Source organism: Aquarana catesbeiana, linkage group LG01, assembly GCF_042186555.1.
Source record: "Aquarana catesbeiana isolate 2022-GZ linkage group LG01, ASM4218655v1, whole genome shotgun sequence".
Taxonomy (NCBI): Eukaryota; Metazoa; Chordata; class Amphibia; order Anura; family Ranidae; genus Aquarana; species Aquarana catesbeiana.
Window position 1 is genome coordinate 466312485 of NC_133324.1, and position 72089 is coordinate 466384573.

Here is a 72089-nt window from a genome sequence, read left to right on the forward strand (position 1 = left end):
AGTGGTAATGGGACTCGTGGTGTGCGTTAATATATGTTTGATAGCTACAATCTAGAAGATTGGTGAAATTCTACTCAGGATGAGTGTAGTTTGATTAAAAGTAGGGAATGAATTGTGGGGAACTGGGGAGGTGAAGAAGAGAGTACTTTGGTGTCAGATGTGTCGTATTGATAGGAATTATAGGTAAAAGGAAATGATCCGGGAACTAGCGATACCTGCTCGCTAGGTTGTAGACGAGTATAGACTCGTGGTAAATGGTACCGGAAATGGTCAGTGGCGTTTTAGAAAAAGGTTGAGCGTGGAAATCAGGCAGTCAATTAAAACCACTGTGTGGGAAGGTCACCAAACGATAGTGTAGAGAATAGAAAAACCTGTCAGCAAGGGACGAGGTCTGCGGACATGTGGGATAGAGATAAGAAGCGGGCATGGACTGGAGACGGTCCATGTGTGATATGGATGTTATGGGAATATTGTAAATGCTGCCCTTTAACTTTCTAGATGGGTGCTGAAAGGAGCTTAGATCATTTTGCGAAGAGTAGTTGAAGAACCTGGTGTACGGTAAAATAAATCAATAAGGCAATGTCATATTTTTGAATTTGTTCCCAGGGCGGTTGCAAAAAAAAAAAAATAATAACAATCATATTGGACATCTGGGAAAGGTTTAAATCCTGAGTCGCTTATGTCCAGATGATGGAACAATTAAACATTTATCAAGAAAACTTGAACAGTATGAAGAACAGATTATTTATCATAGGTAGAAAGCAGTACCTCTTAAGAAAGTTAAACCAGGCAGAAGCTACTAAGTAATTAACTACCCCTGAAGGCAAATAAGAAGCTTGTTATAAAGACATTAGAGCAAAACATCTATGTAAATCATTAAGCTAATAGGGAACATATCACAATGGATATGAGGAGGTCCTATAAGTGACTGGTAAGCGTATTTGAGCTTCTCTTATTATACTCTTGTATGGAGAGCCTGCCAGTTCCGTTTTGGCATTAAGACAGCACTCCAGTCAGTGTAAGGCATTCGTGAGGGGTAGGAATGGTTAAGCATACAAGATGTCAAGTACCCTAATTGTTTTATTTTTCTGTATAGAGTGTGTTATCAGAACAACTGTGAGCCCTATTCATATATCTAACTCTATAGGGGTGAAAGGCCTCATACATCCTCATCTGAGAGATGCGTGTGTGAGTACAGGAGAAGGAAGGGCTGCAGTTTATCGCCAAGGTTACAAGTCTGAGCCCGCTCCGTGTAAGGGAGAATGAGCTGCTTTGTGAGTCATGTTGAGGGAGATCATGTTACAGCAGACCTTGGCTCCTCCCAGATATTCACGCCTAAAAAAGGCAACCAATTGAGTAATGTAAATCTGGTTGTCATGGGAGCAAGGTTTGTGTTATCTTAAGCTGTTCACTGTCAAGATGTATGCCAGCTAGAACATACATTTAACATAAACAGGATCATTACATGGAGAGCAAATAGTGTTACCAGCTACCTGTTATGTTTAGATGAGGGGTTCCGGGCATATATTCAGTTAGAATCACCATGTAGTGTACTATGAGTAGGGCGTATCAGTGTCAGGCTGACAGCGTTACGTACAGCTAAAGGAGGGCTTTATTGTTTGTTTTTTTTTGTTTTCGTTTTTCTTGTTTTTTGAGTGGACTTCTCTGATGATCCGGTACCTCATTAGATTTGAATTTAGAACAACATAAGAGTTTAGGTGTAACAGAGCACTAATGGAGAGTGCATACTGATAGTATGGAGCCGTATCTGTTACTGTGTTATGAGATGACGAGCCGTGAAGGCAGGACTCTGCGTTGGTCAGGTAGCGCTTAAATACACAAAGCTATGCATATATGTAGAAAGTGGGACCTACTCGAAACAAGCTTTAAGGAATGAAAGACTGAAGGAATACAATACCAGCTGGGGCATGAACTTACAGTGCTAGAAAAAACGATAAATGAACAGTCAGAGGATAGCTTTCAATATGTGTTGTAGAAGCCATTTGTATTCACCGATCCCTTCTAGCTCTTCTGGAGCGCGGGGGTTTCGTCGGACTGTAGATCGAAGGAGAATGTGGATCGGGTTGTAGAATTCTTGGTTCCGATGGTGAACAATGTCTTCGGTATCTTACGTTCTGGGTCTCCATTGATTCATTTCTGGAAGATGCCGAAGGTGATGTAGAGGTACGAAATTCCACGTACCAATCTGGTACTTCCGTGAGAGGGATGTCGAGAGTATCACAGAAGTTGTGTAGATCCTCAGGGACTCTGAGGAGAGCTGAGCGCCCTTGTACTGTTGCCGCCAAACCAAAGGGGAATTTCCAATGGTAAATTACACCCTTGGCCCAAAGTACTGCCAGAAGGGGTTGCAGTTCCCTTCTGCGCTGTAAGGTTATATTCGATAAATTTTGAAATAGGCAAAGTTCTGTGCCGTTATGCAATAAAGGAGTCAGGGTTCGTGCTCTCCTCAGAATTTCTTCTTTCAAGCGGTAGTCGATAGTGCAGCATACCACATCCCTAGGAGGGTCAGAGTCTTTTCCTTTCAGTCTCAGAGCACGATGGATTCTTTCCATCGCAATGGGAACATCTCTGGGTCTGCTGAGTAGATTATTAAAAATATGGGTAACTTCACTTTGAAGGTCCATGGCTTCAGGCAAACCTCTCTGCCGGAGGTTATGGCGTCTGCCACGGTTATCCAAATCTTCCAAGTGGCGATTGATATCTCTGAGTTGTCTTGTGTGTGTGTCAATCGCCAGATGTTGGTGACGGATCTTTGAAGAATGGAGGGCAGTTGTTTGTTCTACTGCCTGGACTCTGCCAGTAATAGCCTAAATTTCAATTTTTAAATCCGAGATCGCTGCCGTCAGTGTGTCTTTAATGTCTTCAGCTACGGATCTAAGATCGCTCAAGCTCGGTTGTTGATGTGGGGTGAGCAGAATCCCCCCCTCGTTGTGTCCATTGTGAGATGGAGAAGCAGTTCCATTAGGGTTAGGAGGGTGCTGATGCTGGTGCTGTGAGGTGGGAGCCGGCGCCAGACTTCCCATCTGTGCCCGAAACATCTCCGGGATGTTTTGACTGGATCTTGCCGGTAATTCACGGGGAGAACGTGACCGGGAGGTCGACGATGTTCTAGAGGCAGTTCCCATCGTTTTTCAGGTGTGTGAAATGCCAGTTACCGTCTGTAGAAGGCAGATTTCTATCCCTGTCAGCCAGGGCTGGACTGGGACAAAAATTTGGCCCTGGACTTCATCCAGACCAGCCCACTTTAATTTTGCAAACACACACAAAAACAGTATATAAACTATACACAATTGCGCAAAAAAATAAGTAAAAACATTCCACTGTATGTATAAACAGACCAGTGGCATTAAATTAATCATTTACCGTGACCAGTGACATTAAATTATTAATCATTTACTGTGACCAGTGACATTAAATTATTAATCAGTTACCATGACTAGTGATATTAAATTATTAATCAGTTACCATCACCAGTGACATAACATTACTAATCAGTTACCGCAGTTACCGTGACCAGTGGCATTAAATTATTCATCAATTACCATGACCAGTGACATTAAATTACTAATCAGTTATCGTGACTAGTGGCATTAAATTATTCATCAATTACCGTGACCAGTGACATTAAATTATTCATCAATTACCGTGACCAGTGACATTAAATTATTCATCAATTACCATGACCAGTGACATTAAATTACTAATCAGTTATCGTGACCAGTGGCATTAAATTATTCATCAATTACTGTGACCAGTGACATTAAATTATCCATCAATTACCATGACCAGAGACATTAAATTACTAATCAGTTATCGTGACCAGTGGCATTAAATTATTCATCAATTACCGTGACCAGCGACATTAAATTATCCATCAATTACCATGACCAGTGACATTAAATTACTAATCAGTTATCGTGACCAGTGGCATTAAATTATTCATCAATTACCGTGACCAGTGACATTAAATTATTCATCAATTACCATGACCAGTGACATTAAATTACTAATTGACCAGTGACATTAAATTATTCATCAGTTACCGTGGTCAGCGGCATTAAATTAATAATTGACCAGTGGCATTAAATTAATATTAATGCCACTGTAGCATTAATATTAATTTAATGCCACTGGTCAATTATTAATTTAATGCCACTGGCCATGGTAACTGATGGATGAATAATTTAACCATGACCAGTGGCAGTACATTTACAGTACAGATTAACCCCTCCCCCCCTCCCCCCGCCATGCTGCATATTCAGTTACTTTATAATTTAACCATGACCAATGGCAGTACATTTACAATACGGATTTACCCCTCCCCCCTCCCCCGCCATGCTGCATATTCAGTTACTTTAAGTAACTGAATATGCAGCATGGCGGGGGGAGGGGGGGAGGGGTAAATCTGTACTGTAAATGTACTGCCACTGGTCATGGTTAAATTATTCATCAGTTACCATGGCCAGTGGCATTAAATTAATAATTGACCAGTGGCATTAAATTAATATTAATGCCTGTGGCATTAATATTAATTTAATGCCACTGGTCAATTATTAATTTAATGCCACTGGCCATGGTAACTGATGAATAATTTAACCATGACCAGTGGCAGTACATTTATACAGTACAGATTTACCCCCCCCCCCCATGCTGCATATTCAGTTACTTACTAATTACTATTATTATTAGAAAAGTTATTACTATAGTGCTGCACTGCTGCTTACTTGAATGATGACAGTGACACTATAGCCTTGGTCTCTCTGACTGTCACTGTACTTGCTGGTGGTTCTGATCCGATTCCGAATTCTCCTCCTCGGCTTCGGCTCCTCTAGGTTGCAGACTTGCAGCCAAGCTTGCTTTGCTACGCCCTGGCTCCGCCTCCTCCTATGTCCCCGGGCCGCCTCCGCCCTCCGTCCGTTAGTGACGTCACGGCGCCGGGACAAAGAGGCCGCCCAAATGGCTATATTGTTAGCTGTTAGGGGGAGTGCCTGGGGGAGTGTCAATGCCTGTTCTTTTGTGAGGCCGGCGGCCGGCCCGCCCGCCGAGTGCAGGAGCGGAGCCGCCCGGCGCCCGGCGACGCTCGGACGGAGAGAGACAGTGACACAGTCACTGTCTGACAGTCAGAGAGAGAGAGTCATTGGTGTAGTGGCCCACTGCCAATCGGCCCACCGGGAATCTCCCGGTAGTCCCGATGGCCAGCACAGGCCTGCTGTCAGCGGAGCTCTGAAATCAAGCGGCCATTCTCTACGAGGTCAAGCCACCCCCCCCCCGTATTTCTAATTTTTAATGATAATAGTGGAGAATATCTTTTCCGCATGTCAGCATAAACATTTACTGAAAAAAAAGCAGCCTAGTAATATACTTTCCTGTATGGTCACTAGATATTTTTAGTATATGCTGTCATTGGATTTAAGTTCTCAATATTAGCCATGCACTTTAATTTTGTAAAGATAGGCTTGAAATTAAGATGTATACTATTTGTAGTTTGTTCTTAATTTTGTTATGGATCTGTGCTGCAATGGGATAATATCTGTATATCTGTCCTTACTTTGTAGGAAAAAAAATTCTAATAAATACAATCTGATCAAGACATAAGTGCTGTTGCTTATATATTCTAGACTTACCTGTGGGATTTAAAATCTGTTACCAGACATGTTATTTCTACCATTTCTGTGTTAATAAAACTAAGAACAAACTGAAATCTTCCTACAAACAGACTGAGAATGAAATTTCTGTGGAAATTACCTGTGGAAAAGCCAACTGTGTAAGAAGTGATTTAACTTCATAAAATCACATCTTCTTTAAAGAAACATCATGTTGTATTGAAGTAACATTTTTCTTGTTAATGCAACCTGCAATAGATCTCCAACATTTATTTATTTATTACATTCAATATTTAATGGTGATAAATTAAATCAGTTTTACCAATTTGTGTAGCCATTTGTTGGGCTGCAGATAAACATGTACAACTTATATAGGAGGATTTGTTTCATCTTCATGTATCATTTGAAGCATGTCACTTCACTTGCTATATGTAAATGTTTACAACTGTCAGGGCTGGGCTCAGCCCTTCCTTCTCTGAGCTGGCCGCTCAGCTGTCGGTTAATTGCCAGCTCCCATCTCTCTCCACAGTTTCCCAGCTGTTGATTCTGCTCGTCAGTCCTGCCTACTTATTAGTCATCCAGCTGACTTGAACTCTGCCTTCGCCTTTGTCAACATCACAGAGACTTTCTCCTGCGTTCCTGTTGAAGACTTGCTCAGCTGACGTTCCTTCTGGCTCCTGATCCTGCTTGCTGTACTACTACATTTATCTCTGGCTCTCTAACATTTGCTTGGCTGACTACCCGATCCAGTAACTGAACTCTGGCTTGTTTTGACTACGTTTACTCTGTTTACCTTATTATTATTATTATTATTATTAAACAAGTGTGATTTAACTATACTTCTGTCTCGGTCTGATTCATGGTTCCTGACAGTAGGCGAAGGCCATGAATTCAGAAGATAATCAATCCACTTGTTGGTAATATTTTTTCCAGATTGGATGAGCAAGATCACCGCATGGATCAGTTTGCCATAGCATTACAAACGCTCCTGAGTCGCACGGCTCACCTGGAAACCCCCACTGTGGCTGCTCTGGTACAACCTGAGTTGCAGGCTGTTCCTGCTGCTGCGCCAGCCTCTGTGCAGTCACCTGCCTCGAGAATTACCTCTATAAAGGAGGTATGTCTGGTTCTGCTTTGCTTCCCCAGCGATTTGGGATGATCCAGTTCAATGCAGTTGGTTTCTCAACCAGGTTGAGATTTACTTTGAGATGCTGCCCCAGGCATTTTCCATGGACAGAAGCAAAGTAGTTTTCATGATGTCTTTGCTTTCTGAGAGAGCCTTGGCCTGGGCAAACCCTCTATGGGAGACGCAAAAACCTGTTGTCTTGAGTTAACCTGACTTTGTGGCCTCCTTTAAAAGGGTATTTGACGTTCCCACACGCTCCGCTTCCGCTGCCAAATGCCTCATGTCCATCAAACAGAATACGAGAACTGTTGCCGACTACGCCATTGAATTCCATACTCTGGCAGCAGAGGTTGTTTGAAACAATGAGGCCCTCATGGCTGCTTTTTCTCATGGTCTCTCAGATTCCATCGAGGATGAGATAGCAGCCCGAGATAAACCCACTGAGCTGGAGAGGTTGATCACGTTTGCCATCCTCATTGACTCCAGACTCAGAGAAAGACTCTCTTTTAAGGAGTGCTTGCGGAAGCCTCCTGTACGTTTGCCTCCGAGCTTTGCAGTCCCACCCATGCCTCCCTCACCTCCCATGCCTTCTGGTACCGAGTCGGTCAGTGAAGATGAACCCATGCACTTGGGCTTCATGCGTCTCTCTGTGGATGACAGAGCCTTTAGGAGGAGGGAGAGATTGTGCCTTTATTGTGGTCAGGCAAGTCACTTTTTGAAGTCTTGTCCTACCCATCCAGGGAATGCCCGAACCTTGAGGTCCTGTCATGGACAGACCTTAGGTGGCATTGTTTCGTCCCCAGTTATCCAGAAGGATAAGCCCCTGATTTCGGTCACCCTTTCTTGGGCTGAGTCGTCCATCGAGATACAGGCTCTAATCGACTCTGGGGCTGCAGGCCTGTTCATTGCTGCTGCCTTTGTATCGCAGCACTCGATTCCACTGCAGCTGCATAACACTCCACTTGCCATTGAGGCTCTTGACGGGAGACCTCTACAGCCTGCCCATGTGACTCATGAGACGGTTCCGTTGTCCATGGCCATAGGGGCTCTTCAAAATGAGATAATCCAATTCCAAGTTATTTCCTCACCTAGGTTTCCACTGGTTATTGGTTATCCTTGGTTACAGAGGCACAACCCCTCTTTTGATTTGCTCCGTGCTGAGGTTCTCTCCTGGTCACCACAATGCAGTGAGACATGCTTCCAGAAGGTAGCCAAGGTCCTGTGCACCTCTTCACTCTCCTCCCTGCTGGTGGAGTACCACGAATTTAGCGATGTCTTTGACAAAGGTCAAGCCTGTAGTTTGCCTCCACACCGGCCTTATGATTTTGCAATTGACCTTCAACCTGGTGCCATACCCCCTCGTGGCCGGGTTTACCCTTTGTCGTTCTTGGAGGAGAAGGCCATGGAGGAATATGTTGCAGATGCACTTTCACGAGGTTTCATCTGTAAATCCTCGTCTCCTGCTGGTGCTGGTTTCTTCTTTATGAAGAAGAGCGGTGAACTGAGACCTTGTATCGATTATAGGGGTCTAAATCATTTCACGATTAAGAATGCCTACCCGATTCCATTGATTACAGAGTTATTTGACTGCCTCAAGGGAGCAACGGTTTTCACAAAGCTTGATTTGAGAGGGGCATACAATCTCATGAGGATTAAGGAGGGCAATGAGTGGAAAACTGCGTTTAATACTAGAACAGGCCATTATGAGTACCTCGTAATGCCTTTTGGCCTTTGTAACACCCCGGCAGTTTTCCAGGAATTTATTAACAATGTCCTCCGAGATTTGTTGCAGTTATATGTGGTGGTTTATATCGATGATATCCTCATATTTTTCAAGTCCCTGGAGAGCCACCACACAGATGTCTGTTGTGTGCTTCAGAAACTAAGAGAAAAACAATCTCTATTGTAAACTGGAGAAAACTGATTAACTGGTTAAATTCCTGGGCTATGTCATTTCCACTGCTGGTTTTTCAATGGACCCAGAGAAACTTTTGGCAGTCCTACAGTGGCCCCGACCCGTGGGTTTATGTCCTCTGCAGCGTTTCCTGGGCTTTGCCAACTATTATCAGAAGTTTATTTGTAACTTCTCATCTCTGGTCAAGCCCCTGACTGATATGACCAGAGGACGGTAACCCACAGAGTTGGTCTCCGGAGTCTCAAGGCTGCCTTTGTTTCTGCTCCTGTGTTGGCACATCCTGATCCTACGTTGCCTTTTATCCTAGAAGTTGATGCTTCTGAGACTGGAGTTGGCGCCCTTTTGTCTCAACATCCTAACTCTGAGAGCGCTATGCATCCGTGTGGCTACTTTTCCAACAAATTGTCACCTGCAGAGTACAATTATGAAATTGGTGACAGAGAGCTTTTGGCGATCATTTTAGCCTTGAAAGAATGAAGACATCTCCTGGAAGATGCCACTGTGCTGGTTCTCATTCTTACTGACCACAAGAATCTCACATTCTTGTCTGAGGCTAAGTGCCTCTCTCCCAGAAGGGGGCAATGGGCTCTTTTCTTGTTGAGTTTTAATTACATTGTCTCATTCTTACCCGGTACTAAGAATGTAAGGGCTTACGCCTTGTCACAACAATTTTTTTCCACTTCCAAGTTGGAGTCAGTTCCGGTTCCTGTGATTCTTCCTGATCGTATTCTGGCTACGGTTCGCACCAGTCTTACTTCTCCTTTGAGTGACAAAATTCTTGCTGCTCAGTTCCATGCTCTTCCTGAGAAACCTTGTGACCGCTGCTTTGTCCCAGAGAGTCTCTGTACTGCCATGCTCCAGACTTACCATTCTCCCAAGGCAGCAGGCCACCCTGGGAATTCTTGTGGCCTTGTCTTGGCTACCCAAGGTGATTGTCTCGGACAGGGGTAGTCGGTTTGTCTCCTGGTTCTGGTGATCCTCTTGTGCACAGTTGGGAATTCAGCTTGCTTTCTCCTCTGTGTATCACCTGCAGACTAATGGGGCCGCAGAACGAGACAATCAGTCCTTGGAGCAGTTCTTACGTTGCTATATTTCTGACCCTTATAACAACTAGTCAGACCTATTACCGTGGGCAGAGTTTGCTCACAATGGTGCCTTGAATTCTGCTTCCCAATTGTCCCCGTTTATGGTGAATTATGGCTTCCAACCTTCCATGTTGCCTGACTCATTTGTTCTGCAGAGTATTCCTGCGTTAGAGGAGCATCTCCGTGGTCTTCGTTCCACTTGGGCACAAGTTCAGGATGCTTTGCAACATGCTAACGATAGGTACAGACTCCATGCTGACCGCAGACGCCTGCCTGCACCTTCCTACCAGGTTGGGGACAGAGTCTGGCTGTCGTCTCGCAGCCTCCGACTTTGTGTTCCTTCTTTGAAGGTCACACCTTGTTTTATTGGGTCTTTCTGTATCATTCGCAGGATTAACCCAGTGGCTTACGCCTTGGACCTTCCTCCTAGTATGCGCATCTCAAATGTGTTTCATGTCTCCTTATTGAAACTTTTGGTCTGCAATTGCTTTACCACCTCGGTGCCACATCCTCACCCTATACAGGTTGAGAACCATGAGGAGTATGAAGTACAATCCATTGTTGACTCCCGTAGGTTCCATGGGTACATACAGTACCTGGTGCTTTGGAAGGGGTACGGTCCGGAGGAACGCTCTTGGGTCTCATCCTCAGACGTACATGCCCCTGTCCTCCTCCGTGATTTCCATAGACATTTTCCCCTCAAGCCCAGTGGTCCTCCGAGGGGGAGGGGTCGTTGAGGAGGGGGTACTGTCAGGGCTGGGCTTAGCCCTTCCTTCTCTTAGCTGGTCGCTCAGCTGTCGGCTAATTGCCAGCTCCCATCTGTCTCCACAGTTACCCAGCTGTTGATTCTGCTCATCAGTTCTGCCTACTTAAAGTCGTCCAGCTCACTTGATCTCTGCCTTCGCCTTTGTCAACATCACAGAGACTTTCTCCTGCGTTCCTGTTGAAAACTTGCTCGGCTGACGTTCCTTCTGGCTCCTGATCCTGCTTGCTGTACTACTATGTTTATCTCTGGCTCTCTGACATTTTCTTGGCTGACTACCCGATGCAGCTACTGAACTCTGGCTTGTTTTGACTATGCTTACTCGGTTTACCTTATTATTATTATTTTTATTAAACAAGTGTGATTTAACTATACTTCTGTCTCGGTCTGATTCGTGGTTCCTAACAACAACCACTTTAAAGTGATCCACAGAGAAATATAGAGTCTGACACTGCTGACCTATTTTTATACTGCATGTCTCTGCCATCACTATCTGAGTCATGAACCTCAAACAGACATGCAACAAATAAAGTTAAAGTGAAATCAACACTTTTATGTACTTTCTTGGTAAAAACTTCCTTGAAGGCCATCAGCAGATCCCTAAAATGTCTCCTAGCTCATCCTTAAGCTGAATGCACACTATACAATTTTTTTCCTTTAGATTTACCAAAACCATATAATATGAGGACAAACCTTAAGAGTTTCAATTTGTATGTAATCAGGCAGGCCCTTGCACTATATGGTTTGTGTAAATCTGAAGGAAATGAGACAACAAAAGTTGTATAGTGTGTATGGGGTCTTACAGGCAATGTAAAGAAAAACAAAACATTGTCAACTTCCTTAACTTATCCTAATATAACAACATGAAGTTCTCTTCAGAAGGCTTCTATCATTATTTTTAAAGAAAAAAAAATCGATCTGTTACTCCTCCACAGTAGAAAGTAGTTTAAAGGATACATTCACCTTTACCAACATGTTACACCTGTATTCATCAGCCCTCTCACCCCCAGTGCCCTTCCCCTGTGACAGCGGGCAGGAGTTCTTCTCCCTGAAGCCTCTGTTGCATTTAAATTCACTCCACCTGCACAGCCATGTCATTCATTCACAGCAATCTGTGAATCATTAAACTGCAAATCATGTCTGCCACGATGGCAGAAAGTAGTCCTCCGTGGACTATGAACGTGCTGATCAGTGCCCCTGTAGTCCATTGCCACCACCTGCAGCTCAATTACTGTCTGCCCCTACAGAGGTACAGGGAAGAGAGCCTGACTTTGCACCCACAATCCACTGATCAAGGGTATAATACTTTGCTATGGTGCTTTTGCATCATAGCATTTACATAAAAACATTTTATTTTATTGTTGTCTTTCTTATCCACTTAAGAGGTACTGTATGTTGCTTTGCTTTTGGTTCTTCTCTATAAGTGAACACACTCCAATCGCTAAAAGAGTATTCACATATACACAGCTAGATCTGGGGATTCTTGAACAAAAGTAGTAGTTCGATCTGCAATATACATGTATTGATAGGGTTGCATAATATATACAAATTACACACTAAACCGTATTTACAAAACAATGTACAATGTAAGTACACTGGGTTACATGATACTTATGCCCGTACACACGGTCAGATTTTCCGACGGAAAATGTGTGATAGGACCTTGTTGTGGGAAATGCCAACTGTCTGTAGGCTCCATCACACATTTTCCATCGGATTTTCCCACACACAAAGTTTGAGAGCAGGCTATAAAATTTTCCGACAACAAAATCCATTGTCGGAATTTCTGATTGTGTGTACACAAATCCGACGCACAAAGTGCCACGCATGCTCAGAATAAATAAAGAGATGAAAGCTATTGGCTACTGCCCTGTTTATAGTCCCAACGTACGTGTTTTATGTCACCGCGTTCAGAAAGATCGGATTTTCTGACAACTTTGTGTGACCGTGTGTATGCAAGGCAAGTTTGAGCCAACATCCGTCGGAAAAAATCCTAGGATTTTGTTGTCGGAATGTCCGATCAATGTCCGACCATGTGTACGGGGCATAACAGATTACACAAAACTATCTTTACAATACCATGTACAGCACAAGTACCCTGTTTCCCTGAAAATAAGCCCTACCCTGAAAATAAGACCTACAAGGACTTTAACTAGGGCTTATTTGGGGGTAGGGCTTATATTGCAGCCATCACCGACAATAACGCTAGGTCTTATTTTCAGGGAAACAGGGTATGTAGTTAGTTTACCTTCCAGCTTCAGATCTGTTCATACTGAGTGCTTCTGTGTCTCCAGGACAAAGAGAAAGCACAGCTTGGTAACAATTCATGATATCCCCCTTTGCTTTCTGTACAGTAGTTAATATGATGCACCCTAATTAGTCACTATATAGCGAATGTATATTGTATGAGGCTTGATTGGAGGATTCAACCCATGTGAGAAAAGAAAAGACAATGGGCAGACCTCAAAAGTAGAAAACTATTTATATTTATTTATAGTAACACCAACAGGGAAGCTAGATATGGTTTGATGCTGAACCACTTAATGATCTAAATATATCCCATCTAACTAAAATATATTTCTAATTACAATATTATTATGGTAATGGAAATTTCACATAAATTCATTATCTAACATATTTTATTTTAATCTTATTTTTTTCTTTATTAGCATTCCATTCTATGAAGGGTAATGGAGGTGTAAATGCTCCATAAATGGATGCTCTTAAATATAACATACACTTTTCTTCCTATAGTAATTTAAAATTAACATTTTTTAAAGATGTATATTCAAAAAAACATTTTTTCTTACTATTATTTTCATTTTACTCATTCAAGAATACCATTTTAAACGAATTCACAGTGGATTTAAACAAGCTAGATTACGGGTATGAAACATCTGTGTTAGGAGTTTAAGATGTTATCTCATATTTAATATTTATATTGGCAGACCCTGAGGATCTTTCGTAAACGACAATAAAATATATTAAGTGACATTCTTTCCATGGCACGTTGAATAGAATAGCTGTTGAAATTCACACAAGCATTCATAAGATTTGCTCACAAACCAAATAGTACACTCACATCATTCACCCAATACCAGCCTTGTTTCTGCAAAGTGAATACTGGCCAGCTGCAAATGTTTACTCCAACCTGCAGTGTCTACAAAAAAAAGATGAATTCACATTTGTTACAAATAAAAGTATAAATGTCCCCATGCAGCAATCCCTTCCCCTAATATAGAGCCAGCACTAATTATATGTTTTCATGCACTAATTATATGTTTCAGCCAAATAAAACATACCAAATAATAAAACTCAAAAAGTGCAGTGCACAAAATAATACAAGTAAAAAGTAAAATTGTATACACTTTTATGAAATTTTAATGAATATTTAATCAAGAAAATTATTTTTAAAGATATTTGTATTTGTTTTAGCATCAACAAATTCCCAGATTTGTTCAAGTTGGTATATATGAATTAGAGGATGCTAGGGGAAAGGGGTTAGGGGAAACACTAGAAGACATACTCACAAGCAAATAGCAAGTACTAGCACATATACGAGAGTAGGAATGACTCTGGCAGGTCTGTGCATAATGACGTCCCTCATGGTTTGGAGCCAGACACATTGCATCCCCAAGCAGGACTTTCTCAGAAAGCATTAGATTGCCTTTGTTCCATTGTTCTACTGAGAGAAAGGGTGGTCTAAATAGGCCATGGTATGGTGTGCAATGTTAATGGTTGAATTTGAGCCTGTATGGCCTCCTGAGGTCTTGAGATGGGCGAGCATAATAAGAGAATGGCTACAAACAACATAGTATCTCCTTACATTTTAGAGAATCTCATAATAAGAATTTCTCCTTGCTTCAATTTTGGGGTATTGATAGGTTACTACCACACTGGAGAGGCATACTTTTACTTGCTGATCTAAGCTGTTGATGGGAGACACGATCTTGCAGAGTGGCTGGCTATATACTCTGCAAGTGGATTGTGGTAGTTCTACACTAGCAGCTGATCAGTATTCAGTGAGAAGCTCTGTAGTGACCTATCTTATGTTAGTGTATTTCTTTTCATTAAATAAAATATATTTTGATGGTATCACACTATTAGGATTATTTTGTTTTATATAACAAATGGTGGATATATGGAGGGAAAAAAGTATAAATCCATTGCTTAATGGCAATGAAGCCAACTAAAGTGAAAAAGTCACTGATATCAAGCATAGTATGCCAATCTTTAATTAGAAATACATATCATAGCGGTGAGTGTCTGTCTGAAGGGTGGCAAAGACACTGAGCACTAGATTGAGGATTGGATCGCTGGAATTACTTTGGATCTTTTTTGTTGATTTTTTTTTTACTTGTGCATTGCTCATAGGTGCATAGATTAGATAATCTGATACATTTTTGGTTACAAAGTGTCATGTGATGTCTTGCACTGAGATTTTTTACATAGTACTTAATTTGTGTCTTTTGCTTTATTTATGGTTTAAATTTACATATATAATTTGTAACACTTAGCACTTCCAAGTGTGTTTGGAGGTTTTTATTCACATACACAGCTTTTTAATATATGTTTTCTGAATTTTTTGTGACTATATACTTTATATTTAATCCGATAAATATGAAAAAAGCCATTTGAATATTTAATATCTATCACTTGTTGATGGATTTTTCTGTACAATGCATGCTCTGTGAAGTCTTCTCTCTTCAGGTAAAATAGCTCTCTTAAACATATTTAATATGTGAATGTAGCTGTTTGCCTGAGGTTTAAAAATAAATAAACAATTAATTGAAGATCATTATGACTTCCATTCAATCGTGACCTCCATTATATGTACATCATGAAGGTTAACATATTTCGCTGTTAGCCTAGGTATACAATGATGCCTGCCTTTATGCTCCCATGATGACCTCTGAATAGATGTATCTCAACAACATTGCTATCAAAGAATGCCACATCTTCATTTTTACTCTAAATATTCTTATGTAGCTATTTTGTATCTCTCTCAGCAGGGGAACTAGAAGCTATACCTCTGAGCTTTTCAAAACATTTTTCAGACTGCAGTACTGTCCCAGCCAGCTGTCCTGTGGCAAACAAGAACAGCAGCTATGATTTAGTAGTGGGTGAATTTCCTGGACTGGAGCAAGGAAAAGGGGTTGTGAGAACCATGCTCCTTTTTTCTGACCAGAGACTGTGGCTCAGCTGCCTTGGCTTAGCAGTGCTATGTGTGAACGCTAATGCTGGCAATGCATTATTCTTACAATCAGCAGTTACATTTCCAACATCAGTTATACATGTAGTGGGCAATGGTGCATGCAAGATAGTCTCCTCTGCTTCCCTGGGAGAACATTGTATTCCAATTGAAAATAAAACAGTGGCCAATACACTATACTATACTATAATAATATTAGACTTTTTTTCTGCCTATGATATAGTTAACCACATGCTCCTCTGCAAAAATACTTTACTCCCTTGGCCTTCATGATTCTTCTCTTTCTTGATTTTCCTATCCCACCTAAGCACTCCTAGATTGTCACCTACAACTGCAGTACCACCTCTTTGCTTCTTCTTTTAATAGGGCTCCACCAAGGCTCTGTCCTCAGACAGCAAAAGTAATAGCCTTTAGAAAGGCCAGCACACAGAGTCTAAGGGGTCACCTTGTCTTCACTAGAGCTCCTGGAGTTGGACATGGGTTTTGCTGCAGACAGTTTCCTGGTTGCAGAACCCTGACTCACCTGAACTTGAAGCTAATAATATTATGCAAGTCTCTTTCAGTGTTGAGATGTGGGAATGACAGATTAGTAGGTGGCACAGGAGTTCATAGAAACACACAAAGGCACAGAAAATGGATAGTAGTGCATGGAGACACATGGGATAACTACGAATGGGTAGTAGTGGCCAAAAACAATTAGGAATCACTAAAAACAGGCAGAAGTACACAGGAACAGGGGAGCAAAAAGCAGACAAGGTGCACACAAGGAGACATGGGAACAGGCTGCAGACAAGGAGTGCACACAGATACTGGTAATGAATGGCAGACTAAAACTAATGGAGGATCATGAAGGTTCAGGAAGACTGGAGCTGAAAACAAAGGCAAAATTATGCTGGCGTGCTCAGAGGATACAACAGGTGCAAGGATAAAGGCTGTAGGCAGGAACACACGGAAAGTCACTGGAGATAGGCCAGATGACACTGGGAACACTTGGGATTTAGAGATCACACTTGAAGGTTTTGAAAAACACTTGTAAAGTCAACTGGGGTCCAGCTACAGGAACATTTGGATTATCAAGGTCTTGTAGAATCACTCGGAAGGTCAAGCTAACATGGAATCTTGAGGTTATTTGGATTATTGAAAAGTCAAGGACACTAGGAAACTTATGGAAACAGGGGGGCTGGGGCTAGGAACGATAGCTGAGGGAATAAACTCAGCATAAATAGAAAGGCTGATGACCTGGCTGAGCTCAGGCTTGGACTGGGTCTGTAGCTAATTGAATTAACAGCGAATGAGTTATAAGTCTTGAAGGATAGCAGATAAAAGCTGGTTAATCTATGCAACTTCATGCTCCAGCATGCCTGCTGGTCTGGGAGAATATAAAAGACAGATCAGCAGCTTTGCCACAGATCTGTGACACTCCCTACCAAAATCTATTTGGCTATCTCTTACTCTGTTCACCTTTTGGCAATCCCTGAAAACTCATCTATTCAAGGAAGCATATCTCAACTCTACCTACTGACTGCATTTTTAGTTTGCCTATCATCTTATTTCCACACAGTTATTACTTTTTGTATCACTGGCCTTTTAGACTGTATGCTTTCACAGGCAGCGCTCCATCCTTCCTGTTTTGAATTGTATTGTAACTGTACTGTTTCCCTTTATATTGTAAAGTTGTGCAAACGGTTGGTGCTATCTATTACTGGTACTTACCACTCTCATCCAGTACAGTCCAAAACTAAATAATTAAAGTCCTTCTAGTTGTCCTTGCAGTGGTTCAACAACTTCATAGTACCCATTAAGAAAGACAGGTAATAGGGACTTTAGGGATTTGTAATTTGGGCTGCTGTGCTACATGCTTAGTACATACTGTATGCATGTGTAAAGATCAAAAATACATCACCCACATGTTTAAAAACTATACAAAGGAGCAAGATATGAACATGTTTGTTTTTACATGAACATAATTACAATTGTAAGTATATCTAATAAAAATGAAAAAGAGTTTTCCATTTAAAGTGTACAACATATACATCCCACCTTGTCTCCTGTAATGCCTAATACATTGTAAATATATATTTTTTTTATTTTATAGTACAGATACAATGTCATATCCTTGCAATAATGTTCTAAATATCATGAGTAAAACAATATGCACTAAAATCTGATCTTGTTTCTAAATTTCTCTAGAACAGTTTATGATAGCATTTCCTCTTCACTTGAAACATCTTAGAAAATACATTAAAGTGGAGCGCCGCCGAAAAAATTTTTTTTAAAAGTCAGCAGCTACAAATACTGCAGCTGCTGACTTTTAAAACATGGACACTTACCTGTCCAGGGCGCCCGCGATGTCGGCACCCGAGGCCGAAGCGTCTCTCCGTCTTCGGGTGCTGCCGCCTCCATCTTCGGTAAGGGAATCAGGAAGTGAAGCCGTGCGGCTTCACTTCTCGGTTCCCTACTGCGCATGCGCGAGTTGCGCAGCGCAATACGGATGGTCCCTGCTGCCTCTGGGACCCGTGTGTTTCCCAGCAGGCAGCGGGGAGGGAGCAGGAAATGGCGTAAATAACCGCAGATTCTGCGGCTATCTATGCCGGAAGTGGGTACAGATACCTGTAATATACAGGTATCTGTACCCTCCTCCCCCCTGAAAGGTGCCAACTGTGTCACCGGAGGGGGGGGAGGAATCTGATGAGTGGAAGTTCCACTTTTGAGTGGAACTCCACTTTAACATTAGGCTTTAAGAAAAAGAGACTACTTAGTTTTACCAAAATGACTGCAGAAAATACTTTTCCAAATAAGAGAAAATGTAAATAAAGTGTAACATCAATATCGCACAGTTTCTGACAGCACAAACACAATATCATAAATCTACAGTATTTTTATTCTGTTTTGCAAACGTAAAATAGACTTGAAGTGGTGTTTTGATAGCTAAATTAAATGCATCAAACATAGTTTGATAATTGCTGTAAATGTTAGAATTGTTTTAGGGTTCAGGTACCCAAGAGATTGTTTATTTCTAGATTTAAGTCTTATGAGATAAAGTTCTGGTTTGCAGTTACCTCACTTGCAATAAGTTAATTATAATGTTTTGGAAATTAGGCAATTGCGATCAGGGGGCTAATATCATACTATTAAGCTTTTTCAAATGTTTTGGATAGTTTGGTATTTGGATCAAAACCAATAATCAGGCTTTAATTTGCAACCCTTTGTTTTTTTTTTCTTCTATTTCTACTGCAAGCGTTTACGGTTGCTTTCGGAACTCCCAAGGCCTGACACCAAGCACACAGTGAGTGATCCCACTAGTGATGGGTTAATCTGTTAAGGTTTGATTCACGGGCAAGCTTAGTGAACAATGCAAAAAATCTAATTTGTGCAAAAATGTACTCGATTCTGTGCAAAAAAAAAAAAATCTTATGTGTATGGTAATAAACCCACTCCACAAAAAAAATATAAAAATACAATATGCAATCAATTATATACTGTAGAATGTTCTCCACAGTTATATAGCATGTGCAATTATGCACAAGAAATGTATTTCCAACAAAATTATTGTATCAAAGTGTCCAAATAACTTTCAAAAAGTGTCCCTTTTAAACAATAAATAAAAATAAAAGAGTAAGCTAAAAATACAAAACCAAAAAAAGTGTGCTGTGCTTATAAATCAATTAGTTCCGTCCACCATGACTTGTATGCTACTGTGAAGAACTTCTCAGCTCTCAAACACAGTGCTCCACCACGCATGATTTGGGGGTACCCTCACCAGATCCACATGGCCAAAAAGACCAAAAAAGCCTTAATATTTATGCCAACAGGAGAAGGTGGGATAAATGTTTAATCCAATGTGTTCTCCTCTTTCACATCCAATGTGTATTCATAGATCCAAAAAAAAACAACAACAATAGATTGATCATGCAGTATGTTTCTTAACCACTTGCTTACTGGGCACTTAAACCCCCCTCCTGCCCAGACCAATTTTTAGCTTTCAACGCTGTCACACTTTGAATGACAATTGCGCGGTCATGCTACACTGTACTCAAATGAAATTTGTATCTTTTTTTTCACACAAATGGAGCTTTCTTTTGGTGGTATGTAATCACCACTTGGGTTTTTTATTTTTTAGCTAAACAAAAATACAGAAATTAAAAAAAAAAAAAAACATGTTTCATAGTTTGTTATAAAATTTTGCAAATGGTAATTTTTCACCTTCATTGATATTCGCTGATGAGGCTGCACTGATGGGCACCAATGAACTGCACTGATGGGCACCGATGGGCTGCACTGATGGGCACTGATGGGCTGCACTGATAGGCACAGATAAGGCGACAATGATATGCACAGATAGGGCGACACTGATGGGCACTGATAGGTGGCACTGATGGACACTGGTAGGTGGCACTGATGGACACTGGTAGGTGGCACTGATGGACACTGGTAGGTGGTATTGATAGGCAGCACTGGTGATGAGGCACTTATTGGTGACATTTATAGGTGGCACTGTGGGCACTGATAGGTGACACTGTGGGCACTGATAGGTGACACTGTGGGCACTGATAGGTGGCGCTGGTGGGCACTGGTATGTGGCGCTGGTGGGCACTGGTATGTGGCGCTGGTGGTCACTGGTAGGTGGCACAGGTGGGCACAGAAGCCTCTGCAGAGGCTCTCCACAATCAGGACTTATGTCCCTCTCACAGCCGCTGGTGATCGGCTTTTTTTTTGGCTGACAGCTGATCACGTGGTAAGGGGTCGGGCTCAACCCCTTTCTCTGCTCTGTGATCAGCCGAGTCTCATAGGCTTGCTGATCACAGAGCGTGCTGCGCACCCTGCAGGAGACGTGCAGGCCGCTCGAGCATAGGAGGACGTCTATGGACTCCCGGCAAAGTAGGTCCGCGCTGTAGCCATCTTTTTGCTATACCGTGGACGGGAAGAGGTTAAAGTCCAAATATTAAAACACATCCAGTCTATTGCACATTTATTTGTTCCCAGATCTGCACCAGCTCAATCAGCCTGTGAGTATAGGATCCCGCCCTGCATCTTCCCAGAGAATCGGTGTGCGTTCCACCTAACCCGGATATGATGTCACCAGCAACCCCGGAACTCACAATAGCAACCCGACCTCAATGCATTTCACCAATATGACGTATGCCATATCCTCACAATGTCAACAAAGCTGGTATGAATCACATGGTACCTGGTCCAATCACAGAACCGTATACCATGTGGTTAGCAGTAGACAATCACGGATCGCTAGTAATCACAGCTGTTATGAATGTAACCCATGCATGACAGTTCAAAACATTGCTGTTACAGTGATCATCATTGTAACAGCAATCAAAGTGTAAAAAAAAAAAAATCCCTGATCACCCCCCCCCCCCCCCCAGAGTAGTACAGTGTTACTATGGTGACACCTAACTACTTTGATGAAAGTATGTAAAAAATATTGTAAAGGAAAAAAAAAGTAAAAAAGATTAAAAAAGTAAAAAAAAAAAAAAGTTGAAGTTGAAAAGTAATTTTATTTGTTAACATACTGTCACCAGTCAGTGTCCCTGATCACCACCACATCAGTCATATGATGAAGCTGTACTGCACTGGTGACAGTATGTGGTACATAATAACCCCCTAATTACTCAGTTATAAAAAAAATGTAAATAAACATAAACACCATAACAAAATCCTTCATTAATAAAAAACACAGAATGTCCCACAATGTAAATCCATTTTATATCACACTGTCCAGCAATGTAAATCCATGTCAATCAACAAAGCAAACAGAATATTGGCATGCATTGAAAAGGGGATCAACTCCAGAGATAAAACGATAATTCCCCCACTCTCCAAGACTCTGGTCCAGCTGCACCTAAAGTATGCTGTCCAGTTCTGGGCACCAGTCCTCAGGAAGGATGTACTGGAAATGGAGCGAATACAAAGAAGGGCAACGAAGCTAATAAAGGGTCTGGAGGATGTTAGTTATGAGGAAAGGTGGCGAGCACTGAACTTATTCTCTCTGGAGAAGAGACGCTTGAGAGGGGATATGATTTAAATTTACAAATACCGTACTGGTGACTAGGGATGAGCTTTATGTTCGGGTCGAACATGAGTTTGACTCGAACATCGGGTGTTTGCCCGTTCGTCAAAAAACAAACATTATGGGGCGTTCGCAGCAAATTTGTGAGCCACCTAATGCCCCATAATGCACTGTGAGATCGCAGTGCATTGCTGTATGATGATTGGCCAAAGCATGCACCATGACCTGCATGCTTTGGCCAATCCCAGTGCCCTCAGCTAAGAGAGCAATAGTTGGCTAAAGGCAGGGTGCCTTTGGCCAATTATGGCTCAGGGGGACCAAGTCCACACCCCACACTATATAAGGCTGCCTGCACATATATACATATGACTGCAGGCCATTCCTGGTGTACTTTTTCTAATATACTTCAGGCAGGCAGGTTATTCAGTTAGCTGCAGTGTATTTAATAATATATATATATTATATATATATATATATATATATATATATATATATATATATATATATATATATATATATCTCCTGTTTCCCCAAAAAATAAAACCTAGCGTGATTGTCAGTGATGGCTGCAATATAAGCCCTACCCCCCAAATAAGCCCTACCCTGTTTCCTCGAAAATAAGCCCTACCCTGAAAATGAGACCTACAAGGACTTTAACTAGGGCTTATTTGGGGGGTAGGGCTTATATTGCAGCATCACTGACAATCACGCTAGGTCTTATTTTCGGGGAAAGAGGGTGTATATATATATATATATATATATATATATGTATACACACCCTGTTTCCCCGAAAGTAAGACCTAGCGTGATTGTCAGTGATGCTGCAATATAAGCCCTACCCCCAAATAAGCCCTAGTTAAAGTCCTTGTAGGTTTCCTTTTCAGGGTAGGGCTTATTTTCGAGGAAACAGGGTAGGGCTTATTGGGGGGTAGGGCTTATATTGCAGCCATCACCGACAATCACGCTAGGTCTTATTTTCGGGGAAACGGGATCTATATATATATATCTATATCTATACATACACACACACATACATATACATATACATATACATACATACATACATACATACATATACACACACACACACACACACGCACACACAGTGGGGACAGAAAGTATTCAGACCCCCTTACATTCACTCTTTGTTATATTGCAGCTATTTGCTAAAATCATTTAAGTTCATTTTTTTCCTCATTAAATGTACACAGCACACCCAATATTGACAGCAAAACACAGAATTGTTGACATTTTTGCAGATTTATTAAAAAAGAAAAACTGAAATATCACATGGTCCTAAGTATTTAAACATCTTTGCTGTGACACTCATATTTAACTCAGGTGCTGTCCATTTCTTCTGATCATCCTTGACATGGTTCTACACCTTCATTTGAGTCCAGCTGTGTTTGATTATACTGATTGGACTTGATGAGGAAAGCCACACACCTGTCTATATAAGACCTTACAGCTCACAGTGCATGTCAGAGCGAATGAGAATCATGAGTTTAAAGGAACTGCCTGAAGAGCTCAAAGACAGAATTGTGGCAAGGCACAGATCTGGCCAAGGTTACAAAAAAATGCTTCTGCACTTAACGTTCCTAAGAGCACAATGGCCTCCATAATCTTTAAATGGAAGACATTTGGGATGACCAGAACCCTTCCTGGAACTGGCCGTCTGGCCAAACTGAGCTATCGGGGAGAAGAGCCTTGGTGAGAGAGGTAAAGAAGAACCCAAAATCACTGTGGCTGAGCTCCAGAGATGCAGTCGGGAGATGGGAGGAAGTTGTAGAAAGTCAACCATCACTGCAGCCCTCCACCAGTCGAGGCTTTATGGCAGAGTGGCCCAACGGAAGCATGCACTGCTCATCACCTGTCCAATACAGTCCCAACAGTGAAGCATGGTGGTGGCAGCATCATGCTGTGGGGGTGTTTTTCAGCTGCATGGACAGGACGACGAAGTTTTAGAAAGTCATCCATCGTTGCAGCCCTCCACCAATCGGGCTTTATGGCAGAGTGACCCGACGGATGCCTCTCCTCCGTGTAAGACACATGAAAGCCCTCATGGAGTTTGCTAAAAACCACCTGAAGGACTCCAAGATGGTGAGAAATAAGATTCTCTGGTCAGATGAGACCAAGATAGAACTTTTTGGCCTTAATTCTAAGCGGTATGTGTGGAGAAAACCAGGCACTGCTCATCACCTGTCCAATACAGTCCCAACAGTGAAGCATGGTGGTGACAGCATCATGCTGTGGGGTTTTTCAGCTGCATGGACAGGACGACGAATGAATGCGGCCAAGTACAGGATTATCCTGGATGAAAACCTTCTCCAGAGTGCTCAGGACCTCAGACTGGGCCGAAGGTTTACCTTCCAACAATGACCCTAAGCACACAGCTAAAATAACAAAGGAGTGGCTTCACAACAACTCCGTGACTGTTCTTGAATGGCCCAGCCAGAGCCCTGACTTAAACACAATTGAGCATCTCTGGAGAGACCTAAAAATGGCTGTCCACCAACGTTTACCTTTCAACCTGACAGAACTGGAGAGGATCTGCAAGGAGGAATGGCAGAGGATCCCCAAATCCAGGTGTGAAAAACTTGTTGCATCTTTTCCAAAAAGACTCATGGCTGTATTAGAACAAAAGGGTGTTTCTCCTAAATACTGAGCAAAGGGTCTGAATACTTAGGACCATGTGATATTTCAGTTTTTCTTTTTTAATAAATCTGCAAAAATGTCAACAATTCTGTGTTTTTCTGTCAATATGGGGTGCTCTGTGTATATTAATGAGGAAAAAAATTTACTTAAATGATTTTATCAAATGGCTGCAATATAACAAAGAATGAAAAATGTAAGGGGGTCTGAATACTTCTCGTCCCCACTGTATATTATATATATATATATATATATATATATATATATATATATATATATTACACACACATTGCATCCAGTGCCTATATCTGACTGCAGGCCATTCCTGGTGTACTTTTTCTAATATACTTCAGGCGGTGTACAGAGTATACAGTACTGTGCACCCATAGTGCGGTTGCTACTACTTTTGTGCTGGTGTACACAATACAGTGCACCCATAGTTGTTATTACACTTCTGTTGGTGTACACAATACCGTGCACCCCTAGTGCAGTTGCTACTACTTTTCTGGTGGGGTACACATTACACAATACAGTGCACCCATAGTGGTTATTACACTTCTGGTGGTGTACACAGTACCTTCCCCCAGCTGCAGCATGATCTGCCTACCTGCTGCCAAACCTGCCTGTGACCTGACTACTCTCCTGCCTGCTGTTGTACCTGATCCGCCTAGCCATTGCCAAATCTGCCTGTGACCTGACTTCGTTCCTGCCAGCTGTGACATCTGATCTGTCTCTCTGCTGCCGAGACCTGCCAGTGATCCAGCTACATTCCTGTCTGCTTCCAGTCAAGTCCAGCTGCCCACCTGTGTGTTCCTGTCAACTACCTACACAGACTTCAGGACTTTCCCTAGGCACTCTTATTCCACCGTGCTCCAGCGCCAGCTGTCCCACTACCAGCGGCCCTAGAGCTGGAGTTGTACGGGAGGCCTTCCTCTACATGTCAGGCTCGCCATCAGGTACGTGACACATGCAGTCCATTGGCAACAGCAATTAAAAGACCCACATCAAAGAACAAGGCGGACCTCTCCTTGCTCCTCATCAGCTGAGATCTCCAACCCCACTATACCTCAAGTCCTCTCAGAAACCTGCACTGAGAGGAATGAAGGTACAGAAATGTGTCCCAAGTACTTGTGGCCAATCTGCTAGCGGTACACCAACATTTGATTTTAGCAGGCAAATTTCCCTACCCCAGTTGCTAAACCATCAAAAGAAATTTGGTCACAGCCATCCCCATGCTCAGCGGCTGAATGCTAGCTTGGACAAATTGCTAGCACTGCAACTGCTGGTAGACTCTGCCCCTTTTCATGAACTTGTGGAATGTGCTGTAACTCAGTGCAGGTTCCCAAACGCCATTTCTTTTCATGTAAGGCTATTCTGGCTCTCTACCAGCATGTGGAAGGAAATGTCTTGGTCTCATTGGACAGGGCGGTCAGCAGTAAGGTGCATATTACCGCTGACTCATGGTCCATCAGGCATGGACAGGGACGTTACCTTTCTTTCACAGCACACTGGGTAACTCTGCTGGCAGCTGGGAAGGATGCAGGACAGGGTTCATTATTGTTGGAGCTTGTTCCACCACCACGCCTCCAAAATGCTAGTGGTGATTCTGCCACAGCTCTCTCCTCCACCCCCTATTCTTCTTCCTCTATAGCCTCTTCCTCTGCAGATATGTCCTCTGAACCAGCAGTGCTCCATAGGTGTTCAAGGGGCTAGGTAAGCACTCAGGAAAAAGGATGACGTGCTTGAGTTAGTCTGCTTAGGGGACAGGAGCCACATTGGGGCAGAGATTCTGTCAGCTCTGCAGGGTCAGGCTCAGAGGTGGTTGACGCCATGTCAGCTTCAGCCAGGAATGGTTGTATACGTCAATGGCACCAACCTCCTCTCCACCTTCTGACAGGGACACTTGACTCATGTTCCCTGTTTGGCTTATGTCCTGAATTTGGTGGTGCAGCAGTTCTTGAGCAGGTACCCGGGCTTACAGGATCTCCTGAGGCAGGCCAGGAAAGTCTGTGGTCATTTCTGCCGGTCATATAAAGCCAGTGCTCAGCTGGCTGACATTCAAGGGGAATGCAACCTGCCCAAGAACCGCCTCATTTGTGAAATGCCCACTAGGTGGAACTCAATGTTGGCAATGCTGCAGTAGCTGCACATGCAGCATAGGCCCATCAATGAGTACCTGTGTGAGTATGGCACCAGGACAGGGTCAGGGGAGCTTGGCTTTTTCGCCATGCCAGTGGCTACTGATCAAGGCATGCACTGTCCTGTCACCATTTGAGGAGGCCACAGAGGATGGTGAGCAGTGACAGTGCATGCATCAGCGATACTGTCCCTCTTGTCTTCCTGTTGGAGCACACACTTTGTGGAATCATGGACAGGGCACTTGAGACAGAACAGCAGGAGGAATAGGAGGACTTCCTTACCTTTCAAGGCCCCCTTTATCCAGATAGTATTCCTGCAGGCCCGCTGATCACACAGGAGGAAGAGGAAGAGGAAGAGGAGGATTGCGTCAGCATGGAGGTGGAGGATAACACTCAGCATCAGCAGAAGTCTTCAAGCGATCGTTTTCAGTCCTCAGAAACCCATGGAGTTGTACATGGCTGGGAGGAGGTGGTTGCGGATCAGGTGATCCTTAGTGACCCACAGGACTCAGGATCGAATGCCTCTGCAATCTTTACACTGCATGGCCTCTCTGATCTTGCAAAGCCTGTGAAAGGACCCTAGGATTCGTGGTATCAAGGAGAGGGATCATTACTGGCTGGCAACACTTCTTGATCCACATTACAAGGGTAAGGTTGCAGAACTTATCCAGCCTTCACAGAGGGAGCACAGGATGAAACATCTTCGGGAGGCCTTGCAGAAAGGTTTGTGCAATGCGTTACCAGAGCCTGGGAGGTTACAATTTCCTGGTGCTGGACAACGTGTTGCTGAGGCTTTGTTCAGTCACAGAAAGAGCGGTGGAGAAGGTGGTCGGCTGACCAATGACTTCAGACAATTATTCAGTCCTCAACGCCAAGGTCTGATCAGTTCAAGCAACCATTGCCAGCATCTGAATTACATGGTGCAGGAATATCTAGGGGCAAGATCAGACTTGGAGACCTTTCCAACAGAACATCTACTGGGTTACTGGGTCTTGAGGATGGACCACTGGCCAGAGCTTGCTCAATATGCAATTGAGCTACTGGCCTGTCCTGGATCCAGCGTTTTTTCTGAACGCACATTCACTGCTGCTGGAGGCTTTGTAACCAATCACAGAGTGCGCCTGTCCACAGGCTCTGTTGATTGGCTCACATTCATAAAAATGAATCAGTCTTGGATCACCAGCTACCAAGCACCTGATGTAACCGATTGATTTTTCTATGGATGTGGGATCCCTTGAAGACTGCCTATGTTGAGTTACTATTCTATTATGCTGAGTGACTACCCTATTCCTCCTCATTCTTCATGATGATAGCTTCTAAAAATATTTTTGGTTCAGGGCACCACCACCACTGCCTAAGGCCCAATTTTTCTGCCCCTGTTTAACAGGGGCATGTAATTACAATTTTTGATCAAATATTTCAAAGAAGGGCTTGTTCCTGCATTCAACAAGAGTATATGTGAGGGGTTGCAGTGTTGTGGCACAACCACCACTGCCTAAGGCCCAATTTTTCTGTCCCTGTTTAACAGGAGCGCGTAATTACAATTTTTGATCTAATATTTCACAGCAGGGCCCGTCCCTGCGCTCAACAAGAGTATCTGTGAGGCTTTACAGTGTTGTGCCACCACCACCACTGCCTAAGGCCCAATTTTTGTGCCCCTGTTTAACAGGGGCATGTAATTACAATTTTTGCTCTAATATTTCACAGCAGGGCTCGTTCCTGCCCTCAACAAGAGAATCTGTGAGGGGTTACAGTGTTGTGGCACCACCACCAACAAAGGCCCAATTTTTTTGCCCCTGTTTAACAGTGGCATGTAATTACAATTCTTGATATAATATTTCACAACAGGGCCTGTTCCTGCGCCCACCAAGAGTAACTGTGAGGGCTTACTGTGTTGTGGCACCACCACCAAAGGCCCAATTTTTCTGCCCCTGTTTAACAGTGGCATATTATTACAATTCTTGTTATAATATTTCACAGCAGGGCCCGTTCCTGCGCCCACCAAGTGTAACTGTGAGGGCTTACAGTGTTGTGGCACCACCACCACCTAAGGCCCAATTTTCCACAGAGTATATAGGGCAGGCCGTATAGTACATACGGGCGGTCCCCTATTTTCAAACATCCGACTTACAAACGACTCCTACTTATAAATGAAGGGAGACAACAGGAAATGAGAGGAAATCTACCCATAGGAAGGGAAATTCTCTCCTGTAAGAGTTAATATAGGAAAAAGGTGTCTCCACTGATGCTTTATCACCAATCCTTGTTTCCCTAATAACCCAAAATTTTCAAACTCCAATTGTCATTGGGAGAGAAAGTAAGGTGAAATCTTCTGAACAGGGGCACAGACAGCAAAACAAATGTTACAGGGGTGATAACCCTTCCCTATGTTATCCAAAAAGCTTAAAAATAGATTTTTTGGCTGGAGCTACACTTAAAAAATGTACCTGTTCAAAATTACAAAAAAAGGGAAGAAAGTCGCCCTGGGACTTTAAATGAGGTAATCACAGTTAGCCACTGAGTAACAAGAGTAATAGCAGTATAAATGTTTATTAAAATTAATGTACACATATGGATAATATAGCATATTCACTCAGCCAATGGATTTGCACATAATAAAGAGAATAAATAAAGTTGATACAAACGTTATACAATGCAGTATATACAAATGCACGCATCAGAAAACGCGACGCGTGTTTCGCTAGATCATTGCTCACTCATCAGGGGTGGATGCGGATGAGATTTATCTAAATAGACAAAAAGATGTGTGACAGTGGTAAATGTAAGAACAAAGGCAGAATGGGCCAGAGCAAAACGGCCCAATACTTACCAATGAACGAAACCAGAGTTTCCATCGCTGAACCCCCAAATGGACGGCAGCAGCCAGAGTATGGCATGGGAGCTGGGGGGGGAGAAGACGGACACGGGTACCCCCCAGGGGGGATGCCAGGCAGCAAACATGGCATAGGTGAAGGTGAATGGTCCTAATTGTCTCAGTATGTAGCTTTATAGATATCAGCTGTAAACATAGATGTATATATTTCAATGATTTGCCAAATTTAGTAAGATGAACATCAAGTTATATAATGTAATAATATTTTTGTATGAGAGCACGTATATTCTAGCATACGTATACGTGTCAAGCTTTACTAAAAAAGCAGAGTAGACAAAAGTTGTACAATTATTTGCTCTGGCCCATTCTGTCATTGTTCTTACATTTACCACTGTGACACATCTTTTTTATACTGCATTGTATAACGTTTGTATCAACTTTATTTATTGTCCTTATTATGTGCAAATCCATTGGCTGAGCTAATATGCTATATTATCCATGTATGTACATTAATTTTAATAAACATTTATACTGCTATTGGTATAGTTGATAGCAGCGCTAACAGCAGTGATATTAAACCCAATGCTAAAAAACTGTGATAATTTAACAAGACAAGTGCATGAGTAGTAAAAAACGTCCATCTGTATGGAAAGATAAATGTTCAAAGCCTTAAGCCCATGTGGATAATCTTCCAATACAATGGTTAAATAAATCCTCCACCGCACCACAGTGATGACACCACACAGAGTGCTCGCTTACCACAACTCTCATTTATTTAGAAGATAGAAAAACAAATGAGAGTTATCAGTATTACGCTATGTTGAATCCTTTCCTTTTTTGGGGAACATCTGAGTAACACTCATCTGGCTATGTGACCTGTGCTTGGCGGAATCTGTGTCGGTGCTGACCCCTTTCATGGGGCTTGGAATATCATCCCCCGGATTTCCTTTGGATAAAGGCCCTGGCCGGGTAATAGGTTGCAAGCTATTTAAGCTTGCCTTGTGGTAAGCGAGCACTCTGTGTGGTGTCATCACTGCGGTGCGGTGGATGATTTATTTAATCATTGTATTGGAAGATTATCCACATGGGCTTAAGGCTTTGAACATTTATCTTTCCATACAGATGGACGTTTTTTACTACTCATGCACTTGTCTTGTTAAATTATCACAGTTTTTTAGCATTGGGTTTAATATCACTGCTGTTAGCGCTGCTATCAACTATCCCAAATGTTCTTGTGCGTATCCCACTTATAGCAGCTGCCCTTATTTGTTGGTTTTAGTTTTCAAAATTATATCACTGTTTTTTTCACATATTGTCACTACCTGATGATATAAGATTTATAATTTTTGTCATTATCTAAATTGTATAGCGCGGTATTTATATAATTTAAACTGCTATTACTCTTGTTACTCAGTGGCTAACTGTGACCACCTCATTTAAAGTCCCAGGGCGACTCTCTTCCTTTTTTTGCATATGTATATAGGGATGGAGGTGTATCACTGGTGACTGCAGACCTTTTATTTTATTTTGCTTCTGTTCCAAATTACAAACAGATTAAACTTAAGAACAAACCTACAGTCCCTATCTTGTTTGTAACCCGGGGACCACCTGTATACTGCTGTTCAGAGTATATAGGACCTTTTTTTCTTAATTTGGGTACGGGGTTCCCCTTAATATTCATACCAGACCCAAAGGGCCTGGTAATGGGCTAGGGGGGGACCCATGCCTTTTTTCTCAATGATTTTTATCTATTTTGCCGGGACCCAAACAATACATTACAGCCGCAAGCAGTTTTAAATTACTTTTATTCCTTTAGAAATGTCAGTTTGTTGCAGGGACTGTTCTAAACACGGGGAAAATGTGCCACTTTACAGGCATACTATAGTCACCCCCCAGGCATGATATTTAAAGGAATATTTCACTTTTATTGTTTCACTTTAAGCATTATTAAAATCACTGCTCCCGAAAAAATGGCCGTTTTTAAAACTTTTTTTTGCTTTGATACATGTCCCCTGGGGCAGGACCCGCATCCGCAAACACTTTTTATGCAATAACTTGCATATTAGTCTTTAAAATTAGCACTTTTGATTTTTCACATTCAGGTCCCATAGACTTTAACAGTGTTTGCATGTTCACACAAACTTTTTGTCAGTTCACATGTTCTGCCGCGAACCGAACCAGGGGGTGTTCGGCTCATCCCTACTGGTGACCCCACAATAGGGATAAAACTTTTTTGGGGAAGGAAGTTTAACAAGACACGTGGCCACTAATTAAAATTAGAAGAAAAGAGGTTTAACCTTAAACTACGTAGGAGCATCGATAGTTTAAAAAAAAAAAAACAACATTCTTTTTCGTACATCACAGGACACAGAGCACCACACTAATAACTGTATGGGTTATACACCACCTTCAGGTGATGGACACTGGCATAATTACAGACAGGAAGTTTCCCCCTCCCTATATAACCCCTCCCACACAGGGAGTACCTCGGTTTTTTTGCCAGTGTCTAAGGTGTTGGTTACAGTTAAGATCTGTGCTAAAGAAGCTCCCTGGAAAGGCCTGCAGGGTCAAGGAGCTGCACAAATCGGATCCATTCAAAGACCACAATCAAAGGCTAAGGTGAATGGTAGCCAAGCCTTGGTGTGGAAGAATGAGGTTTTGCCCTAAACGCTTCTCTTTAAGAGAGCTGGGCCCTGGGATCCAGCGCCTTGGTCACATTCTCATAACACAGGCTTTGTTCTGGCAGGGCGCTACACGGGTCCAAGGCAGTGGACCCTACATTAAAAGGGGACCCCGTCATTGAAGGTCTGGCATGACTCCTGATGGGTGAAGTTTGGGTCACTGTGAGTAATCCAGTTTGTACTCTGCAGTGGGAATGTTAAGTTAAGAAGATCCTGGGACATTCCTATGGACTTCTTTTAAGTAGATGTTGTCTTGCCCTTATTTATATTTGCAACCACTAGAGGGTGTTATTGACATATGTAGTGTTAAACATTTCATGCTAGTCCCTATCGATAGCTGTGTCAAGCAGAACCTGTGGTGGGGTCTGTTTCCTAGGCTCCTGTCAGCAGCTACTCATAGGGGGAAGAAGGGGAGAGAATCCAAGAATCAGTGTACTCATCCCCTTCCCCCCCGGGCTTGCCGTTGTGTACTGCAACACACGCATGCGTGAAGCACTCCTCCTTCACAGTTTGTGGATTGAGAGGTTGTCACATTGGGGTGGGTCAAGGCGCCGCCGGCGTGCACATAGATCGGGGTGCACGCTCTCTCATGGTGCAGGCGTGGACCAGTGGCTTTGTATAAGCCATTGCCGTGTACACGGTGCTGGTTGAAGGAGGGACACAGGCACAGTCCAAGGGAATGTAAGCGCTGGGTGATTGGCTACAGGCAATTCAGACACATCTACTTGGCTTTCTGACATTGATAGCGGCATATTAACCATTGCTAAGACTGAGCTCAGCAATAGATGCATGGTAATAGTACCTCTGCTCTGTGCTTAGAACTATGTATTCCCAAAAGAGAGGGACAAAATCAGGGAGAAGGAGGAGAGCAAAAGCGCAGCAGTCAGGGTCTGAGCACCCTAGTAATGTCTCCACAGTATCATCCTCTCCTGAAAGTCAGGCTGAGCCATTGGAGCCGTCAGGCATTGTAGCTACCGCCAACATTCCAGTCTCTGCCTATGTCACTAAAGACGATTTGGCTACAGCCCTGGCTGGTTTGGAAGGAAAGATGGCTAGTCTGCTCGCATCCTCCTCCCAGGCTGGGAAAAAATGCAAAAGATCCCCTTCCCCATGCACTGGACTCGGCCTCTGCGGATCAGGAGTGGGTAGAGGATTTGGATGTGCCCCTGGGGGGCCCACTAGAGGGGAAGGAGGATGATTCTTCATTTGAGGACTCTATCCCAGAGGGTTCAGTTTCAGCTTCACAGTCGCAAAGGTTATTAGTTCAAACAGTGCGTTTTTATTATAAATTCCCCTTAGCCGGGATGGCTGAAGCACCTTTCTCCTCTTTGGGTTCAATGAAGCCTCTTCAGGGTTCACATGCTTTTCCTATGCACCCAGTGCTGGAACAACTTATTTATGCTGACTGGGATCATCCAGAGAGGCATTTTATTCCTCCTAAAAGATTCTCTCAGATTTATCCTATGGGAGGAGAAATTTACTAAAAAATGGAGTTTGCCAGCTGTAGATGCGGCTGTTTCTTCTCTGAATAAGAGTCTTACTTGTCCAGTAGACAATGTTCAGGTGTTTAAGGCTCCAGTAGATAAGAGACTGCAGACATTGCTTAAAGCCTCATTTTCCATGGCTAGTGCAGTTGCACAGCCTGCAGTAACGGCAATCAGCGTCTGTCAATCTCTTAATGACAAAGTAAAACAAGTCATCAAAGGGGAAGAGGTCCCGGATTTGACAGAATTGCCCGGGGCCTTTTGTTTTGCAGATGATGCTATTAAAGATTCTATTCATCAGGCATCTCGCCTTGCCCTCCTGTTAGTTCACATGCGCAGGATTTTGTGGCTTAAGCATTGGTCAGCAGAGGTGCCTTGTAAAAAGCTGCTGACTGGGTTTCCCTTTCATGGGGAACGATTATTTGGGGATGACTTGGATAAATATATCCAGAAGATATCTGGTGGAAAAAGTACCCTTCTTCCAGTAAAAAGAAAGATTAAGCGTTTTCTTTTAAACGTTCTGCCTTTCCATCGCCGGGGGTAACGGCCTCCAGACAGTTACCACGGCCTCCGCCATCAACTCCAAGGGGAAGGCCTCAGAACCAAACACAGGGCCAGAAAAAGCCCTGGGGACAGAAGTCTGCAAAGCAGAGTCCCAAGGCCTCCTTATGAAGAGGCGTCCCCGCTCGATTGAGTGGGGGGAAGGCTCCAGCAGTTCTCAGAAGTCTGGCGGGAGGAAATTCAGGACAGATGGGTCATCTCCAGTGTGTCTCTGGGGTACAAACTAGAGTTTTGGGAGTTTACCACCATCTCGTTTTCTAAGATTGAGCGTTCCCAAGGACCCAATAGAAAGAAAGTCCTTATTTCCAGGCACTAGACTGGCTGCTATCTCAGGGGGTGATCATTGAGACTCCCTTAAGAGAACAGGGGTTGGGGTTTTAGTCAAACCTCTTTACAGTGCCGAAACGAAATGAAACTGTCAGACCTATTTTAGATCTCAAGGGTCTGAACCAATTCCTAAACTTTTGTTTTGCATGGAAACAATTCACTCAGTGGTTTCCACCCTTCAGGGAGAACTTCTAGCATCAATAGACATAAAGGATGCATATCTCCATGTTCCAATATTTCCTGCTCATCAAAGATTCCTGCGATTCGCAGTAGAGCAGCGGCATTTTCAGTTTGTGGCTTTGCCTTTCGGGTTGGCCACTGCTCCTCGGGTGTTTACAAAAGGTCCTGGCTCTGCTCTTGGCAAGATTGAGAGCCCAAAGTATAACAATAGTGGTGTACCTGGACAACCTGCTGCTGAAAGATCAGTCTGTAGCAGGGCTAGATCAGCATGTGATAAGCACGGTCAGATATCTTGAATGTTTAGGTTGGGTTCTCAACCTAGAAAAATGGTCCTTACGACCAGTAAAAAGTTTGGAGTACTTGGGTTTAGTCATAGATACTGCCCACAAGAAAGTGTTTTTACCCCAGGCAAAGGTTTGTGCCATAAGAGAATTGGTACTTGTGGTCAGGACAAAGGAGAGGCCTTCCGTCCGCCTTTGCATGAGGTTGTTAGGGAAGATGGTAGCCTCATTTGAGGTGGTTCCCTATGCCCAATTTCATTTAAGGTTTCTGCAAAACAGCATCCTGGTTGCCTGGTGCAGGAAAAGCCAGGATTTGGATTGTCCAATGGGTTTGACTCCAAGTGTTCGTCAAAGTCTCAATTTGTGGTTGTCAGCCAAAAATTTGCAGGAAGGGAAGACCTTCATACCAGTCACTTGGAAGATAGTGACGACCGATGCCAGCCGCTTGGGCTGAGAAGCAGTCTTGGAAAAAAGACACTGTCCAGGCGAAATGGTCGGATTTCGAACGGTTCCTACCCATCAACAATCTAGAAATTCGGGCGGCCCTGAAGGCCTGGACAGACAGGCTACGAAACTGTCCTGTCTGGGTTCAGTCCGACAATGCCACAGAAGTAGCCTATATAAATCATCAAGGCGGCACCAGAAGCCGTGCTGCCCAGAGAGAGGTAAACCATATTCTATCTTGGCCAGAAGAGCATGTGCCTTGCCTATCTGCAGTGTTTATTCCAGGAGTGGAAAATTGGCAGGCAGACTTCTTAAGTCACCAACAGGTGTTCCCAGAGGAATGGTCTCTGCACGACGTCTTTCGGGTCATATGCCAAAGGTGGGGCACCCCGGACGTAGACCTGTTGGCATCCAGGTTCAACAAAAAGTTGGACAAATTTGTGTTAAGACGAACCACTCACCTGCGACACCCTGAAGACAAACACTCATTCTGCAAAACCCTTGGTATCTCCACAGTCGACATACCAGACTGGCACCGTGACACGCGCCCCTGTACTCAGCATCAAGAGGAACCAATGAAAGTTCACCACCGAGGATGTCCCTCCATTTATAGAAGACGCCGATCACCACCACCCACCAACCGTCGCTCCCCGGGAGGAGGTAGCGTACCAGCATCTCCAGCTCACAGGAAAGCCAGAAGAGATGAATCACTTTACCAATAGAACCATCAAAACCATCAAGCTCCAAATATGAAAGACACACAAAAACCCTTCTTCTACACTCCAATACATCTCATCATAACACGGCCTAGGATGCAACGCTGCTTATGCCTCTTGAACTGTGACCTTCACTGATCTTTTTACCATCCCAAGATTACACAGAAAAATCCATTCAGCTTGACTGAATCCCAACCCCCCCCCCAAAAAAAAAAAAAAAACACCTGTCCATACTTACTTTTTACCATAGAACCAAAATGGCCCTAATACTCACTGTCTACAAAACAATGTTAAAGTTAATGCTCTTTGGTAGTTGATAAAAACTGTACTTTGGAATTACCTAATGCCTCTTAGAACAAAATGGGTGTAGGGCTAGCCCTATCCTCTAGACATACAACACTAGGGATGAGCTTGATGTTCGGGTTGAACATAAGTTCATCTCGAACAACGGGTGTTCACCTGTTCAGTGAACAGCAACCCTTATGGGGAGTTCATGGAAAATCTGAGCACCGCAGAACGACCCATAATGCACTGCAAGATCACAGTGCATTGCTGTATGATGATTGGCCAAAGCATGCACCTGACCTGCATGCTTTGGCCAATCACATCATGCCTTGCTGAGAGAGCCATAATTGGTCATAGGCAGGGTGCCTTTGACCAATCATGACTCAGGGGACTAAGTTCAAGCCCCACACTATATAAGGCTGCTTACAGAGTGGCCGTGTGTAGTGTTGTTGGCGTGGACAGAGAGATAGCTTGAGTTAGATTAAGCAGGCAGGTTATTAAGTTAGTGGCAGTGTATTTGAGATAGATACACACTTTATTTATTATATATATATACACACACACACACACACACACACACACACACACACAGTCTGTCTAGTGTATATATACAGTATCTCACAAAATTGAGTACACCCCACAAATTTTTGTAAATATTTTATTATATCTTTTCATGTGACAACACTGAAGAAACTTTGCTACAATGTAAAGTAGTGAGTGTACAGCTTGTATAACGATGTAAATGTGCAGTTCCCTCAAAATAACTCAACACACAGCCATTTATGTCTAAACCACTGGCAACAAAAGTGAGTACACCCCTAAGTGAAAATGTCCAAATTGGACCCAAACTGTCAATATTTTGTGTGGCCACCATTCTTTTCCAGCACTGCCTTAACCCTCTTGGGCATAGAGTTTACCAGAGCTTCAGATGTTGCCACTGGAATCCTCTTCCATTCCTCTATGACAAAATCATGGAGCCGGTGGATGTTCGAGACCTTGCGCTTCTCCACCTTCTATTTGAGAATGCTGCACAGATTCTTAATAGGGTTTAGGTCTAGAGACAGGCTTAACCAGTCCATCACCTTTACCCTCAGCTTCTTTAGTAAGGAAGTGGTCGTCTTGGAGGTGTGTTTGGGGTCGTTATAATGTTTGAATACTGCCCTACGGCCCAGTCTCCGAAGGGAGAGGATCATCCTCTGCTTCAGTATGTCACAGTACATGTTGGCACTCATGGTTCCCTCAATGAACTGTAGCTCCCCAGTGCTGACAGCACTTATGCAGCCCAGACCATGACACTAGAACCATCATGCTTGACTCTAGGCAAGACACATTTGTCTTTGTACTCCTAACCTGGTTGCCACCACACATGCTTGACACCATCTGAACCAAATAAGTTTATCTTGGTCTCATCAGACCACAGTAGATAGATAGATAGATAGATAGATAGATAGATAGATAGATAGATAGATAGATAGATAGATAGATAGATAGATAGATAGATACACACACACACACACACACTCTGCATTCAGCGTGGCCTATATATACAGCACATTCAGTGGTGTTATACTTTCTAATACACTTCAGCCGGTGTACACAGTATCTAATACAGTGTGTACAGTTTCTACTACATTTCTGGTGGTATATACACAATACAGTGCAACCATTGTACAGTTTCTAATACAGTGCAGGCGGTGCACACAGTATCTAATACAGTGTGTACAGTTTCTACTGCACTTCTGGTGGTGTACACAGTATACAATACAGTGCAGCCATTGTACAGTTTAATACAGTGCAGGCGGTGTACACAGCAGCTAATACAGTGTGTACAATTTCTACTATACTTCTGGTGGTGTACACAGTATACAATACAGTGCAGCCATTGTACACTTTCTAATATACTTCAGGCGGTGTACATAGTATCTCATACAGTGTAGTTTGGTGTTGAAAAACAAAAAATACATCATGTCCTAAAGGTCACCAAGGAGAGGCAGACGCTCACAGGCCACTAAATGAGGGCAAGCAGCCTCTGTGTCTACAGTCAACAGTGGTGGTCGTGGACATGGTGCATCCTCTGCAGATGGCTGTGGAGCACGCTTGTCCTTTTTTTGCTGCTGATGGCTGTGTTATTGAGCCACAACATGCAGAAAAGTTGGTGGAGTGGATAATGAAGCCGTGCTCATCCTCTGTCACCCAGGATCAGAGTGGTTTGCCTTCTAATGCACCTGCCAAAAGTGGCCTATTCCACTGCCCCTTGTTCACAGTCACACCATCATGCACGGAGGAGTCCCCAGAATTATTCAACCACAGTGTCGGTTATATGCTGCTGGAGGATGCGCAGCGATTTGAAGGCTCCGATGTTAGTTCACAGGTTGAGGAAGGGAGTAATGTGAGCCTAGAGATAGGGGGTGCCACAGAAAGACAAGAAACTGGCAGTCATGTTCCCCCAGCTGCAGCATACTGCCAAGTTTGCTCCAGTGACGAGGAGGGAGGAGATGATGAGGTCACTGACTGTACTTGGGTGCCTGAGAGAAGAGAGGAGGAAAGTGAGGAGGAGGCACAACTCCAACGAGACAGGATGTCCTTTAGGGGCAGTTTAAGGGCAGCCACCCTATTGAATCACACCGCAGAGCTCCGCAGGTGCAGGGCGCTGCTGACTCCCCGCTGACTTTTAAAAGTTCCTTGGTGTGGGCCTTTTTCGACATGTGTGCAGCAGATTACACTGTTGCTGTTTGCAACCTATGCCTGAAGCCGATCAAGAGTGGCCAGAACAGCAGCCACTTTGGCACCACATGCTTGACCAGACATATGATGACCTGCCATGCACTCCGTTGGCAACAGCTCTTGAAAGACCCACATAAAAGAAAAAGGTGGACTTCTCCTTGCTCATCATCTGGGATCTCCAACAATACTATACCTCCTGTTCTCACAAAAACCTGCACTGAAAGGAATGAAGGTATAGCCATAGGTGTAACAAATACTTGCAGCCAATCTGCTAGCAGTACACCATCAATTGTATTTAGCGCAATTTAGGCAAATTTTTCTACCCCAGTTGCTGAACCGTAAAAAGAAATTCAGTCCCAGCCATCCACATGCTCAGCATCTAAATGCTAGCTGGGCCAAATTGCTAGCACCGCAACTGCTGCCTTTTCAGCTGGTAGACTCTGCCTCCTTTTGTGAATTTGTGGAATGTGCTGTACCTCAGTGGCAGGTTCCAAAACACAATTTCTTTTCATGGAAGTTCATTCCGGCTCTCTACCGGCATGTAGAAGGCAATGTTTTGGCCTTGTTGGACAGGGTGGTCAGCAGTAAGGTTCATATTACTGCTTGCTCATGGTCCAGGAGGCACGGGCAGGGATTTTACTTTCCTTCACGGCACACTGGGTAACTCTGCTGGCAGCTGGGAAGGATGCAGGTCAGGGTTCAGTGTTTTTGGAGCTTGTTCCACCGCCACACCTCCAAAATGTTAGTGGTGATTCTGCCACAGCTCTCTCCTCTACCTCCTCCTCTTCTTCTTCCTCTATGGCCTCTTCTGCAGATTTGTTTTCTGAACCAGCGATGCTCTGTAAGCGTTCAAGGGGCTACGAAAGCAGTCAGGCTAAAAGATGCCATGCTGTGCTGGAGTTGGTCTGCCTAGGGGACAGGAGCCACAAGGGGCAGAGATTCTGTCAGCTCTGCAGGAGCATGCTCAGAGGTGGTTGATGCCATGCCAGCTTCAGCCAGGAACGGTTGTATGCGACAATGGCACCAACCTTCTCTCTGCCCTCTGACAGGGACACTTGACCCATGTTCCATGTTTGGCACACATCCTGAATTTGGTGGTGCAGCGGTTCTTGAGCAGGTACCCAGGCGTACAAGATCTACTGACACAGGCCAGGAAAGTCTGTGGTCATTTCCGCCGGTCATACAATGCCAGTGCTCGGCTGGCTGACATTCAAATGGAATGCAACCTGCCTACCAACAGCCTCATTTGTGACATGCCCACCAGGTGGAACTCAACATTGGCAATGCTGCAACGGCTGCACATACAGCAGAGGACCATCAATGAGTACCTGTGTGAGTATGGCACCAGGACAGGGTCAGGGGAGCTTGGTTTATTTTTGTCATGCCAGTGGCTACTGATCAAGGATGCATGCACTGTCCTGTCACCATTTGAGGAGGCCACAAGGATGCTGAGCAGCGACAATGCATGCATCAGTGACACTGTCCCTCTAGTCTTCCTGCTGGAGCACACACTTTGTGGAATCATGGACAGGGCACTTGAGGCAGAACAGAGGGAGGAAGAGGAGTACTTCCTTTCCTCTCAAGGCCCCTTTATCCAGATAGCATTCCTGCGGGCCCCCCAAATACACAGGAGGAGGATTGTATCAGTATGGATGTAGAGAATAACTCAGCAGCAGTCTTCAAGGGATGGTTTTCAGCCCCCAGAAACCCAAGGAGTTGTTAATGGCTGGGATGAGGTAGTTACGGATAATGTGATCCTTAGTGACCCAGAGGACTCAGAATCAAATGCCTCTGCAAACTTACACTGCATGGCCTCCCTGATTCTGCAAAGCCTGCTAAAGGACCCTAGGATTCGTGGTATTAAGGAGAGGGATCATTACTGGCTGGCAACCCTTCTTGATCCACGTTACAAGGGTAAGGTTGCAAAACTCATCCTGCCTTCGCAGAGGGAGCAGAGGATGAAACATCTTGAATAAATGTTTGTGCAACGCATTTCCAGACCCTGGGAGGTTACCATTTCCTGGTGCTGGACAACATGTTGCTGAGGCTTTGTTCAGTCAGAGGAAGAGCGGTGGAAAAAGGTGGCCGGCTGACCGATGCCTTTAAAACAATTTTTCAGTCCTCAGCGCCAAGGTCTGATCGGTTCAAGCAACCATTGCCAGCGTCTGCATTATATGGTGGAGGAATATCTAGGGCAAAAGCAGACTTGGAGACCTTTCCAACAGAGCATCCACTGGATTACTGGGTCTTGAGGATGGACCACTGGCCAGAACTTGCTCAATATGCAATTGAGCTACTGGCCTGTCCTGCATCCAGCATGCTTTCTGAATGCACATTTAGTGCTGTTGGAAGGTTAGTGACGGATCAAAGAGTGCCCCTGTCCACAGACTCCGTTGATAGGCTCACAGTCATAAAAATTAATCAATCAGTCTTGGATCAGCAGCTATCAAGCACCTGATGCTGATGAAACTGATTGAATTTGCTATGGATCTGGGATCCCTTGAAGAATGCCTATGCCGACTATTCTATTGCTCCTTAATCTTGATGATGCTAGCTTTCAACAATATTTTTGGTTTAGGGAACCACCACCACCATCCAAGGCCCAATTTTTCTGCCCCTGTTTAACAGGGGCATGCAATTACAATTTTTGATCTAATATTTCACAGCAGGGTCGGTTTCTGCCCCAACAAGAGTAACTGCAAGGACTTACAGTGTTCTGGTACCACCAACACCCAAGGCCCAGTTTTTCTGCAGAGTATGTAGGGCAGGCCGTATAGTATATATACTGATGTTCAGACTATATAGTGCCTTGGGGACCCCACGCCATTTTTTAAAAAATGTTGGTGCAGGGTTCCCCTTAATATCTATACCAGATTTGAAGGGCCTGGCATGGATTGGGGGGGGGGCATGCACGCCATTTTTTTAAATTTGGTATCTTTATCTATATTGCCAGGATCCGACAATACATTACAGCCGCGAGCAGTTTTAAATGACATTTTTTCATTTAGAAATGTCATTATGCTATGGCACTGTTATAAACATCGGAACGATGCACTACTTTACAGGCATATTTAGGACACCTCCCAGGCACTATACTTAAAGGAATATTTAATTTTTATTGTTTCACTTTAAGCATTATTAAAATCACTGCTACCAAAAAAAGGCCATTTTTAAAACTGCTTTTTTGCATTGATACATGTCCCCTGGGGCAGGACCCAGGTCCCCAAACACTTTTTATGGCAATAACTTGCATAAGACCTTTGTCCCATAGACTTTAACGGTCTTTTTTTTTTCCTGTTCGCATGTTCTGCAGCAAACTGAATCAGGGGGGTTTTCAACTCATCCCTATACACTACACCACCCTTACGGCTGGTCAAATACTGTATAGAACTCTGCTTTATGAACCTACGCCTGGGCATAGATATTCTACACCATTTCAGAGGAGAAGGGGAAAAATGTTCCAATGAGCAAACAAGGGCAATTCATAATTTACAACAACTAAGCTACTCTCTTTGAAGACCCCACAAATATTAATACCTCTATGGCTCAACCATAACATATGGTTAAAACATTTCCCCTGGCCTCCTAATTGGGAACATACAATGTTCATTCTCCCTCATTACATAAAATGTTTCACTCATAGTCATTGGGTATATGTTAAACTGAGCTAGGGAAAGGAAGGGCCCTCATTATATACTGGCTCACCTTTAACTGGAAGAGCTGGTCCTTATGCAAGCTTATAGCACACCAAGGGCATATCCTCTTCAAAGTGATACTCAAACACACCAACCAGCCGATAAGAGCAGAAAAATCAATATCACTACTTATCCCTACCACTCTTTTACCCCCTGATTTAAACTCTACAGGCTCCTGGACCTTCAATAGAAAGCTGACTAATTGAACCCGTATCTCAGTACGTTCAGTTATACACTTTATAAAGAGAAGGAAAAGGGGAGAGGTGTTAAGGGAAAAAGATAAAGGAAAAAGAGGGTAAAGTGTTTGTTTATTCTCGATTTCCTTTGCCTGTGCATGTACAGCTGAAAAAATACCCTATATGTTCACTGAGTACCACTCATTTCTTCCATGCCCTAGTAAGGCATATCAGCAATAACCTGTCATTAATGACCTGTTAAGGCATAACCCCAAGTAATACTGGCTAAGGGGTCAACTCACCCAATTACACTCCAAATGATGGAGCAACCAATTAACATCCTACGGCAAAATATGGTCAGTAAAACCAACCGCCTCTTACAAGAGATTTCTTTCCAACCATGTTGGGATTAAAGGGAAAATGTTATTATTACTGTTAATGTACATCTCGTATTCTCCAACAAGTTATCATTTGGAAACAGGATACCATTAGGAAATGAGCACAACTCTGACTTATTAAGAACACTTTATTCCTCACACCATCATAAAAATGCCAACCATGAACGCAGAACAATAACTCTAACACATAAACAAATTTCTTCCCTCACTGTCTAGTTGTGTGATGACTTGGTCCCCACTTACTAAGCTCTCAAGGTGGCTGAGCGTTGCCAATCACCCCATGGACTCATGTTATCTGACCGCACTACCCGCGAACTGACTATCACCTCTCTAACCTCAATTTCTCCCTCAATCATACTCATGATTACTTTTCCGCTCATCAGGACCTAGTGAGTATCGGTGATATTTGATACGCAAACCTACCGTTGACACAAATAATTAAAGGCATTTTCTCCAGCCCTACCACCTCCTACACTAGCATAGTTTGAATTTCTCTGCTGACCTATTCTGACACTACATTCTAATAAAGGCAGGTCTATCCTAGCCATCAGATCACCTCCCACTCTTCATTTCCCATTTTTTGCTAACTCACACTTACACCCCCCCATCCCCCCCCCCTGTTTTTTTCCTCCATCTTCATACCTCCTTCCTCACACCCACAGCCCAGTGACATCCTCTCACCTCATCACACTTATAACTACAGCTAGGCACTTTTACTCAAAATGACCCCACCGCACCTAAACTGGCACGCATCAAAATAGCCTCTCTCAATGCATAATAATTAAACCAACCAGAAAAGAGATCTCAAGTCTTATAATACATGCAAAAAATGTATGCAGCTCTAATCCTGCTCCAAGAAAAGCACTTCAGGTCTAATAATATCCCTAAGTTGACAAACAAAGATTACCCAAAGGTTTATCACACAACCAATATGTCGGCCAAAACAAAAAGGAGTCTCCATCCTAATATTCAAACGCCTCCCCGTAGAAATATCGGACACATGCTCGTCTATGGGAGGAACTAGGGAAGGAAGTCAGAAAAAAATTTGCCCTATTTCAAAAGCTTTTCTTTGAACACAGCAGCAAGAGCGGAAAGCTCCAAGCTGTTAGGGTTCAGGTGGTCTAGGGATGTGTAGACCCTTGATATATCCGTATAGAGTGTTCTTTCAAACCCACAGGAATTCCTGGAGATTCCCTTGAGAAACTTGGAGACACACACACAAGTTGGTTTCTCAAAGTTATCTAAAGTTTTGTTATCTTAACTTCAGTATATAAGGCGGTAGAAAAAAAAAAGAATGTTTCAGAAGGCTCAACCCTCCATGCGTCATACAAATTACCCAATAAAACAGAGGCACATTCTCTTAGATCATATAAAATGATCTCTACATTCTATCCAGTGTTTTAATACCTCTTTGGGATTGTGGCATAGATTGCCTCACGATTCTTCATGTATGTCATGTAGGACAAAACCTTATCAGGAGATTGGATGTGTGCAATTATGCAGGTACAACACTTAAAACAAACAGAGGTAAAGAATCAGGGCAAGGAAAAGTATCATAACAATGACATGGACAATGTCTTTCAACCAGGAAAATATACCTCCAAGCCCATATCCTGCATTGTCAAATGGACTCCATGTTTTAGCAATGTCCCTAGTTTCCTGCTGGAGCTGGCACTCGTGCTTTCTATAGCCAACTCATGTAGTTCTAGCTGGTTTCTAATTGCTCTAGTTTCTATGTTTAACATAGCAATGTCATCCGAATTCCTCTCCATTATCTCATCCAATATACCTGAATAATTGTTCAACCTTTTCATAATGTCTATACCCCATCCTGTCCAAGAAGGGAACCATGCCCAGGCCATATCCTTCCCAAAAAATAATTCTCTTCTGTCACGGTGTTTGAGGGGGTACCTAGGGTGTGTACTGGCCTCTAGGGGATGTCCCCTTTTATCATCCCCTACCACTCCAATGACAGGTACCAAGGATGCGAGTTAACACCATCCCGTAACATGGAGGGGCACCCAGGGATAACACACTTTTCCATAACATGCATAGATACTTTGTCCCAGTGCAAAAGGTCTCTCAGCGACAATCTTGTGAGTGTACTTGTCCTATGTTGCGATTATAAATTGGTGTAATATATCACCTACATTATCAGAGAGGGAGAAAAAAGTTATGCAAAGTACGGTTTAGCTCTGGGTCAGATACTTGAAATAGTGAGCAGGCAGGAGCAGAATCTTTGGATTCACAAATGGAGATGTTAAATATTGACTTGCTGCAGGTGGAGGGGTTAATCTATTTCTCATTCCCTAAATTAAAACACCAATCAGGAAAATGGCTTCTACCCGCTATTGGAAAGTTTACAGTGTTGTTTATGTACAGAGTAGATATGTTAGTTAAGAAGACAGGAGGAGTCTCCTTGAGGAAGGAAGTGACATTTAAAAGGTACAGCCAAAAGGGGAATTCGGGCAGTGCTAGGATTTGCTACATATCCAACATTCTTTGTACCCTGACTTTTGAGCATAAGCATACTTAAACTTTAGCAGTAGCATCTTATCAGTAAAACTATCTCTAATGGCTCCTTTTCCTCTACTTCTAACTTCAGAAGTGTTTGTGTCAGTGTGTTCTTTTCCACAAATGTTTTTGATCGCACCCAAATCTTCTGGGTGGTAAATACTTAGTTAGTGATGATGCATGTGGGCAGAAACACCACTAGAGAGATCAGGATCAGGAGGCAGAATGCCTTGCCAGAAGTCTGTGGTGAAATAAGCGAGGTCATCTTTTTCAGAGACTTAACCACCTACTTCGCTCACTGTTCGAGGACTTATATCACCTGCTTCACCTCTCTGTACTTTGTCTTTGTCCTTGTCTTGCTTCTTAGGGTCCTGGTTGACCTTTTTTTACCTGGCTAGCATGGATCCAGAATTGGCAGTTGTCCACCAGTATGGCTGTTCTGGTCACTGCGATCACTGTGGTAGGAGGTCCAAAAAGGATACTCTTGCTTCTTATTTCTGTTCAACCGCTGGATGACCATGGTGTCTCCCACCTTAAAGGGATGTGTAGCAACCTGTGGAGAAAAAGGAGAGGTGTGAGCAACATTTCTTTCAACTGTATCCAATGTTTCAATCAACTTCCTGACGTACTCTTCCTGTATCAAATCTAAATCTCCCTTTTCTACCATCAGAGGTGCTCTGGCCCACAGGGCGGGGAAAGGTCTACACATCAAGACTTCAAAAGGTGAGTATCTTGTTGTTTTAGAAGGAGTCATCCTTATTTCAGCCAGGACTGCTGGGAGAACCTTTTTCCAGTTGGCAAAGGTTCCTCCTGTGGCCATTCTGATTTTGTCTTTTATTGTTCTGTTCATTCTCACTACTATCCCTGAACTTTGAGGATGGTAGGGAATGTGGAACTTCCAGTCTATTTTAAGAGTTGTTACAAGGTCTTGGCAAACTTTTGACACAAATGCAGGGCCATGGGCTGAGTTTATTTGAAGTGGGCATCCCCATCCAGGAATAATCTCCTGAGTGAGGATTCTCACTACTGTTTGTGTGTCTTCCTTTGTGGATGCAAAAAGTTCGACCCATCTAGAAAATATGTCCTCAATTACCAAAAGATATTCCTGTCTTTTGCCTAATTTGGGCATGTGTGTGAAGTCAATCTGCAGATGTGTGAATGGAGTTGTTGGATATATCAGGTGTTCATGTTTTGCTTTGTGTGGGTTGTTTGGGTTGTTCCTGATACATCTGGATACAAAATCTTGGGTTAAAAATGGAAGTTCTGTAATGTAAAAGTCTTTGCTTAACAGATCACTAGTAGCCTTTGAACCTATGTGTCCTATTCCATGGTACTGTGAAATAAAAACTGATGCACTGGCCATTGGTATACACGAGTTTCCCCTCTTTGCAGAGAAGTCCAGTTTTTGGATCTTTCTGCACTCCCTGTCTGTCCCAGTCTCTTAAGTCATAATTGGATGCATAACTCTGGAGATCTGAGAGTGTTTGGTCAAGTGGGGGCAGTTCTGGAACCATCATGGACATTTGAATTTGTGCATTTTGTGAAGTAGCAGCTTGTTTAGTGGCCATGTCAGCCAGGGCATTTCCTTTGGCTATCTCTGTTGGTCTGTGTGTGCTCTGCAATGTATTATGGCCAGTGTTCTGAGTAATTGGATGGCTTTTAGCAGTGACATCACCAGAGAAGAAGAATGCAAGATGTTTTTACCATCAGCTGCAATGAATCCCTGCCTACTCCATATGACACCGAAGTTGTGTACCACTCCATAACCATATTTTGAGTCAGTGTAAATGTTTACATCCTGACCTTCAAAAAGCTGGCATGCTCTAGTGAGTACAATCAATTCTGCAGGTTGTGCTCATTGATATTGGATAGGCTTGGCCTCAAGTATGACATCTGGAAGTTGCACAACTGCATACCCTGCATGGTATGTGTGATCATTTGGTCTGGAACAGGAACCATCTACAAAAACATTTTGTGTATCTGGTAAAGCTGTGGAAGATAATTCATACCTGGGTGATGTGCCTTGGTGAATGAGGTTTATGCAATCATGTTGTGGCACAACCTCATCCTGCTCTCCTTTTAATCCTAAAAGGGTGTTTAAGATTGGTGCTGGTCCTGCAGTGGAAGAAGCATATTTAATCTGTAGTTTTGGGTTTGACAGTAGTATTACTTCATAGCCACTCAACCTCTGAGCAGACGTGTGTTGAGTGTGTATGTTTTTCAGCAGTATAGACACATTGTGAGTAGTATGTAAAGTAGGATCATGACCCAAAGTAAATTATGTTGCCATCTCCACAACTATAGGATGCTAGAGCTCTGAGACACACAGGTATGCCTTGAACCTGCACCGGAACCATCTTTTTTTATAACTGTATTTTTATTGGGTTTTTAAAAGAACGGGTAAAAAATTGTTACATAGTGTACAGTGCATGAATATCAAAAAGCATAATGATATCAAACAAAGAAATGAGAGATACCAATAAACAATGTCCATACATACATAGCACAGTGGTGATCTGCGCATCTCATAGGTAGGTAATAGAAATCAAACACAAAGAATGTTCATAAAAGTAAAAAGACAAGGGTTTTTGTAGAGGGTATATGTTAAGAAACAGAAGACTCAGGAAGGCACCAAGTGGCACATAGAAAACAAGGGGGGGAGGGAGGGAGGGGATATGAGCAAGGATAATACAATATAAATACAATTTATGATGTGACGGTTGGCATAGGGGTCCCATATTCTGATTGATCCCAAGGTTCCCAGACTTTATCAAATTGGAAGATAGCATCATGTACAGAGGCCACTAGATATTCCATCCTCCGAATCTCAGCCACCAGGTTAAGAAATCTGGACCACGGAGGAGGTGTGTTAGACAACCAGCACAGTGGAATAAGCCTTTTGGCAGCTAACAAAATATAAGAAATTAGCCGATTTACTTTTTTGGTTATGCCTGAAAAAGGAAGGCCCAGTAGATAATTTAAGGGATCAAGCGGAAGGGACACCTCCACCACCTTTTGTATTAGGAGCCTTACTTTGTGCCAGAAGGGTTGGATCATAGAACATTGCCAGAAAATATGAAATAAAGAGCCTGTGTCAGTCCTGCAGCACCAACAACATGACGTAACTGAGGAATCATATTTGTGAATGACGTCAGGGGTTTTGTACCAAAACATGAAAATCCTGATAGATGTTTCCCTTTGGGTTACACATTTGGAGGACTTAAAAGTAGCCAGATCCTGTCCCATACCTGGATTGTAATAGGTCTACCTATTAAATGGGACCATTTCCTCATGTGGTGATGTGTGGTTTCGGTAAGAGGGGTCGACTCATAAAGGATACGGTGGATGGAGGATATTAAATGCAGTTAGTGAGGACCCTGGGCGCATAAATACTCAAAAGCAGTTGGTTTATCGAGAGTCAGGGTTGGAGATTTGGAGTGAAAGAAATGTCTAACCTGTAAATAAAAATGGAAAAGTTCAGGGGGTATATCATATTTCTCATGTAGAGTATCAAAAGTATATAATCTCTGCGTGATGGGATGGACCAAATTTCGTAGCTGAAAGAGTGGGGCATTAAGCCATGGGAAAACCCTACCCAGGGACAAACCATCTGGTATGGTTGGGTTAAACAGCACATTAACAAGGGGTAACAGGATGAGGCAAGAAGAAAGCCTTTAAAGGCATTTACGCCAGATGGTTAAAGTGAAGGTCATTGGAGCAGTACATTGACGTTTAAAGAAAAAAAAAAGGGTCCAGGGATGAGAGAGCATCCCAAACTAAGGAACATGGGTGAACTGGATATAACACTTCCTGTTCAATGGCTGTCCATTGATTTGGTGTGTGTACGGAGGACCATGAAACAGTAGCCCTCAAATGTGAGGCGTAGTAATATTTAACCCCTTCCCGCCGACTGAACGCACATATGCGTACTCGGCTTTCCGGGGTTATACCGGGATGATGCCCGCAGCTGCAGGCATCATCCCAGTACCGTTGTTTTCAGCGGGCGATCGGCTACCCGAGTATAACAACCGATGCGGCTAAAAGCCGCTCGGCTGTTATACCGGAGGAGCGGGAGGGGACATCCCCCCCTCCCGCCGCCTCCCGCCGCTGTTACCGGGCCTCCCGTGCGATCGGGAGGCCCGGTGTCCATTCGGGAATCTCCGGCGGCTGGGGGCGGGCTGGAACGAAGCTGTGAGCGGCTTTGTTCCAGCCTTCTAATTGTAAACGCGGAAGCGACGTCATGACGTCACTTCCCGTTTACTCGGCTGCCAATGGCGCCGAATTTAAAAAAGTATACAGTATTCAGAATCGCCGTTTTCAGCGATCTGAATACTTTGAAGTGTAAAGGAGGGATGGGGGGTCTTTTAGACCCCCCATCCCTCCATAAAGAGTACCTGTCACCACCTATTACTGTCACAAGGGATGTTTACATTGCTTGTGACAGCAATAAAAGTAAAAAAAAAAAAAAAAAAAATTTTTAAACACAATTTATAAAAGTACAAAAATAAATAAAATAAATAAATAAATAATAAAATTTTTTTTTTAAAGCGCCCCCGTCCCCGCGAGCTCGCGCAGCGAAGAAAACGCATACGGAAGTCGCGCCCGCATATGTAAACGGTGTTCAAACCACACATGTGAGGTATCGCCGCGATCGTCAGAGCGAGAGCAATAATTCTAGCCCTAGACCTCCTCTGTAGCTCAAACCTGGTAACGTAAAATTTTTTTAAAGCGTCGCCTATGGAAATTCATAGGTACCGTAGTTCGTCGCCATTCCACGAGTGCGTGCAATTATAAAGGGTGACATGTTTGGGATCTATTTACTCGGCGTAACATCATCTTTCACATTATACAAAAAAATTGGGGTAACTTTACTGTTTGGATTTTTTAAAATTCATGAAAGTGTCACTTTTCCAAAAATTTGCGTTTAAAACACCGCTGCACAAATACCGTGTGATAAAAAATATTGCAACAATCGCCATTTTATTCTCTAGACTCTCTTCTAAAAAAATATATATAATGTTTGGGGGTTCTAAGTAATTTTCTAGCAAAAAATACGGATTTTAACTTGTAAACACCAAATTTCAAAAATAGGCTTAGTCATGAAAGGGTAATGTCTGGGGCGCCTAATCCCCCTTTGGATCTTGGGGCAAATACCACCGAACTCGCTATGTGATGGGCCCTGTCACCCCATATGAACTTTAGAAAGCTCCTGTGGAGTGTTTTTAGTTGAGAGGAAGGCATGGCAATTGGCAGTGTTTCAAAGTGGTATAGTAGCCTGAGTAAAATAGACATTTTTAGGACATTAATCCTACCCAACAGAGACAGGGGATATTTTGTCCAGCTCAGCAGGGACTTGTTAATGTCTAAAACCAGAGGGGGGTAATTAACAGGATAAAGTGAAGAATAGGAGGGGGTAAGAAGGATACCTAAATATTTGAGGGAGGTAATGCACCATTTGTAAGGGTATGATTCTTTAAAGCGGGGTTCCACCCAAATTTTGAACAATATCTGTATGTATTCTCTTCCTTACCTAGATGCTGACATGCCGTTTAAAAAAATTTAAATTGCCGTAATTACCTTTTATTTTTCTATTCTTCTTTGCACTTCCTGGTTCTCCTCCCGTGGGAGTAGGCGTGTTTCTAGCCTCTCCAAGACTCCTGGGAGCTAGTCTCAGGCTTCCCAGGATGCCACTGAGCATGTGCGGGAACGAGCGGTGAATGCTGGGAGCACAGCATTCACCACATCCAGGAAATAAATACTTGTGGGCTTCAAATGCCCACAATGAAGATGGAAACCGCCTGCAGTGAATAATATAAGTTATTCTTTCCAACGAAATATGACACAGGCGGACATATTACACACAATATGTGAGTATGTAATGCTGAGAAGAAAAGTTTGTGAATGAACTCAAAAAAAAAAAAAAAAAACGATAGATAGGTGGACCCCCGCTTTAAGCTGAGATAACAGGGAGGATGGGATGTGTTAGGGGAAAGCTTCAGTTTTAGAAGTGTTAACCTTATAACCAGAAATGGTACCAAAGGAGGACAATAGTTTGTGTAGTGAGGGGAGAGATATCAATGGGTTGGTAATAGTGAGAAGGATGTCATCTGCAAAAAGTGACAGTTTATATTCCCGCTGTCGCATCACCACACCAAGGATATCAGGATGAATGCGGATGGACTCGGCCAGGGGTTCTAGATATAAAATAAAAAGTAATGGTGAAAGGGGACACACCTGCCAAGTTCCGTTTGTCATGGGGAAGCCAGGCGACAGGAAGGAAGACATCTGAACTTGGGCTGTGACTGTCGAGTAAAGAGCCTCTAAAGCTGTTAGAAAGGGGCCACTAAAACCGTAGCAAACAAGGTAGCAAACATAAGGCCAACTCAGCCTATCAAAGGCCTTTTGTGCATCCAAACTTAGAACCAAGGCCAAATGGGAAGATCTGTCCAAGAGATCTATCAGATCTATTGTACGGCGGGTGTTATCCCGCCGTGCCTGCCAGGGACAAAGCCCACCTGGTCACTATGGAGCAGTTTGGTAACAAGTCTAGATAGTCTGGATGCAAGAATTTTCGTAAATATTTTATAATCTGAATTTAAAAGGGCTATGGGCCTGTAATTATCTGGGATAGAGGGAAATCCTTACCAGGCCTTGGGATGACAGAAATATGAGTGGGAAAATTGTGGGTGTGGAGCTGTACCCTTAAGCAAGGAATCATATAAGGTCAGCATGTGTGGAGACAGAATATCAAAGAAAGTTTTGTAGTAAAAATAGGGCAAGCCATCAGGGCCAGGTGATTTATGTAACAGGAGGCCCTTAATTATAGTTAAAAGCTCTTCAGTCATTATAGCCGTATTCAAGCTAGTTAAATTTGGTAAAGATAATTTTGGGAGTTTTATGTTAGAGAAAAATGCCTCAAACTTTTCCTGGGTAAAATTAAAGTGATTCTCCGGAGTCACAGTTATACAATCTATGATAAAATTTACCAAAAATTTTTGACATCTCATGAGAGCAGTGTGTTCTAGATCAGTCAGCCTGGAGAAGGAAGTCAGGGAATGAACTGAATGTGGATGTAATTTATTGACTAACATTCTATGGGGTTTGAGTATTCATAAAATTTTTTGTTTCGTCCAGAGTAAGGATCTGGCCACCCTGCCAAGCTGCATTAATTTGATTTGTTCTTTGAGAGAGGTGACCTTTCCTAGTTTCATCACCATGGGACCACACAACAGCTGCCGCTCTGCAGTTACCAAAACGGATCTCAGAGACTGTAAGTCCATTTCTATCTTTCTTCAACCGAGAGCTTTCAGCTATACAAGCACCACGAAATACAGCCTTGTGCGCCTCCCACAACGTAGAAAATTCAGAAACCGACCCGAGCATGGTCTGACCATGTAATGGGTGATATGTCAGACTCGACCACATATGGGATAAGTGGGGCTGAGATAGAGAAGTGGTCAAGACGTGAGTACATTTTATGAGCTGGGGAGAAAAACGTGAACTGCTTAGCGGAGGGATGCTTGATCCTACACGAGTCGAAAATTTGACGAGACCTAATACATTTGCGGAAAGAATTGGCTTGGGATGTAACCTTTTTAGATGGTGTAGTACTAAGAAGAGTTTGTCTGTCTCTAGTGGGTGACATAACCAGATTAAAATCCCCACCAATGATCATAAAAGGTTGTGAACAGTATTGAGGGGAATCAAAAAGTTTGTTAAGAAAGTCAATCTGGCCTGTATTGGGGCATAGAGATTGACAAGGGTGAAAGAATTGGTCATACACTCACAGTCTAGAATGAGGAATCTCCCATGAGGATCAGCATGGGAGTTTATTTACCTTAATAGGGCATGACTTCTTGCCACTCTCGCCTTGCCTGTGGAATCAGAGGCAAGGAAGGAAATGGGGTAAAACTGAGGCAAATTTAAGTGAACCACCTGCCCAGAAATGAGTCTCCTGGATCAGGAACAACTGTCAACTGAAGTATAATGACCAAAAAAAAAAAAAAGAAGGGGAGAAACCACTAACAATAGTACCCCAAGGGTTAGGGAAAAATTCTACTCCGAACAGGAAACAGGGTAGTCACAAAACCTTGTAGACCAGAGCAACGTGCTGCGTTTCTCGAACTATGGAGAAACGGAAATGTAAAGAGCAATAAAGTATGGATCCAAGATGAAATGTGTAAAAGGATCAAGGAGGCTGCTTGGAGGAATGTAGACATTGAGGTGTAGAGAGATGTTTCCTAGATTTGCCCCTCACGGGGGTCCAGATGCAGTTGGGAGTAGTAGGAGGTGGACGGGCCTGGGCGGAAGGAGGGATCAAATCTTCTACTGGCAGAGGAGGCAGGCCGAGATTTTTCAAAAATGCTTCGCCCTCCTGCAGGGTATACTGAACTCCATCTTTGGATACAATAAGGTGGAAGGGAAAACCCCCAGCAGTATGGAGTCTTATGATGTTGCAAATGGGATATGATTGGGCGCAGGCTTCTCCGTTTAGCAAGGGTAATGGGAGAGAGGTCACTGAAAATTTGCAGTTTTGCCCCCTTATACACAAGTTGGGATTTATTACGTGTAGCCAATGTTAGTGCCCCTTTGCTTTCAAAAAAGTGAAACCTTACGATAACATCTCTGGGTCTAGCTCCAGCCGGAGGCTTCAGGCCCAGAGAGCGGTGGGCTCTATTTAAGCGCCAGTCTACATCCACCACCGTGGGGGCCAGGGTATTAAAAAGACCCAGAAGATAGGTGCACAAATCAGAGTCCCCTACTGTTTCAGGGATACCTCTGAAGCGCACGTTCTGACATCTTTCCCTGTTTTCCAAGTCCTCCTGCTGTAGTTGTAGTTGAGAGACTGAAAAACGTAAATTATGATTTTCCTCCTTAATAGTCTGTACATAGTTTATCATCTCATACAGTTTATATTCAAGAGTATCTGTATGCTCCCCAATTTGATTTATTTCCCCTCTCAGTTCTGCAGCTAATTTGCTCACCTCTGCTGAAACATTGCATGTGATTTGTTGAAGTTAGAGCTGCAGTTTAGCATCTAACTTGACGTCTAAGATGTCTGGGGTGAGGATCACGTGTGGAGAGGAAGGAGCGGAAAATGGACTCTGGGTGCTAGCTATTGGAGGATTTACAGCATTCTCTGTTCCCAGAGATGGATTCATCGTGGCAAAAGGGTCTGCATGATTTTTTGAGACCGCGGATTGCGGCCTAGTGACAAAGCGCTCCATGTTCGATCCCTCACGCGGCCCAAAAAGTGGGTTGTAATATTGCTGCTGCTGGCCAACTTTGCCCATGAGGTGCCCAAGAAATGTAGTGGTTGTTTAGGCTTACCCCCGAAGCTATAAATGGCTAAAGTTGCAACTCAGAGGTCTCGGCGAGCAGACAAGGCCCAAAGCTCACTCAAATGGCATCTTTCATGTTAGTAGAGGTGACCGCTATTTCATTTGCTAGATACACCTGCCATTTGCAAAGGGGACTACTTCAGTAATTGTGGGGAGAAGGTGGTAGTCCGAGTGTCTCCCTAAGCTCTGTAAAAAGGGAGCTGGGTGTAGCAAAATGGCCGCCCTCTCCCAGGAGCAGGCCATAGCCAATGTTGAGCTGCGGGATATCGGAGCTATCTGCCGGGGCTCTTCTAGTGACTTATTCCCACTGCGAGTCTGTCTCCGGAGGTGTAGCTATTGGTGGGCAAGGATGGAGTGGCCGTTTACCCCGCAGATCACGGCAGTCAGGTGCGGAGGATACGAGAGGCTCCACAGGCCTCAAGATGGTGGCGGGCTTCAGCAATGTGATGCCAGCTGCAGGTCAGGTGCGGATACAGCCAGCCAAAACTCCACAATACCAGCTGGGGCTGCAGTAGGGGATGCCCAGGGACGGGTGGAAGTGGTTTGGAGTTTCACCAAAGTGAAATTGGCAGAGGATGGCAGTGGATTTTCGCTAGATTAGCGGAGCTCAACAGCAGCATGTCTTCCCTGTTTTCCCTGGTTTGTCTCATGGTAGGAAGAGTCAAGTATCCATTGGCGGCAGTAACCAATCATACCAAGAAAGGTGAGCACGACTTTCTTAGTAAGTGGGCGGGGCAGACCCACAAGAATGGCAGATCTTTTGTGACTGACTTTCCTTTCACCTTTTGAGAGTACAAAACCAAGGTATTCAACTGTTTCCTGACACCATTGCACCTTTTTCTTTGACACCCTATGACCACTTTCAAAAAGACATTTCAAAAGATCCCTCCCATCCTCCAGGGCGGCCACCCGATTAGAACTGCAGAGGAGGAGATCATCCACCTACTGCAGCAAGACTGAACAATGTTTTGGTATCCAAGCTCTGAGAGTAGTTTGGAGAACAACAGAATAGACTGCAGGGGAGTCTATATAGCCCTGGGGCATTCTACACCATGTTAGTTAGCGGTTTTTAAAGCAAAAAACAAAGATTGGCTATGTCTCCTCATCCACAGGGATGGAAAAAAAGGCATTTGATAAATCAATCACTAAAAAAAATACTCTGCATCGGATGGAATGGAAGTGAGAAGCTATGACACATCAGGTACTAATGGAGCAATTGGTACCACTAAGTTATTTATGGCCCTGAGATACTGTACAAATCTATAGCTGCCATCCGGCTTTTTGACTGGGTTGATGGGAGTGTTATAAGGAGAGATAATTTCTCTCAGAATCCCCTTTTTCAGGATCCTCCACTATAGGCTGCGACCCATCTTTTTCTTTGGCTATTGGGTATGGTTTGCGATATACAGGTTGGGCCCCTGGTTTTAAGGTGGCTTTGTAAGGTGTACAAGGGATAAATCCCACATCCAGTGTACCTTCTGTCCCAACTGCCTCCTCCATCCCACCCTCCTAAGTGAGAATGGAAGGGTAAAGGGTGAAAAATGTTTATTCTGTCAGATTCCACATGTAGTCCTCCTTGCTTTGTGACCTTCATTGTAATTCCCAGTTTGCTTATCAAATCTCTACCCAAGAGACTCACCAGACAGCCAGGCATTACTCTGAAACAATGTTAAATCACTGATCCCATTCCCGTCGGGTCAATGATTGAAAGAGGTGGTGTTTTAAAAGTTGGTCAGTATCCTATTTATTCCCATTGAAGGCTCAGCATTTATGATCTCTCCTCTATAAAAATCCTCGCTAATTGTACTGCATGTGGCCCCACTGTCGGGTAGGAAAGGAATTGATTTTCCATTCACATTCAGAAAATTGATTGGTTGCTCTTGGTAAGAATGAGAGACAAGGGGAAATGCCGGGACACTACCTTCAGGGCAGCTTCGTCGTTGTTGCCAGGTGATGGGATATCGCCCAAGTGATTGAATAATGACAAAAAAAAAAAAAAAGATGGGGTACAAAAAAGTTGTCACTAAATGATATATTGCTCACACAGGCCATGGGCATATGTGGAATTGCACCCCAAAATACATTCTACTGCTTCTCCTGAGTATGGGGATACCACATGTGTGGGACTTTTTGGGAGCCTAGCCGTGTATGGGGCCCCGAAAACCAAGCACTGCCTTCAGGATTTCTAAGGGCGTACATTTTTTATTTTACTCCTCACTACCTATCACAGTTTTGAAGGCCATAAAATGCCAGAACAGTTCAACTGCCCCCCAAATGACCCCATTTTGGAAAGTAGATACCCCAAGCTATTTGCTGAGAGGCATGTTGAGTCCATGGAATATTTTATATTTTGCCACAAGTTGTGGGAAAATTACAAACTTTTTTTTTTTTTTTGCACAAAGTTGTCACTAAATGATATATTGCTCAAACATGCCATGGGCACATGTGGAATTACACCCCAAAATACATTCTGCTGCTTCTTCCGAGTATGGGGATACCACATGTGTGGGACTTTTTGGGAGCCTACCTGCATATGGGGCCCCGAAAACCAAGCACCGCCTTCAGGATTTCTAAGGGCGTAAATTTTTGATTTCACTCCTCACTACCTAACACAGTTTCCAAGGCCATAAAATGCCAAGATGGCCCCACTCCATGACCACATTTTGGAAAGTAGACACCCCTAGCTACTTGCTGAGAGGCATGCGAGTATTTTGCAGCTCACATTTGTTTTTGAAAATTAAGAAAGAAAAGAAAAATGTATTTTTTTTCTTTTTTCAATTTTCAAAACTTTGTGACAAAAAGCAAGGTCTGCAAAATACTCACTATACCTCTCAAATAGCTTGGGGTGTCTACTTTCCAAAATAGGGTCATTTGGGGGGGGGGGGGGGTTGTGCCATCTGGGCATTCCATGGCCTCCGAAACTGTAATAGGCAGTGAGGAGTGAAATCAAAAATTTACACCCATAGAAACCCTGAAGGCGGTGCTTGGTTTTTGGGGTCCCGTATGCGGCTAGGCTCCCAAAAAGTCCTACACATGTGGTATCCCCATACTCAGAAGAAGCAACAGAATGTATTTTGGGGTGTAATTTCACATATTCCCATGGCATGTTTGAGCAATATATCATTTAGTGACAACTTTGTGCAAAAAAAAAAAAAAATTGTCATACCGTAACTTGTGTCACAATATAAAAAATTCCATGGACTCAACATGCCCCTCAGCACATAGCTTGGGGTGTCTACTTTCCAAAATGAGTCATTTGGGGGGGGGTTTGAACTGTCCTGGCATTTTATGCACAACATTTAGAAGCTTATGTCACACATCACCCACTCTAACCACTTGAAGACAAAGCCCTTTCTGACACTATTTGTTTACATGAAAAAATATTTTTTTTTTTTGCAAGAAAATTACTTTGAACCCCCAAACATTATATATTTTTTTAAAGCAAAGGCCCTACAGATTAAAATGGTGGTGTGTCTTTTTTTCACACAGTATTTGCACAGTGATTTTTCAAATGCATTTTTTTGGGGAAAAAACACACTTTTTTAATTTTAATGCACTAAAAAACACTATATTGCCCAAATGTTTGATGAAATAAAAAAGATGATCTTAGGCAGAGTACATGGATACCAAACATGACATACTTTAAAATTGTGCACAAAACGTGCAGTGGCGACAAACTACAGTACCTGACCGCGAGATTGTGTTTCCAGCGCGATACCATCGCGCTGGTTCTCGGCGACAGGGTACTGTGAATGTCGCGCTGGCTCGCTCATCGGGAAAGGAAAACGTTGTTTTCCTCCCGCGATGAGTGACAGGCAGCGCTGACAGCTGTCTAGTATGAATCCTGAGGCGGGAACACCGCGCCAAATTTTAAATGAAAAAACCGGCGTGGGTTCCCCCCTCGGGGGCATACCAGGCCCTTAGGTCTGGCATGGATTGTAAGGGGAACCCCCTATGCCGAAAAATCAACGTGGGGGTCCCCCCCAAATCCATACCAGACCCTTATCCGAGCACGCAGCCCGGCCGGCCAGGAAGGTACCCCTACCCATTCACCTAGGCAAAAGTGTCAATATAAAAAAAACACACTACACAGGTTTTAAGAATAATTTATTAGTCAGCTCCGGGGACTCCTTCCGACTTCTCCCGGTGTTCGGCCTCTTCTCCCGGGCCCCGCCGCTATCTTCTTCCAGCTCTATTGCCAGTGAGGGGCCCGGTCTGCTGCCGCTGTCTTGTCGCCGCTGTCTTGCCGCCGCCGCTGTCTCTCCGCTTCTTCTCTTCTTTTCTTCTTCCCCGATGTTGACACGACGCTCTCTCCGGCTCGAATGCTGTGTGCGAGCTGCGGAGCCATTTATATAGGCGGTAACCCCGCCCCCTTATGACGTCATGGTCCCAGCATGCGCAGAGACTCTGGGGCCACGCCCCCTTATGACGCCAGAGTCCCTGCGCATGCTGGGACCATGACGTCGTAAGGGGGCGGGGTTACCGCCTATATAAATGGCTCCGCAGCTCGCACACAGCATTCGAGCCGGAGAGAGCGTCGTGTCAACATCGGGGAAGAAGAAAAGAAGAGAAGAAGCGGAGAGACAGCGGCGGCGGCGAGACAGCGGCGACAAGACAGCGGCAGCAGACCGGGCCCCTCGCTGGCAATAGAGCTGGAAGAAGATAGCGGCGGGGCCCGGGAGAAGAGGCCGAACAGCGGGAGAAGTCGGAAGGAGACCCCCCGAAGTCGGAAGAAGACCCCGGAGCTGACTAATAAATTATTCTTAAAACCTGTGTAGTGTGTTTTTTTTATATTGACACTTTTGCCTAGGTGAATGGGTAGGGGTACCATATACCCCAAACTCATTCACACAGGGTGGGGGGCCGGGATCTGGGGGCCCCCTTATTAAGGGGGGGCTCCCGGATTCCGATAAGCCCCCCGCCCGCAGACCCCGACAACCAACGGCCAGGGTTGTCGGGAAGAGGCCCTTGTCCTCATCAACATGGGGACAGGGTGCTTTGGGGTGGGGGGGCCGCAGGATGCCCCCTCCCCCAAGGCACCCACCCCCCCATGTTGAGGGCGTGCGGCCTGGTATGGCTCAGGAGGGGGGGGCCGCTCGCTCGTCCCCACCCCCTTCCTGGCCGGCCGGGCTGCGTGCTCGGATAAGGGTCTGGTATGGATTTGGGGGGGACCCCCACGCCGATTTTTCGGCATAGGGGGTTCCCCTTACAATCCATGCCAGACCTAAGGGCCTGGTATGCCCCCGAGGGGGGAACCCACGCCGGTTTTTTCATTTAAAATTTGGCGCGGTGTTCCCGCCTCAGGATTCATACTAGACAGCTGTCAGCGCTGCCTGTCACTCATCGCGGGAGGAAAACAACGTTTTCCTTTCCCGATGAGTGAGCCATCTCGGCGCTGGCTCCTGCGACGGGGCTCGTAGGTGTCAAATCTCGCCGAGAAGTGCGGCGAGATTGACACAATATCGCAGTCACCTACTGTACATACATTTTTAAAAAGCCTTTAAAAGCCTTTACAGGTTACCAATTTAGATTTACAGAGGAGGTCTACTGCTAAAATTAATGCCTTCAATCTGACCTTCACGGTGATACCTCACATGCATGGTGCAATTGCTGTTTACATTTGAGCAAAAAAAAATGGGGTCTATTAGACCCTAGATCTCTCTTCTGCCCTCAAAGCATCTGACCACACCAAGATCGGTGTGATAAAATGCTTTCCCAATGGCGCTGTTTACATCCGGCAAAATCTAAGTCATGAAATGCTCGTAGCTTCCGGTTTCTTAGGCCATAGAGATGATTGGAGCCATTCTGGTCTCTGATCAGCTCTATGGTCAGCTGGCGGAATCACCGGCTGCATTCTCAGGTTCCCTGTTGGGACAGGAGAGCTAGAGAAAAACATGGAAGATGGTGGGGGGGGGAACATTCCCTCCCACTGCTTGTAAAAGCAGTCTAGAGGCTAATTAGCTGCTAGGATTGCTTTTACATGAAAGCCGACCGCTGGCTGAAAAGAATGATACCAAGATGATACAACCACTCAAATTCCAGCAACATACCAGTACATTGCTGGTCGTTGTTGGGCATATATTGTAATTTTTTTTTCATACAGCCTGTGGGCTGAACGAAAAAAAGAGATTGATTGGTGGGTATGCCCACCATTAGAATACCTCCCTTCATCCACCCACTTTTAATGATGGGCATACATGCACCATTTATATATGCCAAAGCATGGGGGCATCCGCCCCAAAAGTTAGGAGCAAATCGCTCCTCCGCCCCTGCTGCCCCCATGCTTCGGCATATATCACCTCCACTGGAGTCACGGCTTTATATATCGTGGGAGCATACGCTGTTGCTGTCAAGATAAATAAATCCATGCTGCAGCTGAATGGCGTACCTGAAAACAAAAAAAAATGGTTAACAATAAAAACACAGTAAACAGTAAAGTATAAAAAAATTGCATACCTGAAAAGCAAACATGATAAAACATAACAATAAAACATTGCAGAATAGAATACAGTAAAAAGAGCAGAACAATAGAGAGAAAGGACAATAAAATGACAACTATTTTTGTTTTTTTTTTATTTTATATATTTTTTTGTGTTTTTTTTGTACACTTTTTTTGTAACTAACCGGTTCCAGGTTCGGGTCTCAAAATGCGATGGCATCCTGGGAGACCCTGTGAAAGTGTGCCTAGTCTGTGCAATGCTGTACCCTACACTAATACTCAACTAGTGTATGGTAGCATTCAAAACATTCACCAATGCAAAGACCAGGATTGTCAGGACAGGAGGGACAATAATAGTGGGTGTCACGCCTATATCCGCGCTTGCTGCAGACACGACATCTTTTTGGGGGGAGTTCGTTGGGTAGGGGTACTCGGGAGGACATAAAGAAAATGCCTCTCATGCAGCCGACTGCATTTGGTTGGGGATGTGAATGGGGGAAGTACGGGTGCTGCAGAAGTGGGTTCCCAATTAGGATTGGCGAATGCAGCAGGAAGGGCACTATGGGCACGATGGGCCTATATTTGTCTTCTTCTTGGTTGCAGCGGGACACTACTTGTGCTTGCCACCTCACCAGCTTGAACTGCACCTATGGGACTCGCCACGTCAACAAGTGTTACTGCAGTGCTGGTTTGACTATGACCGGGGTGTACTAGGCCGCTGGTGCTTGCGAGTTCACCAAAACGCTACCAAAAAAAACTGTTAGCGATCCCAGGGATCAGGCTTGACTCTGCGAATGCTGCAGTTATGCGTTTAGTGTTTTGTAAGTGATCGATCGATACTGCACTTGGGTGGGCTAGGCTGGGCGAAGGGGCAAAAAGCAGGTGCTAGCAGATATCTGGGCTGATCCCGCTAACACTGCGTTTTTGGGAACCCTAAACTGCTGGGGACGCTAGTATAGATCTGATCAGATATTGATCCGTTCAGATACTATAAAAGAACAAAAATTCCCCTGGAATGGGATTTTAAAGGCACTACCATACGAGTCAATACTGCATAAGTAAAAAATATATATACTTTATTATTACAAACGCAAAGGACAAAGCATGTACAAAAAATTTGTTACAAAAGAAAAATTTGGTACAAAATACATTTGAAGACAAGATACATGTAGGTTCGGTTCAGTGAGACTCATCAACCCTATATATGGTCTTTTTTCCATTACCTTTATCTGTATCCATATGTATACATGTATCTTGTCTTCATATGTATTTTGTACATAATTTTTCTTTTGTAATACATTTTTTGTACATGCTTTGTCCTTTGAGTTTGTAATAAAAGCATATATATTTTTTACTTATGCAGTATTGACTCGTATGGTAGTGCCTTTAAAATCCCGTTCCAGGGGAATTTTTGTCTTATTGATTCATGGGATGTGACACACCTCTTTATATCTACTCTGTCAGATCCTTTCTTCGCTCAGATACTATACCACTAAGGGAGGTGTATGCTGCGTGCGTGGGTGTTAACAGTACTGGCGCTAACCTGACGCTGCCTGGGGTGACGCAGACCCTAAAACCTAACTTATACCACCGCCGGGCGACCAGGGGGCTAAACCTTTTTTCGGTAATAAACGGCGGGTGCCCTGACACTATAAAAAATAAACTAACCAACCAGCGTCACCCGTAACACTTATATGGTGATCACTGGTGAAAGGGTTAACTAGAGGGCAATCAAGGGGTTAAAACCTTTATTAGGTAGTATATGGGGGTCCCCGATGCTATACAAAGCTGACGCGAACCTATATATTTACCTCCCTAACTAGCGTCACCACTAACACTAATACAGCGATCAGAAAAATGATTGCTTAGTGACACTGGTGACGGGGGTTGATCAAGGGGTTAAAACTTTATTAGGGGGGTTAGGGGGTACCCTAGACCTAAAGGGGGCTAACCCTAACTGCCCTACCACACTGTCACAAACTGACACCACTGCTGGGTGTCACTGTGACGGGGGGGGTGATCGGGGGGTGTAAAGTATGCCTGGAGTGTTCTACTGTGTGTGTGTTGTGCACTCAGATGTCTTCTCTCCTCAGCGCCGGAACGGAAAATACTGAGCCGAGGAGAGATGACATCACTTCCTCTGCCGCTGTTTACTATACAGCGGCAGAGGAAGATTTTCATTCGTGGGGAGAGATTGCGAGGGGGTGGCCACGAATGAGTGGTCTCCCCCTCTGCCTGTATCGCTCCCCTAATGAAGCTGACCTCGGGCACCGGGGGGGCGCGATGCGCCACTAGCCTGCGGGAGCCAGATCACATACCAGGTACGTGATTTTGCCTGCCTGTGCCATTCTGCCGCAGTATATCTGCGTTAGGCGGTTGGCAAGTGGTTAATAATGCGATTAATGTCCTCAATGTCAATGGGCTCCATTACTAAAACATCTCCTATTGTCAGAAAAGGATATTGTGTAGCGCCTTCAACCCCATGTTACTCCTTGCCTAGTTTTGGGTGGGCTGAATACCTGTCCCATGGTATTAACCACCATGGACCCTGAACTTGAAGGCATATTGGGGTCAACTTGTTGCTGTGTGGTGTCTGATGTGGAGGTGACACTCACTGTTTGTTGGGGGGCTGGGGGTGGTGGTGGGATTACTGGAGCCTGTTGTGGCGGGGGAGTCGGTCTATTTGCATGCTGTGCTACAGCTGTTGCTGCCACCAAGAAATCAATATCCTCCTTAGAAAGTGAAGGATATATTGATTTAGGTGGCTTTTGGATTTGTGGGACATAGGGTGGTGGCAGGGAAGGGGTACATGGTATGGTGGCTGGGAAAATGGACTTCACCCTTTTTTCACAGGCATGTAAGCCTGGGGCTTGTGCATCCCTTACATTAGGTATTCTCTTTTTTTGCTTTTTATCTGTCCTTTAATACCAGTAGGGGGAATATGTTAATCAGTTCTCTCCTCCCTTTCTCATGTATGTCACATCCCATTGTGGATCGCCCAAATATAGAAAGGCTTGTTTATCTCCAAGACAAAGACCTTTTATCATGTCCATGTGCAACTCGTCATTGTCACCCTCTCGGCGAAATGGACTACTGCTACCCATAGCCTCTGTCCATCCTGCTAAGTTGTCCACCCAGGGGTTAATGTACACTATCAGTCCCACAGATATAGGCACCATAACATTTACAAGTCTCTCCTACTTCTGGTGGGGGCACAGTTTTTCCATTAATCTTTCCCATGATAATACAGAATTTTACAGTGGAGGGCGTTGCCTTACCTTACAACGCTTGACAAATTCCAAACAGGCAGACAGATTATCTTATTTACTTCTACGCAACAGGAAGATTAAGCGAAAGAGATCGGGTTTTTCCAGCACAGTCTTTAACTTCCTATAATTACAGTACTGTATAAATCATAAGGACTTCTCAAAGCCCAGAGCTCCCCCAGAGCTCTTTCACTGTTATTCAGAACAGTTTAACTCATTACTGCTTCTCAGAGCAGTTAACTTATCAAGGTCTAAAACAATTTCTACACAAATTGCAGGTCCCTTTAAAGGAATCGATCTCTAAATAGGAGGTCACGGCAAGAGAAAATAAATATAAATTCAACTCACCGGACATAGATGATCGATCCCGGATGAGCCCCCAAATTCTGTTAGGGTTCAGGTGGTCTAGGGATGTGTAGACCCTTGATATATCCATATAGGCTGTTCTTTCAAACCCACAGGAATTCCTGGAGATTCCCTTGAGAAACTTGGAGACACACGCAAGTTGGTTTCTCAAAGTTATCTAAAGTTTTATTATCTTAACTTCAGTATATAAGGCGGTAGAAAAAAGAATGTTTCAGAAGGTTCAACCCTCCATACGTCATACAAATTATCCGATAAAACAGGAGGCACATTCTCTGACAGAAACTAAACTTAATATGTTTTCTCATTTATAATAAATCACATGAGTTTGGGGAAATAGAAACTGAGCAAGTATAACATACTGCATCATACACAGGAAATAGAAACTAGATTATCACAAACAGTATGAAACAAAACTAAATTAACAGAAACAATACGTGTGAATACTTGTTCATCAAATGGAGTACAAAAAGTACAAAATGGATACAGGCAAAAGCTTAATATTCCTTTACTAGCTAGAGCTCTGCAAACCAAAAAAGCATGCACCACAATTTGCTCCATACGTACACCCACAGGAATATTACTAACAACAAAGACATCGCAAATCATTTCGCACAGTACTACACTGAACTATACAACCTCACTCCCGAACAGAAATCCCCAAATGACAACAGAACACGTAAATCTATTATTGAAGACTTTCTTATGCAGTACAATCTGAAACCAATCTCCCAGAAACAAGCACACAAAATAGACGGCCCCCTAACAACTTAAGAATTTCAGTCAGCCATTAAGCAAATTAAACTAGGAAAAAGCCCTGGTCCTGACGGCTTCTGCATGACTTACTATAAAACCTTCCCAGACTTACTAACTAACCCCTTCCTAAAAGCATTTAACCAATTATCAAAACCAACATCCCACCTAACAACCTACTGGAAGCACACATTTCTGTAATCCCCAAACCTGGAAAAGACAAAGAAATATCCTCAAACTAACGCTAACTATCTCACTCCTGAACAGAGATTTAAAAATCTTTGCAAAAATCCTGACTAATCTCCTACTCCCCTTCCTTACAAACTTAATAACGAAAGATCAAGTAAGATTCATCCCAAATGGAGAAGCTAGGGATAATACCCTAAAAGCATAGGTATGCGCAGCCTATTGCATTAGGGTGTGCAACCCAAAGCTCATATGTGTGCATATACTGTATTTATAGGGCAGTAGGGCAATGGACAGTGTCGGTAGAGCAGTGGACGGTGTCAGAAGGGCAGAGATTGGTGTCAGTAGTTTATTTTTTATATATTTTTTTATTATTACTTTCTCACAATTTTATAATTTTTTACAAACATTTTTTTTTACAATTTATTACTTTTTTTTTTTGGAGCTCCATTGGGGGGGCTTTGGTGAAATATCATGGTCTAAACAGACCCCTGATGTCTCACTTTTGAGACAGAGAAAGGGACTAAGGACAAATATTCGCCAGTCCCTTTCTCTGCAGCCAAGCAGCAGGGGAAATGTGCCCAGGCACACCTGGCACGTCTATGCCTAAAAGCATTGAATATTCACCACTGGCTCACCAAATCCAATCACCCCAGTTTTTTCTTATCAGAAGCAGAGAAGGTGTTTGACAGGCTTTCTTGGGACTACCTGGAAGCTGTACTGCTGGCACTTGGTCTTGGCACTCGTTTAATATGCTTCATAATGTCCCTATACATCAACCCCACAGCAAAAATATGGGTAAATGGCCTACTGTCAAACGCCTTCTCCATCAAAAATGGCACACGTCAAGGATGCCCCCTATCCCCTCTACTATTTATTCTTACCCTTGAACCCTTTCTGCGCCGATTATGCGAAAACACAGATGTACAAGGAATTACAGTAGCTAATAAGCAATACAAACTGGTTGCTTTTGCAGATGACATCCTGCTTTTCCTCTCTGAACCCCACTCAACTCTGCCCAACCTCCTAAAGGATTTTCATCTGTTCTAATTTATACCTCATTTCAAAATCAACTTCACTTAGTCCCCTTTCACACTGGGCTTTGACGGACTCTGCTTGATCCCCGCTGAGCCGACGAATGACAGGTCCATCTCTGCTCACTGTTCAGGGAAGGACCTGTCAGAGCCCCGCTCTCCTCTATGGGTGATCAGATGAAAACGGACAGGTGGTGTTTGCCAGATGGATGGAAAATAGGGTTTCCATCCGTCTGAATTTAGTGGATCAGATGTCAGCGGACATGTCACCGCTGACATCCGTCGCTCGATAGGAGGTGCTTGGAGCTTCCACTCAGGTCCGTCTGAAAAACTGACAGGCAGACCTGAACGGTCCACATGTGTGAAAGAGCCCAAACAGAGGCGCAAGTTCAAAAATGTAAATACTTCCCATTTACATGGAAACCAGATACTATAACTTATTTAGGAATCCAGATACCCGCAAGCCTATCCAACCTCTATTCAAAAAACTATCAGCCGATCCTTAAGACTATCATGGAAGACCTTAAAAAAAAAAATAATATGGAACAAAGCACATTTCTCTTGGTTTGGCAGAGCTGCAATAATCAAAATGAATTTCTACCACGAGTACTTTATCTACTTCAAACGATACCCATTAAACTTCCAAGCTCTTTTATACAATCTTCAAAAAAAAAAAAAAAAAAAAAAAAAAAACACACACCGCATGTAGAACCTGTCTCTGGACCCAAAAATACCCTAGAATAAAATACACCCAATTGATAAAACCCAAAACCAAAGGGGAATTAGGCCTACCTGACATTCAATACTTCTACTGATCCTGTCATCTTCAGGGCATCATAGACTGGCTTTTCCACCACTAGGTAAAAGACTGGGTTGCCCTAGAAAACTTTTTCTAGTCACCCCATAAGTTGCACTCCATGGACATGTCACAATAATATACCAAAAGACCTAACAGACCATCCTATCATAGGACCTATGCTTTACTGCTTCACTGAAATCTGTCGCAAACTCAATCTCTCCAAGACTCTGGGCCCTCTAACACCAATACTAATAAACCCAGAATTCCTTCCAGGGATGACTTCCCACCCATTCACAAGCAAACAACCATATATTGGTCTCCGTATCCATCATCTTCTCCAAAATGGCACATTACAAACCTCACCTAAACACTTTAGAATACATGCAAAATCAAATGCATAAAATCCATCCAAACACACAACTGACTTATCCAAAGCCTTAAACCCCTTTGAAAAACTATGTCTAATGCCGCGTACACACGAGCAGACTTAATGGCTGACTTTGTCCGGCGTATTTTGACGGACTTTACGACAGACTTTCCAAATGAATGGACTTGCCTACACACAATCAACCAGTTTGACAGATTTGTACGCGATGACGTACGTCCAGACTAAAACAAGGAAGTTCATAGCCAGTAGCCAATAGCTGCCCTAGCGTCGTTTTTTTTCCGTCTGACTAGCATACAGACGAGTGGACTTTGACCAGACTCGAGTCCGTCAGACAGATTTGAAACATGTTTCATTTCTAGGTCCGTCAAACTTTTTTTTTTTTTTATACACAATACATACACAATCGATCGCCGGACCAAGTATGCCGTAAAGTCTGGTCGTGTGTACGCGGCATAAGCCACAAACCTCAATGCCATGTCATCTCAACGATACCCAACTGGGAAAACATATTGCCATGTCCACAAGGGCTCCATTAATGTCTCCATCCAAGAGAACAATTCTAAAATGATATCCCATTGGTACCGCACCCCCTCCATTCTGCACAGATTCAATGCCATAATCTCAGACCAATGTTAGAGATGTCAGCAAGCCACTGGTGATCTCCTGCATGTCTGGTGGGATTGCCCACCAATCCAATCCTTCTAAAAAACGGTCATGAGCAAACCAAAAATATAACCTCTTACTCTCTAGACTTCACACCTGTACAGTTCCTACTTCACCACAATGTCTCAAAAAACATACCATATAAATAAATCCCTTGCCACAATGTTAGCCAAGGCAGCTAAAATGTGCATACCTATGCTATGGGGCACCCCCAAAATCCCCTCTGTGTTAGATTGTTACAAACGCATAGAATAAATAGCTGACATGGAAGAACTAATTTCAATCTCACAAAACTCCCCCCACAAATTCTCATCTTTAAGGGCATGTTGGACCCACTTCCAGTCCTCCAAGGAATATTCACAGCCAATGGGCCCCCCCCCCCAAACCAAATCTAAACACATAGTACATCACTCTTCTTGTAGCAGCCTTAATACCATCCATTATACTCAGCTCTTTCTCTGGTACAAAACCCTATACCAACCTATAATTCAAATCACAAAACTCTTTACATTCCTAGATGCACACACATACAAATGAATGTAAGATCCCAGTCTTATATCTAGCATCACCTACATTTAATATTTACTTTTTCTTTCCCTCTCCTCAACTCTTAACCTTCCCATCATATGCCTTTCACCTAAAGTTTCCTACCTCCTCCACCCCCCCTTTTCACTCATAAATAAACATCAAGTACAAGACCTGATCTTATTGACATGCCTGTGCTGGACACATGCAATCGCACAAAAACAGATTATTCCATTACAAGACCTACTCTCTAAAGTGCTCCTAAAACACTTGAATAATTACCTGGTTTAACCTATAATAGACAATAGGTAATAAACGAAACATAATCATTCAAGATACCCCGCTCAATACCAATGTTAGACGCTCCATGTTACTCATTAAGTCATTCTTAATTATGTTATATACTCATTGTAAAATTCAACGTTTTTTGTTGTATCTCACCGGTGATAATACCTGCTATGTATTAAATGTAACAATCTGATATTGCTCTTGTTAATGCAATATACTCATATAATGTTCTTGTACTTCTTCTCAATAAAAAAAAATGTTTGGAACAGAATTTAAATGGTTTCATAATTTAAGGGATTGAAAAAGAAAGGGATTGAGTATAGAAGGTCTATGCTTGGGTTTGGTCCACATGACAAAATTTGGAATGGCAAACAATCTTGCGGTGCAATTTAAACCTGTTGAGGGTGGATGTACTTTGTATAAATTTGCAATATTTGACCAATTTTTTCTAATTGAAAATATATGAGAATGGCATTCTATCATCACAATGGGTAAATGTTTTCTCTGTGGCTGCAGTGGTCGAGCTCAGGGAAAAAGAAACCATGCACTGCACAGTCTTTAAATGTGCCAACACTCTTGATACTTATGTGTTGAGGATGAGCCTGCAGAATACGGCTTTTTAGGTAGTATGGAGGTGGCACCCATTTGGAGTTTTTGCACATGGGCTATGTACTGCCTACAACTAAGCAGTGGTAAAGGAGCACTCTGTAAAGCTGAAGAGTGTATTTTAATGTGCTTGGGGTCCTCCAGTGCTTGTGGGGGGGGGGGGTGAAGATGTCCTAAAAGGTGAACTAGCCCTTTAAATTAAAGACAGCTCCAATAGTAATTTTACCTACTGCTTCAGGAATTAACAGTGAGAACACTTAATTGAAAAATTACTTTTGTTTAGTATTGGGAGCCTAGTAGAGATTATGGATATTGAACTATCATAGATATTTTCAATGAACACCAAAAAGTGGCTATCCTTATCCTTTATGATATAGTGTCCTGTGAGCCACCACTAACTACCCAACCATAAGGGTCTCCAAAACCAATGCTTTTATGTTAAATTAGCTGCTAGCGTTACACATGCCTCATAAATCATGCAAAAAAAAAAAAAAAAACAAACTATATAAATATGCTGCGCTATCAAAGAATCATATAGCATAAAGTGCTAAAATGTGCAAACCATGCAATGTTACTATTAAAGTGATATTGTTGCTACTGAGTTGTTCGCACATTAACAAAATAATTAAAAAAATCCTTTGAAAAGAAAAAAAAAAAAAAAAAAATTTTTTTTTTTTTTTTACATACATATATATATATATACATACATATATACACACACAAATATATATACCAGTGAAATATATTAAAAATTAAAATAAAGTGCTGAAGTGTATGGTGCAATTTTCAAAATAGTCCATATGTGCTCCAAAAATCCATGCGATTCAGTGAAATGCCAGAGGTAAGGTGCTGTATCCCCATACAAGTGCTCCCCTCTAGGTGATAGCTGCTCACCTTAGGGCGTGTGACCTTGCTGCTAGGCTTGGTCAAAACACGCTTTTTGAACCACTAAAGGGTTCAGTAGTGCATCCAGATCCTGGATTGATCTTATGTCACTGTGCATCAAAGGAGTGCCACTTTTACCTCGGTACAGTGCTATAGTATACTGCTAGTTATACAGAGTCACCATTTTGCCTGTGCCATACGGTGGTTTAAATGAGACACCAAGCACAGCAAGTTTAAATATATAGACATACCGAGGACAGACGTAGAAAAATTGAGATCAGCATCCCGTACACTAATCGGCTCACTTATAGACAAAGCATAAATAATTAACAATATTAATCACTTCATAATATATAACCATATTGATAAATAGAATATTATATATATTGCTAATGGGGGAATGAATACTAATACTTATTAGTATGTGTGTATGCATAACATGCATGCAATATATATATATATATATATATATATATATATATATATATATATATATATATATATATATATATATATATATATATATACATATACACATACACATATACACACACACACATATACATTTTTTTATTATTAAAAATGTGCATATATTAAAATATGAAATACATCATGTACAAATTATATAAAAGATAAATCAGTAAAATCATTTATAACTTTAAATTAACTCTATTAGGGCGTACACACGGTCGGACTTTGTTCGGACATTCCGACAAC